The sequence below is a fragment of the Pituophis catenifer genome, unplaced genomic scaffold, assembly GCF_029215685.1.
Source record: "Pituophis catenifer annectens isolate HBS135680 unplaced genomic scaffold, rPitCat1.0.hap2 SCAF_2, whole genome shotgun sequence".
In the NCBI taxonomy this organism is placed as follows: domain Eukaryota; kingdom Metazoa; phylum Chordata; class Lepidosauria; order Squamata; family Colubridae; genus Pituophis; species Pituophis catenifer.
In genome coordinates, this window is record NW_027256882.1 from 42681037 (window position 1) to 42753125 (window position 72089).

At 41.8% G+C, this 72089-nt stretch overlaps 3 protein-coding genes across 3 annotated transcripts; 2 read left to right on the forward strand and 1 right to left on the reverse strand.

Moving 5' to 3' along the window:
• Positions 1-1426: 1426 nt before the first annotated feature.
• LOC139309433 (52 kDa repressor of the inhibitor of the protein kinase-like) lies at positions 1427-11895 on the forward strand. Its single transcript, XM_070933501.1, has 3 exons — positions 1427-1511; positions 6242-6324; positions 9440-11895. The coding sequence occupies exon 3, from the start codon at positions 9442-9444 to the stop codon at positions 11740-11742; it is 2301 nt and encodes a 766-aa protein (XP_070789602.1). The 5' UTR covers positions 1427-1511; positions 6242-6324; positions 9440-9441; the 3' UTR covers positions 11743-11895.
• A 26851-nt stretch (positions 11896-38746) lies between these two features.
• LOC139309434 (zinc finger protein 436-like) lies at positions 38747-48735 on the forward strand. Its single transcript, XM_070933502.1, has 2 exons — positions 38747-38793; positions 46289-48735. Exon 2 carries the CDS (start codon positions 46303-46305, stop codon positions 47938-47940), a length of 1638 nt encoding a protein of 545 aa, XP_070789603.1. The 5' UTR covers positions 38747-38793; positions 46289-46302; the 3' UTR covers positions 47941-48735.
• Positions 48736-59749: 11014 nt separating this feature from the next.
• On the reverse strand, positions 59750-71721 carry LOC139310176 (zinc finger protein 84-like). Its single transcript, XM_070934339.1, has 5 exons — positions 71698-71721; positions 66628-66754; positions 64635-64838; positions 62731-63273; positions 59750-62646 (listed from the first exon to the last, which is right to left on the reverse strand). Exons 1-5 carry the CDS (start codon positions 71719-71721, stop codon positions 59750-59752), a joined length of 3795 nt encoding a protein of 1264 aa, XP_070790440.1.
• Between the last annotated feature and the right edge of the window lie 368 nt (positions 71722-72089).

Here is a 72089-nt window from a genome sequence, read left to right on the forward strand (position 1 = left end):
CCGCGCAGGTAGTGATGGGAGTGTCCCGACGCTCCCATGTCACACCCCTCCTGCGTGACCTGCATTGGCTATCAGTTGCCCTCCGGGTGAGGTTCAAGGTGTTGGTGATTACCTATAAAGCCCTACATGGCTTAGGACCGGGGTATCTGGCGGATCATTTGCAGCCAGCAACAGCTCCCCATCGCCCAGTGCACTCACACAGAGGGCCTACTTGGGGTTCCATTGGCCAAGCAATGTCGGCTGACGGCTCCTAGAGAGCGAGCCTTCTCTGTAGGCGCATCTACCCTCTGGAATCAGCTCCCCTTGGAGCTCCGGGTGGCCCCTGACCTTCGCTCTTTCCGCCGTGACCTTAAAACATGGTTGTTTCGCCAGGCTGGCCTGGACTGAAGGGGCTTTAATGGAAATTTTAGATGCTTTTACTGCTTGAATTTTAATTTGGACTTGTTGTTGCTTATTGCTGTGAGCCGCCCTGAGTCCTTGTGGAGAAAGGGCGGCATATAAGTCCGATAAATGAATAAATAAATAAAATCTCAGGGGATGCCACAAAGAAGAGGGAGTCAGGCTATTCTCCAAAGCACCTGAGGGTAGGACAAGAAGCAATGGGTGGAAACTCATCAAGGAGAGAAGCAAGTTAAAACTAAGGAGAAATTTCCTGACAGTTAGAACAATTAATCAGTGGAACGACTTGCCTCCAGAAGTTGTGAATGCTCCAACACTGGAAGTTTTTAAGAAGAGATTGGACAACCATTTGTCCTGAAATAGTATAGGGTTTCCTGCCTGAGCAGGGGGTTGGACTAGAAGACCTCCAAGGTCCCTTCCAACTCTGTTATTCTATTCCAAAACATCTCTTAATCTGTGGCAGATCAGCAAATAATCCTGGGTACCAAACAGAAAGACCAGGAAGTGGCTGGGTAGGGATTCACGCTCTAGGATGCAGCTAGAGACGGAGCGGGCAAACGCAGAAAGCCGGACATCAATGGAAAGCTTCTGCAAAAAGGAAGAAATAAATTGACAGGAGTTTGCCGCGAAGCCCAGAGCCAAATGTGCACAGGTTGCAAAAAAAGAAAAAAAAGAAAAAGACACCCTTTTGCACGACCGCCCTTCCCTTGGGACGGAGGAATAAATTAGACAGTATCGTCCTGGTTTGCAAGGGAGGGGCTGGAAATCACCTTTCTTTGGCAGCATCTGTTCCAAAAGCGGGAGCGGGAGGGCCCTTTAAACAACGGCCGGCCGCAGCTCTTCGCCGGGTTTGCCGAGCGCCGCTTTTCCTTCGTCCGCGAGTGGGGAAGGGCGGGGCGAAGGATGCAACAAGCGCCGCCCCTTTGGAACGCGGGACCACACGACACACATCCAGAGGGGCGGGGCTTGCATGACGCCGCCAGCGCCGCGTCCGCCATTTTGCTTTTTTTGACCCCACCCGCGGGTGCCCCGCGTTGCCGCTCCTTTGTCCGCCTCGGGGACCCTCCCGGGCTGCCGCGCTCACACGTGCACGTGGATATCGGGGGCGGCGGGTGAGTCGGGGCGAGGCCGGGGGAGGGGCAGGAGCTCTTTCTCGAATGGGACCCTCCACAGCCTTTGTTCTCCCTGCTGGGCTTCCCGAACAGGACTTTTTTTTTGCCCAGGAGCCCTTTTCCTTCATGAGGACTAGGAACCCGTCTTGCTTTCCCTTCCTGGGAGGGCGGGCTCATCCTCTTGGCACCCGTGTCGGGGCTAAAGCGTCACCTGTTCCCCGGCTTCCCTTTCTGAAATACCTGGGGAAAGCCGACCCTGCCTGGAGAGGATGCTCGGAGCGAATGGTGGTCTTTGTCCCACGGCCCCGGGTTGGGAGGGGGGGTGAGATTCGGCGGAAGAGGCTGCAGAGGCAGGAGGACCGCTGACCGAGGCATCCTCAAGGCGGGCTCGGGGCACGTGGGAAGCCCTAGCAGCCTCCTCCTCCTCCTCCTCCTCCTCTTCTTCACCTGCTACTTCCAATCTAGAGAGTACACCGGCGGTTCTTCTTTTTAATTAGAATTTTTTCAATGCAATAAAAATATATCAAAGGAAAAGAAGATCGGAAGTAGGAAAAAGGATAGCGCAGTGCTTCTCAACCTTTTTGAATCCGTGGGACAGATGGATAGATTAGAGATAGATAGATAGATAGATAGATAGATAGATAGATAGATAGATAGATAGATAGATAGATATAGTATAGATAGATATAGTATAGATAGATATAGTATAGAAGATAGATTAGATAGATATGGTATAGAAGATAGATACTGTAGATAGATAGATAAATAGATAGATAGATAGATTGATAGATAGATACTGTAGATAGATATAGGATAGATAGATAGATAGATAGATAGATAGATAGATAGATAGATAGATAGATAGATAGATAGATAGATATAGTATAGATAGATATAGTATAGAAGATAGATTAGATAGATATGGTATAGAAGATAGATACTGTAGATAGATAGATAAATAGATAGATAGATAGATTGATAGATAGATACTGTAGATAGATATAGGATAGATAGATAGATAGATAGATAGATAGATAGATAGATAGATAGATAGATAGATAGATAGATAGATATAGTATAGATAGATATAGTATAGATAGATATAGTATAGATAGATATAGTATAGAAGATAGATTAGATAGATATGGTATAGAAGATAGATACTGTAGATAGATAGATAAATAGATAGATAGATAGATTGATAGATAGATACTGTAGATAGATATAGGATAGATAGATAGATAGATAGATAGATAGATAGATAGATAGATAGATAGATAGATAGATAGATATAGTATAGATAGATATAGTATAGATAGATATAGTATAGATAGATATAGTATAGAAGATAGATTAGATAGATATGGTATAGAAGATAGATACTGTAGATAGATAGATAAATAGATAGATAGATAGATTGATAGATAGATACTGTAGATAGATATAGGATAGATAGATAGATAGATAGATAGATAGATAGATAGATAGATAGATAGATAGATAGATAGATACTGTAGATAGATAGATATAGGATAGATAGATAGATAGATAGATAGATAGATAGATAGATAGATAGATACTTTAGATAGATAGATAGATATAGTATAGAAGATAGATGGATAGATAGATAGATAGATAGATAGATAGATAGATAGATAGATACTGTAGATAGATATAGGATAGATATAGGATAGAAGATAGATAGATAGATACTGTAGATAGATAGATATAGTATAGATAGAAAGATACTGTAGATAGAGATATAGGATAGGATAGATAGATGATAGATAGATAGATAGATCGGTAGATAGATAGATAGATGATAGACAGATAGACAGACAGAAAGAAAGAATTCTTTATTGGCCAAGTGTGATTGGACAGGCAAATTTGTCTTTGGTGTATATGCTCTCAGTGTACACAAGGAGAATAAAATACATTCATCAAGAATAAAAAGATACAACACTTAATGATAGTCAAGGTTATGAATAAACTACCAAATCGTAATAGGAAACAAATAAAAACAATGTAATTGAAAGATACCAGCAACATGGTTATAGTAATAAGTGGAAATAGATACTAGTAAGGAAGAGAAGAATAATAGTAATACAGTCTTAGTAAATTATTTGACAGTGGTGTGGGAATTATGATGCATTATAAAGGGACCTCAAACACTCTGCACATTACAGACACTTTACTGAGAAACAAAAGCTGATCAAAATAAAACTGACTATAATCCCACTTCTTAGTTTAGAACACTGAAAACTGTGATGGGTAATCAACTCCCATTCCCGAAAGTCTGATCAATAGCATAATGTAGCATAATTAATGAACATCTTACATTTGTTTTATAAGTTTGCGTTTTTCTATGCAAGGGAATATATGCAGCAGCTGCAATTCTACAGGTCTCAATAACATCACTCAATTCTTTCTGTTTTTAAAATCATGAATTGGGTTGGGGCCGATCAAAGTCTCTTTAGAGAACAATGGCTGGAGTGGGATCAACTTGAATCCTTAAAAAAAGGCTCATCAAGATGAGATCCAGAATACGTTTAATGAATTTTAAGGACCCAAGGAAACCCACTGAAAGATGGGTTAAAATTTAGGAGTTTAGGAGAACCCTAGATGGTAACAGATGCACTAGGACTCCAGTCTCATCTCCATACTTCTTATTTTACTTTCCAGAATCCATTTTTCTCACTGTAGAAGAAAATGGAGCTGATTCATATAATCTTGTATGTGGATGACTTAAGTGGATAACTTAAGATTAATTTTACTTGCCTTTCCCTTTGAAGTAATAATAAAGTGTCACACTTGGAATAACCTTCATTGGATAGATCATTAGGTAGGTAGGGATTAGAGAATCTCTTTAGTCTTCAATTCAAATACGATAAACTTTGGTTTTGTTGCGTTCCTTTGTTTTTGACAATTTTAAAACCATTATTCATAGTTGCAACATAGCATGCTGCACACACCTTGGAATTGAGGGGTTAGATGTGACTTGGACAGACCCAGATTAAAGGCTTGGCCTTCTTAAATTACAAGGAACATCCACTTCCAGTTTCCTGGAGTTTTGCTGGTTTTTTTTTTTCCTCTAAGTGGCAATTTACGAGAGGGCAGGCTGCTTAGAAAACGGCCAGGATCTGGGCTGCTGTTGTCCTGCCTCTGTCCCCAGCCAGCACAGCAAAGTTGGAAGAGGGACATAAAAGCTATGCAGAGGGGCAAGTGGGGGTGTTGCTGTGTTTGTGTGTGAGAGAGAGAAGGTAGTGTATATTTGCGTCTAGAAATAAAGCAGCAAAGAGATACTGTTCTCCAGTAGGACTCACAGGAAGTACAATAGTTGTTGGAGGAGCAGTAGCAGGAGGGGTAGTAGCAGTGGGGAAGAGTGGAATAGTGGTGAGCAGTGAATATTAGCCTATTAATACTTCTGTGGTGTTGCTTAGGGACCTTTGTTGTTTTGGTCCTCTTGTGTTTTGGAGCTCACTGAGTTACGTATACTTAAAAAGAACTTGTGGCACAATTCCTGAGAGGTTTGCATGTATTATTTATTGGTATTATTTATTTATTGGTTCGATTTATATGCCGCCCTTTTCCGGAGACTCAGGGCGGCTTACAATGCATTAAGCAATAGCCTTCATACTTTTGTATATACCTGCTTAGTAGGGCTTTTGCGCCCCCCCAGTGGTGTTCTTTTTTTATACAAAATCAGCTTATTGCCCCCACAAACCGGGTCCTCATTTTACCTACCTCGGAAGGATGGAAGGCTGAGTCAACCTTGAGCCTGGTGAGATTTGAACTCGCAGTAATTGCAGGCAGCTGGTGTTACTTAACAGTGCTTTAGTCTGCTGCGCCACCAAGGCTCCTTGGTGGGACAATTAGCCTTGGACAGCCTTCAAAAGTCTTTTCAGATGGGGACGTTAACTGTAGGGTTAACTGGGAACTTCAAGTTTCAGTTTTGTGGGGTTTTGGTCCACAAAGCCTAGGTTTTGAATCCTTAATTTAAGGCCCTTCAGGCATTTTCTATCTGGGTTCTGAAGAAGCATCTAAAAACAAAGTTTGTTTATTTCCTGGAAATCAGGGTGGATAAAAATCAATGATTTTTTTTAAAAAATCAAAAAAATCAGATTTTTTTTATTTAAATCGGATTTTTTTTATTTAAATCGGATTTTTTTTATTTTTATCAAATTTATTTTAATAAAAAACTTTTGGGGTAAAAATCTTATCTTAAGATAGTTTTCTATTTAAGATACATAAATAATTTAGTTTATTCAGCATGAAATGGAGCTTAGTTATGTAGCATGAGGCTGTATATTCTGCAACACTGGGACTATCGGTGAGTCAACAGTGGGTCAAAGGAGTAGCAGAGATGACAGTTGCTCTTTCAAAATTATGATTTAAATCGAGTTGATTTAAATCAAGCCTTTTTACTAGTGATTTAAATCATGATTTAAATTGTGATTTAAATCAACTCGATTTAAATCAAATCCACCCTGCTGGAAATGATATCAAACTTTTATTTCATTTCCCCTTCCCTCCATTGTGTTTTTTATGGAATTGTTTTCTTTATTGTCACATCTGTCCTTTGACCCAGACAGTTGCCATTTGAGGGAATGTCTTTTCAAGAAAAAGAAGCCTTTTGGTTGATCCTCATCCACCCAACTGTTTATTCCCTGGCATATTGCAGCTTCTTTTCTGAGCCTCCTAACGATCTTATTTTCTGTTTTAATTTCCAGAGTGAAGTTTTCCCTTCTTGGCCTGCCTGCATCGAGTGGCTGGTCTGGTCTGCACAGCCACTCCAGAGCAACACAGTTACCTGGTAAGGTTGATTCCCCCCCTCCACTCCTCCGGCCGCCCATAGTAATAAAAACGCTCTCTCCCTAACCCAGGGGTCAGCAACCTGTGGCTCTGGAGCCGCATGTGGCTCTTTCACCCCTCTGTTGCGGCTCCCTGTCACTCAAAATATGCGTCACAACCGCCAATGTGCGACACCCGCCAGCACATCATTTATTGAGCTTTTCAACCCCCGGTAGGCCAATCATGGATAAATCCCAAGAAAAGAAAAGTTTCAGAAGAAAACAGAACGTTTAATTCAATTACATATGCTAGTTTTGTGGCCGCTCAAGAAATAGTCAGGCACGGGAAGGGTTTTGTGGCTCCTGGAGTTTTCTTTTCTGTGGGAAACAGGTCCAAATGGCTCTTTAAGTGTTTAAGGTTGCAGACCCCTGCCCTAACCATAACCTGACTGGCATACAGGTAGTCCTCAATTTACAACAATTTGTTTAGTGACCATACAAAGTTACATCAGCATTGAAAACAATGACGTACGACCGTTTTTCACACTTAAGACCATTGCAGCATCCCCATGGTCAAGTGATCAAAATTCATTTCCTTGACATCTGACACGCATTTATGACGGTTACAATGTCCTCCTGGAGTCATGTGATCACCTTTTGCTACCTTCTGACAAGCAAAGTCAATGGGGAAGCCAGATTCACTTAAGAACAGTGTTGTTACTAATTGAACAACTGCAGTGATTCGCTTAACAAATGTTGCAAGAAAGGCCATAAAATGGGGCAAAATTCACTTAACAACTGTCTCTCTTAGCAACAGAAATGTTGAGCTCAATTGTGGTTGTAAATACAGGCCATCCCAACGATGCCCTTGAAGTGATGTCCCCATGCCTGGAGGCCGTGCGGATCTGGATGGGGAATAACAGGCTTCGTCTCAACCCTTCCAAGACCGAGTGGCTGTGGCTTCCGGCGTCCCAATATAGCCAGCTGGTGCCATCGCTGACTATTGGGGGGGAGTTATTGGCCCCCACAGATAGGGCTCGCAACTTGGGCGTCCTCCTGGATGCACGGCTGTCTTTAGAAGAGCATATGACGGCCGTGGCCAGGGGGGCTTTTTATCAGGTCCGCCTGATTCGCCAGTTGCGTCCCTTTCTGGATCGGGACTCCTTACGCACAGTCACTCAGGCACTTGTCACTTCCTGCCTGGACTACTGCAATGCTCTCTACATGGGGCTCCCCTTGAGGAGCACCCGGAGGCTCCAACTGGTGCAGAATGCGAGGGGGCACTCCCATGTGACACCTCTCCTGCGTGAGCTGCATTGGCTTCCAGTTGTCTTCCGGGTGTGCTTCAAGGTGTTGGTTACCACCTTTAAAGCACTCCATGGCATAGGACCTGGGTATTTGCAGGACCGCCTTCTGCCGTCGATAGCCTCCCACCGACCAATACGCGCCCACAGAGAGGGACTCCTTAGGGTGCCGTCAGCCAGGCAATGTCGGCTGGCGACCCCCAGGGGGAGGGCCTTCTCTGTGGCAGCTCCTGCCCTCTGGAACGATTTGCCCCCGGAGATACGAAGGATATCGGATCTCCGGGTCTTTTGCCGTGCCCTGAAAACTTTTCTTTTCCATCAAGCAGGGCTGGCGTGAACCCCCTCCCCCTTTTTTTAGTCTTTTTAGTTTTTTAGTTTTAAATTGTCATGGGGTTTTAAATTGAATTGTTTTAAATTGGGCCAGTTATATAATTCTTTTAACAATTTTAAATTTTGTATCTGCATGTGTTTTAGCTCTGGCTGTTAACCGCCCTGAGTCCACTAGGAGAAGGGCGGTATACAAATTTAGATAGATAGATAGATAGGTAGGTAGGTAGGTAGGTAGGTAGGTAGGTAGGTAGGTAGGTAGGTAGATAGATAGATAGATAGATAGATAGATAGATAGATAGATAGATAGATAGATAGATAGATAGATAGATAGATGTCTACCTGTATTTCTCCTTGCTGGGCATCCTAAGCCTATCCTACATGCCTCTCTCCCTGCTGTTGTCTGCTGGATGGAAGACTACTTTCCATTCCCCTCATTATCTTGCCCCAACCAGGCACTTATTGTTCTGGATAGCCTCCTGCTAAGCTGAGGGAGAAGCTGTCTCAGAAGAATTCCAGGCCTCTGGAGAGCCACACCAGACAAAACAAGCAAACTTGGCAAGAATAAGCAGAAAAAGACTGCCTGGCTGATCTGAGTTAACAGTGTCTCAAAACCAGATTCTTCGAAAGGGCATTTTGTCCTATTGGGTCCCGTTTCCCTTTCCAGACTGTTAAATACTCTCCTCTCTTTTCTTTTCACATTCTGACTTTTGCCATGCATGCACGCATACACAAACACACAGTCTTACTCCCCAACTAAATACATGTATTTTGGAAAGGAAGGTTTTTCATGTTTTATTAATTGTATTAAACTTACCAAAATATGAAATAAAAGTGAAAATGAAGAGAGTGGGGAAAAGGGGAGGAGAGAAGTGTGGGATAAAGGAGGGGGGAGTATTAACTTCCAACTCTTTTCAATGCAGGTAATAACACTACAGCCTCAACTTTTGTGAATTTAATATATACTAATCATTTCTATAACAACAAACTTACCTAATCAGCAAATCCCAAATTCAGAGTTCCAATTTTTCTGTCTTGAGCATAAAAGTAGAAACAAAATTGGATGTGTGTTTTTTCTTTAATTGAAGCAATTAATTTGCCTATCTCTGCTAGCTCTGTCAAGTTTTCCAGCCATTCTTCCATTGTAAGATGCTTGTTTCATTCTCATATGATTGTGAATTAAAAGGAGCATGTAGAAAATTACTTCTGAATAAAACTAATTGGGGAGTCAGGTGGCATGTAAATTTAATCAATATAAAATGTGAAAAATTAAGTTCATTTTGCAGTACTGAGATGAAAACTACTAAAAAAAAACCTTAGCAATCACTCATCTGTATTTCAGTGTATATGAATAAAATCACAAGAAATTATTAAGGAACAATTAACAGCAGAAATGTCTGTTTCACTAGGAAAATAACTTCACTATTTTTATATTCCTTTTTTTTTTTTTTTTGGAATCAGTTTCTGTTCCATTCATTGCCTCTCATCATTCTTTTTTTCCTCATAGGAATGGAGATTGGAACTCTTTACAGGAAGCGCAAAACAGTTGAAGAAGAAACAGTGCAGAAGAAAAGAAGAAATGAGGAAGAAAATAGCAGCTCCTGTTCGGACTCACCAGCAGAATATGAATGCATCATGGATGGTTTGGAATTTGCTGTTCATCCTTATGATATTGGGTTGTACGTGAACTCGCCCACTCCTCTCACAGATGATCAGAAGTATAATCTTCTTGTGAATACCTTCACACCAGCACATGATTATAATTTCAAGGGAGATTCAACAGGAATACGCAGCTTTCGTCACATATGGTTAATTAGATACTCACCCTGGCTTTGCTACTCTTCCTATTTGAAAGGACCATTCTGTAAATACTGCATCGTCTTCCCACAACCTGATCTTTGTGGGAGACAGGGGGGTTTCATCATGGTGCCCTTTGTGAGGTACAACGATTTTCACGTCTGTGCAAAAAAACACATGTCCAGCGCATGGCACAAGAGTGCCGAAATCGATGCAACTAACTTCTTAACCAGCAGGAACGTCTTCGAAACAAACTTTGCTTGTCAGCTTGACAGCAGCATTAACCGGATAGTCAATGAAAATCGTAAAAAACTGCACTCGATCTTGTCAACCATCATATTTTGTGGCACCCACGACATTCCTTTACACGGGGAAACAAGAAAAACCGGGAACATGAAGAGTCTCTTGGCGTTTCGCGTTGAAGCTGGAGATGTGACGCTAAGAGAACATCTAGAGAATGAGGCAGGGAATGCTCGGGACACGTCCGCCCAGATAGAAAATGAACTGATTAAGCTGTGCGTGGATGCCATTAGAGAAGAGATCGTTTCTGCCGCCAATGGCTCCGCTGGGTTTTCGGTTCTTGTGGGCGAAAGCACTGAGATCTCTGGGGAGGACCATGTGTCACTCGGCATACGTTTTGTTGACACGACTGGCGCTAAACCTCAAGTTCGAGAGGAGTTCCTTGGTTTTGCAGCACTGAAGGGATGGGACGCTACCTGCACTGCTGAAACCATCATTGAGGAGTGCACCAAGTATGGTTTAAATCTTGAAAAATTATGCGGCCAAGGGTATGACGGATGCTCTAGATTGGCTGGGAGAGAGGGTGGTGTGCAAGCTAAAATAAAAAGTAGGTACCCCAAGGCTACTTTGGTTCACTGCGCGGCACACACACTCAACCTGGTTGTGAATGACTCAAATGCTGTACCTGAGATAAGGAATGCGGTTGGCACAATCAAAGCTATCCTTCGCTTTTTCCGTGAGAATTTGAGCAGAAGAAACTCTATTCAGGCAGTTCCGTCGCTGGGTGAAGCACTTTGGACTGCAAAATACAAGCACGTCAGGTTTTTTTCCAAGAATTTTGTACAGATCTTTGATCAGTTAAGAAACCTGGCTGCTACAGCTTCAGGTCAAACCTGCCAGGATGCGTACCAATTATACTGTGCTTCAGGAACACCTAATTTCCTCTTTTGCCTTGTTATCATGTCAAACTATTGCACTAAATTAGAGTCAGTGACCCAAGCTCTGCAGACTGTTCAGCTTGATATGATGAAAGTGTATGAACACATCCAAGAGCTCTTAACTGTCTTTCGTGGCCACAGAGAAAAAGCAGAGGAGCACTTCAAGGGAATTCTTTCGGAAGTTCGAGAACTAGCAGACAAATTGGATATTGACTTGCGTATTCCCAGACAGAGCGACTTGCAAAGGAACTCAAATGCCAGTGTCCCAACTGAGGAGGAATATTTCCGCCAGTCACTCTATATACCCTACTTGAACTCGGTAATCTCATGGCTGGAAAGACGGTTTCCTCCAGAAAGCAAGGCGGTTTTTGGAATCTTTTCGCTTCATCCCCAAAAAATGGCTAAAGTTGGCCTTGAGACGTTGAAAGCGCAGATGGAAAAAATCAGTGAATTATATGAAATTGAAAATTTGGAAACTGAAACAATCACCTGGTTTGAAAAGTGGTTGGGGACAAAGGAAGAAAGGGTTGAAAATGGGGGGAATGGACTTCTGGATTTGCTGCAATACATTGACCAATATCCTTCGATTCAACAAGCCATCTCAATTGCTCTGGCATTGCCAGTAACAACTTGTACAATGGAAAAATCATTCAGTACAATGAGAAGGGTAGAAACATTGTTGACGTCAACAGTGGTAGATGACCAATTGTCTGGACTTTGCATGATGAGTGCTCATCGGGTAAAAATTAATGAAAATAAGGATGTATTAGTCCAAAAAGTGATTGACAGATTTGGAGAAGATAACAGACGTTTACAATTTGTCTTTGAAAAATAACTGGTTGACTATTTTTTAATTATTTTTATAAAGAGAGAGGAATATAAGGAGGAAAAAAAGCATAAAAAGACTAAAATGTAAGTGGCAGAATTACAGATGGCAATTCAACAAATCCAGAATATAATAAAGATGATTATGTTCCAGTATATAATTAGAGACATGATATAAAATATATCATCCATTTTCTAAACATTCAATGCCTGTATTGAGGTGTAAACTGAAAATACTTGATTAATACAGTGTACATCACTAGGAAAAATTATCAACAAGATTAAGTCAAAAGTTTTCCATCAAATGTTAACATATAAAGTGTCTATATAAGAAACCCTAATGTTTCCATAATGTCTGCTCATAAATTTTCTAATTTGGGAATGGAAGTGTCGATTTAGTGTTAATTCTAATTATGCTGGATCGATGCTGGTCTATAAGCATAACACATTTTATTGGATTGCACTTTTATGTTCTTCTTAGCGTACTGCAGTGAAATTACATCCATGTTTACTAAGAAATAAGCTGTATTGAATTCAATAGGATTTATTTCCAAATGATTACAGTAGCTGTCTAAAGGATTGGACTCTGTCATGACTTAGTTTGAATTGTTCCTGTGAGTCTGCTCTAAAGAGAATGAACTTTGGATGCATCTGTTGGTTGCTTTTTAAGAATAGATATAGTGTCTGTTTTGCCCTGGGGGGGGTGGGGGCGGGGGGGGGAGAGCATATTTTAGCTAAAATAATTCTTAGTGTAGTGGTCAGTATCTGCTGTGTCATTTCAAATTGTTTTGTATCTGTCCATAGGAATCTCTCCCTCTCTCTCTCTCTCCCCCTCCCTCCCTCCCTCTCTCTTTGATCCAACCTCATTTTCTCCGAATTAATGAAATAGACAAAGGATTTCAAATGGGAGAGCAGAAAACTACCCTTGGCTTTTCAAACAGAGCTTTTTTGAAAAAAATGGAAGTCATTCAGACAAAAAGAGAATCTTCCCCATATTATGAATATTCTGTATTCTTATGCGTGCTCTAAGAATATCATGCGTAGATTGCAAAAAATCCAGGGCATCTGCAGATGGCAAGAAAGCTATAGAGAACTCTGGTTGATTATTGAGGTGGCCATTCAGACTTTTGCAACCGATCTCATAGCCTTAATGTACAGGAAACAGCTTCTGCCTGTGTGTGCTCCTCCTTTTGCTTTTTTACAGTAAGCCAAATACAGTTCATTTTATTTGAATATTACTGTGGTGGATTATGTGACTCATCATCAAGAACGCTGTAAAACAAGTTATATACAAACATAGTTTCATGTGATTCCAGCCAACATGTAGACTTCAAGAAGAGTAATTTTAGAGAAAGAAAATGGCAAACCAAGAACTAACCGAGCTCAAGTGGTTTCTTTAAGATTTCAGTGTGTTGTCTTTTCAGTAAACAGGAAAATGGGATTCCTTGGCTAAAATATGATTGTCCATGAGTAACTATGACATGAGATCAGAGTTATCTTCCTAACAGCTTGCCAACATTTCATAAATGAAAAGAGGAAGCTACCAGATCATACCTGAGGTCTATCCCATTTTTTATTGTTTCTTATCTTAGGTGACCCTTTTGTATTTGCACTGCAACAAATCTGCTGAGATAGGGCAACTTAGAGAGTAGAGGCTACAAACTAAATAACCTTTTTTTTTAAATTGGGCAAGAATTGTCACAATGTTATTCTCCTTTCCTTTGTAAAGTTATTGGACAGCTTTGCTAGTCTAGGTGATTTGGCAAAGTTTGGATGAGTTTGTGTGATTCCTCTTACAAGGTTGCCGAGACTTGGCATCCTTCAAAAAGAGATTGTTTCCTATTAAGGTTGGAGAAGATTGGGGGGGGGGGACCCCTATCATTTTCATTATAAAAAGTACTGCTCTGTGCTGATCTATCAGAATCATGTTTTCTCTTGGTTGATTGGAAGAGAGTTTGAGCTGCTCTGCAACTAAAAGGAATCAGGAATTAAAATAATGGGGAGCTGGAGGGCCGAATGTCAACCTCTTTTTCCAAAACACCCAAAGGCCAGACATGGAATAATGGATGGAAACTGATCAAGGAGATTCAACCTAGAAATAAGGAGAAAATTTCTGACACTGAGAGCAATCAACCAATGGAACAGCTTTGCCTTCAGAAGTTGTGGGAGCTTCATCCCTGAAAGCTTTTAAGGAGACTGGACTGCCATCTGTCAGAAATGGTGTGTCGTCTCCTGCTTGGGTAGGGGGTTGGACTAGATGACTTACAAGGTCCCTTCCAAATGTGTTATTGTTATTTTAGAAATGGGCATCCTGTAGGCTGCCTAATAACCCTTCCCAGATGTCTTAAGTCTGCATAGCAAAATATTGGTTGCAAATTGGGTATTTTTTTTTCTTTGCTCCCACTCCAATTGTATTTTTAACCTTACATTCACACACACAATTACAAACACAGAGACATTTCACTGCTTAAGGACTCTGAAACCTGATGAATATGGGAACAGGGTTTGCCTCTTAGCCCCATGGAAATTTCTACAAAAGGTTCTTCGGAAGGCTAACTAATCAGCATTCAATAACTGCAATAAATAGTAATCTAGAAAGATTTTCTTTGAAAAGTGAAAGACCGATTTTCTCTCTTCAAAAAACAGGTCTCATTTCAGAAAATGTTGAAGATGGAGCATTTGTATATTATAATACTGGGTTTTAGGTTTGGGAAGAGTGTTAATGTAGATTTATTTTTCTTTTATCTTTTTCCTTGGTCCCTTGGAGTCAGTCTTGACTCCTGGCAACTACTTAAACAAATCCCTGTAGTTTTATTCCATGGATATTTTAATGTTAGTAGAGCTCATTGTTAGTTGTTAACCCTGATGGCAGTTTGGCTGTCTCTAAAGGCCACCCGCTGGGAGACTAAAATTTTATGTTCCACCTTAATCCTAAAAATTGTAGTATTATACAGGCAAAATGACTAAATTACAAATTCCCAGGCAACGCTGAGCTCATTGGTATGGGTGAAGGTGACTCCACTTCCTTTGAATATCTGTATTTCTCAATCTGGGCAATTTTAATATGTGTGGACTTCAACTTCCAGAATTCCCCAGCAAGGTTGGTTGGGGAATTCTGGGAGTTGAATCAACACATTTTAAAATGGCTAAGGATGAGAAACGTGGATAAACACAAGGAAAAGGGAGGGAGAAGCCGCAGAAGAGAGAGCAGTTGTATAGCACAATTCTCTCAGAATCTCCTGACTCGCTTTTATGATTGAGGGCTACTTGAAGGATTTAGCAAATCTGGAGAAATCAAATTCAGAATTTGGATATTATTACTATTACTTCTGATTCTGTTTTTGGAAAACATCAGAATAAAAAGAAAAAAAACAATCATCCTATGTTGGGATGGGGGGGGAAGAGAAGGAAATTGGTGATTTAGCCGAATGAGTGGTGATAAGCAAACATTATCAGGGATTATGCCAAACAAAAGGGGTCTTGCTGTGAACTCAACAGCAGGAAGATTTGGCTAATTAAACAACAGATCTTCCTGAGGAGTCAGTCTCTCCTTCCCCCCCACCCCCTCTCTCTCACACACACAAAGATACATATAAGATACCATTCAACACTGCAGAATTACTAGGTATACAGATGTATGCCATTGCAGGTCCAAATCAGCAGAGGTTGGTTTTGATGTCCTGTTCTATTGTATGGCTCCTGCCTTCAGGTGATCGCTGTACTTTTAAGTAGAAATGAAGAGAATGGGATAGCTTCTCAGAAAGGAGGTAGGATCAAGATACTTGAGAGCGCCTTGCCAGAGCTTCAACCAGGGAGAATGCTTTCACCAAGCTGGAATGGGGCCTTTCAGCTTCAGGTCAGCTTTATAAGGCATGTGTGAAAGCTTCCCTTCCTGGTTGGGACATAGGCATCCAAATAGCTAAAGCCCTCCCACCTCTCAGTGTTTTCCACCCAGAGGGATCTGTCTCTGTTTGCAGTAAAATATGGTTTGTTGTTGTTAGTTGTAAAGTCCTATCCGACCCATCGCGACCCCATGGGCAACGTTCCTCCAGGCCTTCCTATTCTCTACCATCCTCTGGAGTCCATTTAAGCTCATGCCTACTGCTTCAATGACTCCATCTGACCACCTCGTTCTCTGGAGTCCCGTTCTTCTTTTGCCCTCAATCTTTCCCAGCATTAGGCTCTTCTCCAGTGTGTCCTTCCTTCTCATTAGGTGGTCACAGTATTTGAGTTTCATCTTCAGGATCTGCCCTTCTAAAGAGCAGTCAGGATTGATCTCCTCTAGGACTGACCGGTTCGATTGCCTTGCAGTCAAGGGACTCGCAGGAGTCTTCTCCAGCACCATAGTTCAAAGGCCTCAAATTTTTGGCGCTCAGCCTTCCTTACGGTCCCAACTTTCACAGCCATACATTGCAACAGGGAAAACCATAGCCTTGACTATACGCACTTTTGTTGCCAAGGTGAGTCTCTGCTTTTTAGTATGCAAAAAATATGGTTGATTAATCAGCATAATCCAGAGGGAAGACAAAGCATTGAGAGATGTGGAAAATTCAGGATCGATTTTCCTACTTGACCATTTATATTTTTACCTAAATAAACCATGATGACTGCATTCACAGAACATAATCAACAGGAAAGCAAAGTATACTGTGGCTACTGTGAGAATGAAACCAGCCTATCAAGAAGATCTTGAGAATGACTTCATGGATCTGTTGATTCTTGAGCCTCTACACTTGCATTGTTGCCTATTTGTTGATGGGAAAAAATAGCTCAACCTTGGCTGTGTAGATACTGCTGTGGACAAAGAATCGCATTGTGAAGTCTTAAGACAAACCTTTTGATCAATGTATGCAAAGCTAACATCACACTCGTTTCCATTTCTAGATCTGCTCTAGAATTACAAATACAGGAATTTTTATACTAGAGCATACTAGTATAATTTGTATACCAGAGCAAGCATTCAAATAGCAAAGAATGACCTGGAATTGGCCAACATGATGTGTGTTTTTAATTTAAATATATATTTTTTTGCCAGAAATAGGCTATAGGGTGCTGTCAAACAAGCATGTTTAGCGGCACTTGCAACTTGAGTGGGGAATTGTACAATATATTTACAGCTTCATTTTTTAATTAAATTGTAAAAAAAAAAAAAAGCTTTCGTAATTTTGCATAGACGTTTGCAATGGAATATTTCAATAGAAGAGAACAGCTCAGGATTGAACTGTGGGGTCCTTGCTGCTCTCTGAGTTGGTGGTTTTGTTGCAGACACTTCATGAACTACATGACATCATCAATACAAGTAAGGATCCAGAATCTACTGGATTGGTTTCTGTAATCTCCAGGTAACCCATTCAAGGGCTGTCAAGAATACAGCCAGACATGCCTAGGGGCTACAGCAGCAAACTCCCACACTCTGACATCCTGAAGATGCAGCTCCTTCCACATCCAAAGCACTCCCAGACCTGCACAGATTTAGGCCATCGTCCTAATCAAAAGCTTCCAAGAAGGAATGGCTCCACCCGTCACCAGGTAAAACCACACCCACTTTTCAGCATCTCTCTCCAGGGAAGGGGCAGTTTTCACTCACATAACAAAATTCCCCTTTTCTTAGCAGGGCTCCAGAGCCCTTAGTAGAGTGGTGTCAAACTCAAGGCTGGATCCGGCCTGCAGGGTGCTCAGATCTGACCCACGGGACCAGCCCATGGTGCCTCTGCCAATGAAAACGGAGTTCTGTTTTCACTGGCAGAGTGCTCGGGCCACCACAGGTGCCCCCGACACGAGTGATGTTGAGCTGGCCACACCCACCCCGGCCACGCCCACCCAGCCCCTCAAGGTCAAACACAACCCTGATGCAGCCCTCTATTTATTTATTTATTTTATTTTTTATTTATTTTATTAAATTTCTATACTGCCCTTCTCCCGAAGGACTCAGGGCGGTGAACAGCCAGAAGATAAAACACAGGAAATACAAAATCTAAAATAAATTAAAACAAATTAAATAAATTAAATAATAATTTAATTCATTAAAAAATAATGAAATTGAGTTTAACACCCCTGCTTTAGTATCTGCCAGACTACTAATAAGAACATGTATTTCCAACTAGCCGGCATATTCATAGTATGAAATCTATGTACTCTTCAAAGTCCACCTTTTCTAATTCTATCCTTTTAATGGATCCAAAATGGGAGGATATTCTGTTCTAAGGCTTCGAATTTTGAGAGTCAGAGCCATCAAGACATCTTGATGAGAGGCACAAAATGAGAGAGGCACAAAATGAGAGAGGCACAAAATGATTAAAAAGCAGCATTATGTTCTGGTCCAGCACTTCTGGAACTTAAAATGACTTAATTGTTGCTTTATATTGTAGTCTATTCCATCCTTCTGATTTTGCAGAAGTAAAATAAACTACATTTCTTTGGTGCATACACTTGATCTTCACATTGTTTCCTTCTCAGGTAAGCGTAAGCAGTGTATGTGGACTACGAAAATATGGTACAGGTAGTCCTTGACTTATGACCATTCATTTAGTGACTTTGAAGTTACAAAGGCACTGAAAAAATGACTTATGACTTATGATTTTCATACTTAAAATCATTGCAGCATCCCCATGGTTATGCAATCAAGATTTGAACACTTGAAAACTGGCACGTATTTATAACAGTTGCAGTATCCCGGAGTCATGTGATAATCATTTGTATCTTTCCCAGCCAGCTTTCAATAAGCAAAGTCAATGGAGGAAGCCAGATTTGCTTAATGACCAAGTGATTCACTTAACAACTGCAGATTCATTCAACTGTGGCAAGGAAGGTCGTAAAATGGGCAAAAATTACTTAAAATTGTTTTAATTAGCAACATAAATGGTGGGCTCAATTGTTGTCATAAGCCAAGGACTATCTGTACTATAAGGAGATATTAAAAAAGAATAAGATGAGGAAAAGAAGATATAGGTAAAGGTTCCCCTCGCACACATGTGCTAGTCGTTCCTGACTCTAGGGGGCAGTGCTCATCTCCGTTTCAAAGCTGAAGAGCCAGCACTGTCCGAAGACGTCTCTGTGGTCATGTAGCCGGCATGACTAAACGCCAAAGGCGCACGGAATGCTATTACCTTCCCACCAAAAGTCCCTATTTTTCTACTTGCATTTTTTACGTGCTTTCAAACTGCTAGGTTGGCAGAAGCTGGGACAAGTAACGGGAGCTCACCCCGTTATGCGGCACTAGGGATTCGAACCGCTGAACTGTCGACTTTTTGATCGACAAGCTGTGTCTGAGCCACCGCATTCCTCGAAAGAAGAAGAGTGAAGATATATATGTATAAATATTTTATATATATAAATATTTTTATATCTATCTATCTATACATACACCTCTCTCTCTCTCTCTCTGTACGCATGTGCGCAAGTGCAAGGGTCAAGAAGTTTGCCTCAAGAGTGTGTATGTGTTTGTGTGTGTGTGTACACAAAGACATCCCCCAACCTTAAAGCCTCTTCTTTTTTCTCTTAGGCCATTCATCCTTGAAGCAAACTCTTCTTGTTCCTTGCACACTCCTTAAATATCCCATTCCCACACAATTAAGATTCCTCTTTTTCCTAAAGAACCCACTTCCATTACAATGTCCTTCTACTCAAAACTTTTTCCACTTCTTTCAGCAGGCATCCCCTTACAGCAAACCACCAATTACCCACCATCTTTCCAACCCATTTGCACATCTTCACACTCCTCCATCAATGAGATCTTTAAATCAACACCCTCGTCGTTTTTCTCCTCTAAGGGGACCATTTATCAGTTCGCAGTGTTTAGCAGGCTCCTGCTCTGGAGAGCTGCAAGACACACACACACACACACAAAATAAAACACAACCCAAATTCCAAGGTACCGCATTTCAGATTCCCCCCTCCCCCCCCCCGGGCCAGTCTTGAATGAAAAAGGAGAGGCCCGTCAGTGACAGATTTAAGCTTAAATTCTTACACGTGAATGTGATGTGATAGGTGAATGGGGAATATCAAATTGTCGAGGAGGGGGGTAGGGAGGAAGGAGAGGGGCTTTTCAATCGCAGGACCCCAGCCTCCCCACATATATTAAGCTTCGCCGGGGTGTCCTGCTCTCTTTCTGGACTCGCTCTCTTTGCCCACCGCGGGCGGGCCCTATCGTTTTTTTTTCCTTCATGAGGACTAGGAACGTGTCCCGCTTTCCTACCTGGGAGGACCTGCTCCGCTTCTGAAATCGGTGGTGGGTCTGGGGTCGTCTACGCTCGGGTCCCTTTTTTCGGGGCGTCCGATACCCCGATCGCCTGGGAAAAGCCGGCCTGAGCGGGGAAATTCCCGGAGCGACTTGGTTTTTTGACCGACGGCAAAGGAGGATTTCGCGCAGGAGGCTGCCGAGGCAGGAAGAGCTATAAGCGGCCCTGGGACACGTGGGTGGTGGGACCGGAGCCCCTGGGAAAACTCCGGGAAAAGATCTGGCCAAGGGCTGCAGCTTAGCCTTGATTTTCCTTTCCTAGCAAGAGCCTCGACGGCGGCGGCGGCGGCGGCGGCGGCCAAGAGACCTATAGGATCGGCCTGGCGCGTTCGGCTCGTTGAGGCGGGTCCGGTTCCCCGAGCCACGAAAGGCCCCCGAAGTGGCATCCTCGGATCTGTCGGGTGAGGATTGTTATTCCTACATCGGGAGAAGTGTTTGGACTCGGCGGAACTCCCCGCCACAAGAAGCGGCTTTCCTCTTTTCTCTCTTCAAACTTAAAAAAAGCGCGAAAGCTCAATCGGAGAAAACGGCGGGGGCTTTTTGCCTGGAAAGCTGAACCAATCCGACTTTCTGTCGCCAATTGATTTGAAATCAAATTCCTTAACGAAAAACCGAGTGATCCTTTACAGGGCCCAGCGGGAGGGGGATCACTCGAAATTCATGAAATTCGGAGTGGGGGGGCTTTCCAACGCAGTTTTCTGGATTTCTTTCTTTTGGTCAGGTAAAGAAAGAGTAAGAACCCCATTTTTTAATTTTATTTTATTTTATTTTACTAATTAATTAATTAATTAATTATTGGTCCTGCTCTAGGCCTCTGTGGTAAAAGTCTTTTAATCCATGAATATCTGAAAAATCTTTTTTTCTCTCTCTGAATAGCAAACTGCATGAATTGCTCTATTCAGAAGTAAATCTGCTTCCAGTCCCTACTCAGGTCTATGCCTAAATAATATGCCTCATCATATTCTGAAATAAAAGCTTAAAATTTTGCGGATTTTTACTTAGGTGGATTTTACATACGCTGAGACTTTCCCCAATTGGAGTAAGACCTAGTGAAGAACCATGCCTAATTCTCTTTTTTTTCTTCTTTCTCCTTTCCAGGGTTGACATTTATATGATAAATTATTCAAATTACAATTCAACCTTATTGAATTAAGGGCAGCTAAACTATAAAGTAAGCACGTGTAGGAGTGAAGAAGTCATAAAGTGCTGCTACTGTCCATATTTCTTGTGGTTTTTACATTGTTTGGGTGGAAATTCATACATTTGGATGGCACTACAACATTAATAATAACGGATGTAATTTCCAAAATGTATAGCTCTTGAAAGCAAGTATACATGAATTGTGTTGTGGAATAATAAATAGTCATAATAATATTGTGGGGTTTGGTATCTCCACATAAACAAAAAGAATTAATGGTCTGTTTCCCTAGAGCCCTGTTGATGGATTTATCTTCGCCTACAGCTATGGCTGTTGAAAAGTCCCACGTTCAGGTAAGACTGCTCTGAGGATGAAAAGGTTTTGCCTTTCATCAGTTCTCCTTTTGCACATAGGAAAGTGGGTCAAAACCAGGTATTTTTTATATTAGATTTTTATCCTGCCTTTATTACGTTATAAGTATCTCAAGGCAGCAAATGTTCCTTCCTCCTCTTATTTTCCCCACAAAACAGTCCTGTGAAGGTGGGTTGGGCTGAGAGAGAAGGACTAGCCCAAAGTCTCCCTGTTGGCTTTTATACCTAAGGCAGGACTAGAACTCACAGTCTCCTGGTTTCTAGGACAGACACTTGATGATGCGCCCTTGATACAGGTAGTCCTCGACTTAAGATCACAACGGAGCCCAAATTTTCTCTTGCTAAATGAAAACATTTGCTAAGTGAATTTTGCCCCATTTTACGACCTTTTTTACCAAAGTTGTTAAGTGAATCACTGCAGTTAAGTTAGTAATATGGTTGTTAAGTGAACCTGACTTCCCCGTTGACTTTGCTGATCGGAAGGTCAAAAAAGTTGATCACATCACACACACACACACACACACACACACACACACACACACACACACACACAAACACCCCAGACCCTGTAAGTATCATAAATATGATCCAGTTGTCAAGGTTCTGAATTTTGATGATGTGACCACCATGTAAGTGTGAAAAACATTCCCAAATCACTTTTCAGTGCCGTTGTAACCCTAATGGTCATTAAATGAACTGTTGTAAGTCAAGAATTACCTGTACTTCTTTGTATGTATGAAGAATTGTCCCTAAGATGTGCGATTTTGGAGCTAACTTGAAATTTGTATTCAGGCAAAGAGCTGAGCTTGCTCTAAACCCTTAAAGAAGCAACCATACACCACTTTATACAGAAATAAATCCTGCTTCAGTTTATTGGGATTAATTCCAAGGGATGTGCATGTATCAAAATGTAACCTTAAGACTGTATAAAGTCTCTGGGAACAAATCCCACTGAACATGAGAGCATTAGCCTTTGCTTAGACAAGTATAAGATTGGTGGCTCCCTAGGTGGCTCAGTGGCTAAGACACTGAGCTTGTCGATCAGAAAAGTTGGTGGTTCGAATCCCTAGTATAGGTCTCCTGTGTGAGCAGGGAGGTTGGACTAGATGACCTCCGAGGTCCCTTCCAACTCTGTTACTGTCTTAAGGAGGTCTTTATTTTATAAAGACTGGTGATCTCCTATGTTGGATCATCAAGGACATTTTTCCAGTTATCCGGTGAGTGGTTACGTTCAGTCTCTCAGGACCTCCAAGTGTTTTAAGTGTGCTTTTGATCAGCTTTCCCCAACTGGCATTTTTTTATAACCTGCTGAGACTGTAATTAAGAATTCTGTCCTTTGGGCCATGTTTAGAAATCCTAGAAACTGTAGTCCCAATTTTGAGGTCATAGACTGTGGAAGACTAATCTAAAGGTAGCCTTAAGCATGTTTATTTAAATGCTTCTCTCCACAAGGAGCAACCCTGCACAACGGGGAGTTTTGTACATATTCTGTCCCTTCTGCATATAAAGAATCCTGTATAGGAAGTCTGTTCTGTATTCCTACTCTAGATGCCCCCCCGGATGCACGTTGCAAAAGAGATGTTTAGTTCTGTCCCTAAATATGGGTAGTCCTCCACTTACAACAGTACATTTAGTGACTGTTCGATGTTACAACAGCACTGAAAAAAGTGACTTATGACCATTTTTCACACTTATGACCGTAGCAGCATCCCATGGTTATGTGAACAAAATTCAGACGCTTGGCAACTGACTCATATTTATGATGGTTGCAGTATCCCGGGCTGATGTGATCCTCTTTTGTGGCCTTCTGACAAGCAAAGTCCATGGAGAAGCCAGATTCACTTAACAGCGGTGGCAAGACAGGTCCTAAAATGGGGCAAAACTCACTTAACAAATGTCTCTTGTTACCAACACGTCTTTGTCACCAACAAAGATTTTGGGCTGAGTTAAAAAAATATAGTAATGAAATATGATAGAGATTTTTACAATACAGGAATTGAAGAAAAGATGTGAAATATAATATATAGATGTATGATTATTGGATAGATTCAGAAGGTTGAAATGAATGTCATAAATAAAAATTAACTTAAATCATAGAATACTTTGATAATGTGGGAAGAAATAGTTATATCTAAACAAATGATTAATGAGGATAACAATATATAGATTGATGATTTTTTTTAAATTTGATTTATATGCCGCCCTTCTCCGGAGACTCAGGGTGGCTTACAATGCGTTAAGCAATAGCCTTCATACTTTTGTATATTTATACAAAGTCAGCTTATTGCCCCCACAAACTGGGTCCTCAATTTACCTACCTTAGAAAGGATGGAAGGCTGAGTCAACCTTGAGCCTGATGTAGGAGAGGAACACCACCAAGACAGTGCCAGGACCAGTAGGACATAATCAACTCAGAAAGGCAAAGGCCACAGGCATAGGAAGATGACCTTCCCAAAATAGAACACATGAACATCAGGGCCATTTAGGAACAAAAGAGGACCCAGGGAAATGGCACACACTAAAGACTCAGGACATGCCAGGAAGAGAACTATCAAGACAGCAGAAACTAGGAGAGCAAAACAAAACGGATGGCAGAGGATTAGCAAAAGGAAAAGATTTAATCAATAGCCCCAGCAATCTGATAAGAGCCAAGCCGGGAGCAAGGGCTTAATTGATAACAACATGATCAGTTTAAGGCAAAAGGAAAAATAATGAAAGCAGAAAGAAACAAAAGGACGTAAAATCAAATAACTAAGACACCACCCAATCTCAAGTAGGAAAGATTCAGAATAAGAAAGCACAGGGCAATCCATGAACTCACACACAAAAGACAGACACACAAAAGTAACAAAAGAAACAAAGGATTTCCTTTGTACAGAAAAATATAAAAATGTATGCTTACCTTGTAACGATGTCAGCTCACCCAGGAACGCTGGTCCGCGACTTCGCTCGATCTGACTTCCTGAAAAATAAAGAAAACTTGCTTTCACGCAGCTTGCTTCTCTCGCGGTTTTGCGCGGTGCCGGAACGCTCTCCCAGCCGGGAAATTCGAATCCTGTGGGAGAGGAAACCTCTCCTCCCTTCCAACACTGGTGAGATTCGAACTTACAGTAATTGCAGACAGCTGGTGTTAATCACAATGCTATGAGTCTGCTGAGCCACCAGGCCCTATGAGAATCAAGGTAAATTGAAAACTGTAAACTATGAATTTGGTGAATGATGCACAAAAGACTTGTAACCAACCGACACACTGTTTGCAAATTGATGATGGTTTTATGTTTGTTCGTTTAAAAAATAAAAAAATCTTTTTTAAAAAGAAAAAGATTTTGGGCTCGATTGTGGTCATAGATCAAGGACTACACGTAATCCCAATTTTGAGGTCTTAGACGGAGGAAGACTAATCTAAGGGCAGTCTTAGGCACATTTAGTTAAATGCTTTTCTCCACAATGTGGAGTTTTGTACCTTCTGTATATGCCTTCTGCATATAAAGACTTATGTATAGGAAGTCTGTTCTGTATTCCTACTCTGGATGCCTCCTGCACGTTGCAGAAAAGATTATTTAGTTCTGTCCCTAAATATAGACCAAATCACTTGCAAAACTCAAACCAAGTATTACAGCTCTCCTCAAAGTACTTGTTTTCAGAAGTTGGGCTACTAGGCTCATGGATGGGGGTTGTAGTCCACTGCACTTGGAACCCATTAGATAGAATTGGTGACCAGTTTAGGGTAACCATTATTTTCATTGGTAACATAATGAATGATCTGGAAGCTGGGTGTTTTCTATTGTTTCCAATCTTCTATGTCTGATTTTTTTGGGGTGTGTGTGTCATTTTTGCCACTTTAGGAGTCAGCTGCATTTGAACAGGTAACTGTGAACCTTACAGAGGATATATTATTGGATTTTGATCCTTACCTGTTCGCCCTCAGTGGAAGTAACCTCCAGCAGTATTGCACCTTGCTGTCCTGGTTAGGTAAGGTTGTTACTCATAATTTTTTATTCAGCCACAAGCTTTAACAATGCAATCTCCAGAATTCTATGTAGACCATGTTACAAGCATCTAAAAGGAGGTTTTACCACAAGTGAACCATTGTCAGTTCCTGTCAAAGACAAGGCTAGCAGTCTACTAAACAAAGTTGGCAATATGACTCCTTGACCAGAGAGGCCCTATGGGCTTCCAATGATACAATGGCTGTAAGAAAACTTCCAAACTGCTTGGTCCTTCTGTAGGACTGCAAAACTGTTTAGAAGGGGTCGAATTCCTGAATCTGAAAACTGCCCACCCAGTCAATCTTCCATCTTTTCACTCACAGTGATTCCTTATTATCCCTTAGTACAGGGCTCTGCAACCTTAAACACTCAAAGAGCCATTTGGACCCGTTTCCCACAGAAAAGAAAACACCGGGAGCCACAAAACCCTTCCCGTGCCTGATTGTTTCTTGAGTGGCCACAAAACTAGCATATATAGTTGAATTAAACGTTCTGTTTTCTTCTGAAACTTTTCTTTTCTTGGATTTATCCATGGTTGGCCTACCGGGGGTTGAAAAGCTCAATCAATCGTGTGCCAGCGGGTGTCGCAAATTGGCGGTTGTGATGCATATTTTGAGTGACGGAGCCACAGCAGAGGGGTGAAAAGGCCACATGTGGCTCCAGAGCCGCAAGTTGCTGACCCCTGTTAAGGCTACATCCAGACACCGATTAAGAACGTGTGCAGGTCCTCTCGATTTGGTCATTATAGAACAGTAGTCTGTAGAGATTCTCAGTCATCCAGGTCATGGTTGTCCCAAAGGTGCTTTTTCAGGAGGCAACTGGACTTTCTTGTTTTTTCTTTTGAAGACATTTCACTTTTCATCCAAGAAGCTTCTTCAGCTCTGACTGGATGGTGGGGAACAGAAGGATTTATATTCCTTGCAGACAGCTGGTCATCTGCATCCTTTTAGAGCAGCAGTCACTAACTGGTGGTCCGTGAGAAAATTTTGGTGGTCCGCAGAAAAATTATTTGCATTTTTTTATATTGCACCAAATACAATTTATTTATTATTCATATTAGTGGTCCGTGGGATTTACAATTATGAATGTAGTGATCCCTGAGGTCTGAAAGGTTGGAGACCCCTGTTTTAGAGGGTCGTGTAGAACAATAGAGTTGAAAACTGCCCCAAAGGCAGTTATCTCACAAGGTGGATGTAATATGTCTGCCTTTATACATAAATTGGAGTGTGCAATTGCCAGTAAACTGAGGCCCACACTTATTTTTCAGCCACATCATAGGGGGAGGAGAGAGAGGCGAGGTGGTTCAGGTAAAAGGACATTCACCCTATTCTACCCAACACCTGCCTTAAGGACATCTTATGCAGCCTACAAAAATCCTTGAAAGCACCACATGGCAAGGAAGAAGCATTAGGAACTCTCATTGATTGCTGACATTTTTTTACCATCTAGATCAGGGGTATCAAACTTGATTTCATTGAGGGCCGCATCAGAGTTGTGTTTGACCTTGGGGAGTGTGGCCAGCTCAACATCATTCGTGTCAGGGGCACCTGTGGTGGTGGTCCAAGTACTCTGCCAGCGAAAACAGGCTCCCGAGCTCCATTTTTAGATGCGACGGCCTCCTGCAACCCTCTGCCACCATAAACGGAGCTCGGGAGATGAAAGGGATGAAAGAGCCACATGCGGCTCCAGACCCTTGAACTAGGCCACAAGAGTACAATTCTCTTTCTAACATTTTGCTGGAAATTCCTATCACATACAGTAGTTGCCAGACTTCATGACGTTCCTCCTTTCAACTTTCAAGAGAAAATTGGTGGGGGTGATAGACTGGAATGTTTCAGCAGAAGTTCCGAGTAGATGGTAGAAGCAGCTCCTGGGTAAAATGTTCTACCCATGGTTGCTGCTCTATCAAAATAGAGGTAGTCCTCAATTTACAACCATTTGTTTAGTCACCATTCAAAGTTACAACGGCACTGAAAAAAGTGACTTATGACTTTTTCACACTTAAGGCCATTGCAATATTCCCACGATCATGTGGTCAAAATTGGGATGCTTGGCAACTGGTTCATATTTATGGCAGCATTCCGGGGTCATGTGATCACACCTTTTTGTGACCTTCTGACAACGAAAGTCAGTGAGGAAGCCCGTATACACTTAACAACTGTGTTACTAACTTAACAACTGCAGTGATTCACTTAAGAATTCACTTAACAGTTGTGGCAAGAACGGTTGTAAAACAAGGCAAAGGTCCCTTTACAAATGTCTCGCTTAGCAATGGAAATTTTGGGCTCAGTTGTGGTCCCTAAGTTGAGGAGTACCTGTAAAATGAAAAGAATGAGAGTTTGTGCTGCCAAAAAAAGAATGTACATTATATAGAACTAGTAATTGTAGAGGTGGGCAGCCTAGAGTCTGCTTGTAGCCTCTGCTAGCAGCTTGAGTTCGTGCTCAAAATGTTGGCGATTGGTTTTAGGCATGCATTTTTTCCCTCTCCCTCCTCCCCAATCAGGACGGAAATTGACCTCCTCAAAAAAAAAAAAAAAAGTCTGAAATCATTTAGGGTCCAACCCAAGGAGAATTTCTCAGTCCTGATTTCTATTTCACATTCATACTTGTTTTTTTTTTTTTTAATTTGATTTATATGCCGCCCTTCTCCGGAGACTCAGGGCAGCTTACAATGCGTTAAGCAATAGCCTTCATACTTTTGTATATTTGCAATATTCTGACATATACAAAGTCAGCTTATTGCCCCCACAAACTGGGTCCTCATTTAACCTACCTTAGGAAGGATGGAAGGCTGAGTCAACCTTGTGCCTGATGAGATTCGAACTTATAGTAATTGCAGAAAGCTGGTGTCAATCACAGTGCTTTTAGTCTGCTGAGCCTCCAGGCCCTTTCTTCAAGTCTGTGTCCCAACAGGCCACCTCGTTTCTTTTTTTTTCCTTTTTATCTTGACAGTGATCTTGTAAAGGTTTAGCTAAGAGAGAACTACAGAATAAAAAACATGCCAGGGAATTTAAGCGGTATTGGGCACTGGAAGTAGAGTCTGCCTTCTTTTAGCCCAGTGAGGCCTCCCACGAAGCCACTTGAGTTGGGACCTTTCAAAGAATAAGATGGATAAAAGGTTTATGAGTTACAGCATTATTCTTAATAACCCATCCATGCAATTTTTAAAATAATATTTGGGGCTAATGGCATAAGAGGCAATCAGATCTCCACTTGGCATTCAATAATTGCAATTAGCAGTTGAACCAGAAGAAAATGTAAGTGGTTAATAGTCTGAATGTAATGCATTCAATTCAAGGGGAAAAAGGAATGTTGGATTATTCACAAGAGGGTAAAAAAGTAGAAAGAAGTTGTATATTTCATAGGAATCTCTATTCAGGGCTATTTTTAGACTCTTCTTTAGCAAATTGGAAGAAATGAAACAATTCTCACTTCAGGATTTGCTAAATTCTGTTATTTATTTAGGCCAGATAAATGTGTTCCATGCCTTCCTTCCTGAGCTGGGATTTGAGGGGAAAAGAGGAGATTCTCTAACATTTTTTTTTAATATAACAAACCCACATTTCTTTTTTTTTAAAAAACTTTTAAATATATTACTGTGCATTTGAAAATAAAAATAAAAATGCACAATCCTACGAAAAGAAACCAACTAACTACAAAAAAATAAAAACTCTTAACAAAAAGAATATAATTTATAGTGAACAATAAGGAGTGAAACAAAGAGGAAAAACTCATAAGCGATAAGTTTGCAACAGTTTTTCATATTCTACAAAAGCAGTTTATTCTGTTTGAAATGTGGAAGCTTCCCTTGTTTTTAAATACTTGTAGATGACATGCTTAGGAAATTCTTTAATATAAAGATCCATTATATTAAAGCTTAAAGGTGATTTAGCTTAATGATTGGTGACAGGCAAACACCCTCGGGGTCATCCTAAACAAAAGACCTTTCGGAAGTGATCAATAGAGGAGGACATGGCTAATTGAAGGATAGATCTACCTGAAATTCAGCCAGACTCCTTCCCTTCCATTCAACTTTGCAGAATTACAGAGTGGGGGAAGGTTGCATGTATGCATAAGTGCATGTGTGCCATTGCAGGTTGAAATCAGCAGGGGGTCTTCCTTGATAGCTCCTTCTTTTTTTTTTTTTTTAATTTGATTTATATGCCGCCCTTCTCCGGAGACTCAGGGCGGCTTACAATGTGCTCTTCTACTGTATGGCTTCCATCTTCAGGTGATTCCTGTACTTTTTAGCAAGGATGGAGAGCATGGGAGAACTTCCCAGAAAGGCAGGAAAATCAAAATTGCCTGTATAAACTCTAAAATACAGAGCTTGGCAGAGTGTCTTGCCTGAGCTTTAAACCAGGGAGAATGCTTTCACCAGGTTGCAATGGAGCCTTTCAGATCCAGGCCAGTTTGGATCCAGGTCAGATCCAGGCCACTACCCTAGTTAACTTCATAACCAACAAGACAGACACAGATTTCAGAGATAATTAGAACTGCAGAAAAAACAATTGCTACCAACCTGCCTTCCATTGAGGACCTGTATACTGTACCAGTCAAAAAGAGGGCTGTGAAAATATCTACAGATCCCTCACATCCTGGACATAAACTGTTTCAACTCCTACCCTCAAAACGACGCTATAGAGCACTGCATACCAGAACAATTAGACACAAGAACAGTTTTTCCCCGAATGCCATCACTCTGCTAAACAAATAATTCCCTCAACACTGTCAAACTATTTACTAAGTCTGCTCTACTATTAATCTTGTCATCGTTCCCATCACCCATCTCCTCCCACTTATGACTGTATGACTGTAACTTTGTTGTTTGTATCCTTACGATTTATATTGACTGTTTCCTAATATGATTTGATTGCTTATTTGTTCCCTATGACTGTCATTAAGTGTTGTACCTTATGATTCTTGACTAATGTATCTTTTCTTTTATGTACACTGAGAGCGTATGGGCCAAGACAAATTCCTTGTGTGTCCAATCACACTTGGCTAATAAAAAATTCTATTCTATCTATTCTATAACTAGAGAAGCTAGGGATTCAAGCTTTTTTCATGTGAAACACTTATTCTTCACTAACCACAACCATTTCAATCTCTTTTGCAATCTGGCTGGACAGAGATGCAGAAGCGCAACTCAGAAGTTTTCCTGGAGACAGAAGAAGGTGTTGCCACACCCCTTTCGTTGGTCCACATCGAGGAGGAATTTAACACATCTCCATCTTTATACCAAGGTAAGGAGTTCATGAAACCAGCTAGGAAGTCATTGATTGGCCCACTGACCAAATGAGTGCAACAAGGGGGAAAAATGAAAATCTATCAACCTGCCCACTAGGACACCTTTCCAATTATCTCAAAGCAGAGGTAGGTAGTCTTTAGATGTGTAAAAACATAGTAGGCCAAGGGATGGTGCAAAGTGGCTCAGCATATTTTGGCTTCGACCCCGCCCCGCCTCCCCCCAAAATCATTTTGGGAGATGTTTCTTCGTTGTCTTTTGTTTTTAAACTGTTACACCTCTTTGGATGAGCACTATATTTTTGGCATGTATCACATTGTAGATATGGGGAAATATGACACCGATTTCCAGCACCTCTAATCAGGGTTGACTTAGGAGCACCAAAAAGGGTCATGAAAGCCTCATCCACTTTTGGGGCTCTGGTTGCCTACCTCTCTTCTTAAAGTAAAACTGCTTTTTTGCAAGTGTGGTGGAAGACTGTTGGGCTCCCCATTTTCTTACCATAAGAACTCTTTGCTTGAGGAAGGCAAATAAACCAGAAGGAAGACGAAGGTCTGTGTCTCATCTCCTTCTTAAAGGCATCTGGCATGGCATTCTATTAACCCTGTCTTACCCAGCAGACTCCCCCAAAGGCCAGGAAAGCAGTTGGCGGGAGAGGGGTCTGTTTTCCAGCAAGCTTAGAGAAGTTTGGGAATTCTCACTTCCTCCCTTTGCTTTTCCTTCCACCCAGACCCTAAGTTGGAATGCAAAAATGCTAAGGAAAAAAATATGGGGTTGCATTATCACAGACATTGAGTGGGGACTCTTTACCCTGTTCCCCATTGGAAGATGTTTAAAAAAAACAAGACAGAGATAGAAATTTACTTTCATCTTAGAAAGATTAGGGTATCTTATAGTCAGCAGTTCACACAATAGTTAAGCAGGATTGATCTGTCTGGGGCTGCATCTAAACTTCTTGGAGTCAATTAACTAGATTGATTAATCATTTTAGCTTGGCTAACACTGTCAGTAAATCAGTGGGGTGCAACCTTGTCCATGCTATTGCCTCCCATGGGAATCAGGAATACAGTTCCCAGAATTCAGGTTCCCACTTCATATGGCTAGTATTTTGCTAGTCCTGTATTGTTCAGCATAAAAAAAAAAGCTTCCTAGTTACAAGAAATAATTTATAGCAGAATCTGCCCAGTTTACCTTGGAAAAATTTTTAAATTTTTATTTTATTTATTTGAGTTACTGTACAGTTTGAAGAACACTCTTTTCTTCAGAATTATGGCATCTTTTCAAGAGCAAGTTTCCAATTTATTTTATACAGGAATAGGAGCGGGTAGTTTAAGTTTGGATGGAGTTTTGCATATTACACAAAAATTAGAGGGAAAAGGGGGGGAGAAATTCCCTCGACTCCTATACCCAGCATATATTTTTCTTTCATCTTTGCTATCTAATAGTTCTATCTAAATCAGAAGTGGATGAGAAGAGTTCCTCCAGAACTCTTAAACTACAAGTCCCAGCAGCAGCAGCCAGCATAATAGGCAGTTTTGCAACTTGTGGTCCATCAGTTTTGGAGAGCCACACATTCCCCACCTCTGAATGACCTCATGGATGGTCATTCTGGAGCCCTTGGATAAAACAGTACACAACCTCTGAACCTCCCCTGCTCTGCCTGCTCTTTTTTGCATACAGGTAGTCCTCATGTAGCAACCACAATTGGGAACAGTAACTTGGTCATTAAGCAAAGCAGTGATTAAGTGAAATTGTGACCGTGCTTATGATCTTAAGTCAGCTTTCCTTTCCTTTGGAAACCTGCAAAGGTCATAAATGTGAGGACCAGTTGCAATGTGACTTACCACTATCGTAAACTGCAAATGGTCACTAAACATAGACTATCTGTATTTAATGCTAGTTCTCGCCTAACTAGGCCCCCTCTGGATACAGTGAACCAATTCCCATAATTCCTTAGCCAGCATGGAAATGGCAATTCTACATTTCTGGAAAGCACCAAGTTAAGAAAGATTTACCGTATTTTTCGGAGTATAAGACGCTCCGGACTATAAGACGCACCTACCTTTTTTGGTGAAGAAAACAAGAAAAAGAAATATGCCTCTGCCTCCCAGCAATTTTGCCTCGTAGCAGCAAACAGCCTGCTTTACTTTCATTTTCGTTTTCAGCATAGCTTAATTAGCACAAGAAAAAAAAATCTGCTCCCAGCAATTTAGCTCCTTGCAGCAAGCAGCAGAGGCCCGCACAGCAATAGGCAATGGCAATCCCTGCAGCCTGAAACAGCTGAGAGTTGGGAGGCCGATCCAACAGACAATCAACTTGTGCTAATTAGGCTGTGCTGAAGCTGAAATGGGCTGTTTTTTCTTGCTGCTTGCTGCAAGGAGATAAATTGCTGGGGGGCAGAGGCCAAAGGGTGGGGGCCAGTGGGTGTGCGGGACTACATTCGGTGTATAAGACACACCCAAATTTTCATCCCCTTTTGGGAGGGAGGAAGAAGGTGCATCTTATACTCCGAAAAGTACGGTAACGAAGACTAAAGGCTTAACTCTAAATACACCCATTTTCAAAATTAACCGTGACTCCATCTCTGGTTACCCAAGCAGGTGATGGGGTAGCACAAACCAAAGAGCAAGAAAACATGTCTCTTGTGAGGCTGCAATATAATTTTGTCCGAGAAGCTAATCTACCAACAAGAAGCAGCGACATTTTCCTGACTGGTGAAAAGGCCAGCCTGTTTCCTGAGCTGCCCAAAGCCCACCCATATGCAAAGGGACTCATTAAAGATTTCAGCACCGCAACCACACACCAGGGGAGTTCTTTGTATGTCAAGACCACCTATGTCTCGCTCAAGCAACATGGCGGTGGGGTAATTCCCCAGAGTCGGGAGCAGAATAATCCTCCGGATGCTGTGGTTACAGGAGACAGTTCACAAGAGGAAGGGCATCCTAGCAAGAGGTCACCTCTGGAGAAGGAAAATCACCCTGGGAACAATATTGAGGCAGATGATAACCAGTTACCAACTTCTGAAGTTCATGAAGAAATATGTGACGGAGAGGCATCCTCTGGAGGTCCTAATTCTTCAGAGAAACATCTCGGCCCCATCCCTGTTACCCACCAACAGGTCTCCCTTAAAGGCGACCCCATCTTCAGATGTCCCAATTGTAGCCATCCTTTCGAGTGCAGTTCTGCAAATCTGGTGGGACAAGGAGTCAAGGCCACCATCAAGTGGGTGAAACTCACCTGCTCCTCTAAAGAGAAGGCTGGCGAGGTAGTGGAGAAGCCCTTCCATTGCCCCGATTGTGGGAAGGGCTTCCTTCACCGCTCCAGCATCCCACGGCATCAGAGGCTCCACAAGAAGGAAGATTCATCTCCCGATTCAGAGAAGCAAATGCCCAGCCTGTGCGCTAATTGTGGGACCTCGTTCACTATAAAGCCCCTCGTAACCAAACGCCAGAGGTTGGATGGGACCGGCCAGCCGTTCAGTTGCCTCTTCTGCGATAAGAGCTATGGGCAGAGAAGTCATCTGAAGAGACACCAGCAGACGAAGCACCAGATGACTCAATAAACCGGACAGCTGCTTTGGCCAAAGACAAGGGCTGCTTCCTTCTATACCTGCCAGGAATTGCTGGGAGAAATTTCTCCTTCTTTTCCTTTCCTGATCAAAATTCTCCTGAAGAATGGAAAGTTTGGGGGGGGGGAGGGGGGGCTTTTCCCAAACTAGGACGTTGATGTGTCTGGTCACTCTCCTTACTGTCATGGCTTATCTCTGATTTGACCACATGGGCTGCCAAAACTATCTTAGCCTGTGAAGTAGGTGAAATGGGCAGCCTCGAAATCTAGGTAGATAGATAGATAAATAAAGATACTTTCCTTCCCATCTCGCTTATGCTATCTTTATTCATTATGGGAGGACTCCAATTTTGCCATGATCAGCACAACCCATGGGGAGGAATGATGAGAGCTGCACCCCAACAATACGTTGAAGCAACCTGGTCCACCAGTTACTTACATTAACCCTAAAAACAGCAATGCCCAATTACTGCACGTGTTTATGTTAGTATCTTCATAGTTATGCTACTGCAAAGGAGAAGGGTCTCTGGGCTATATACAATTAGTCCTCAACTTATAGCAGTTCATTTAGTGACTGAAATTAACAACGGCACTGAAAAAATTGACTTATGACCATTTTTCACATCTACAACTGTTGCAGCATCCCTTTGCTCATGTAATCAAAATTCAGACTTGGCCACTGATTCATATTTATGACAGATGCAGGGTCTTGGGGTCATGTGATCACTTTTTTGCGACCTTCTGACAGTCAATAAGGAAGCCAGATTCACTTAACAACCGTGTTACCAACTTAACAACTGTGGTGATTCGCTTAACAACTGTGGCAAGAAAGGTCATAAAATGGGGCAAAATTCACTTAGCAACTGTCTCACTTAGCAACAGAAATGTTCGGCTCAATTGTGGTTGTAAGTTGAGGACTACCTGTATGTCATCTCCTACAGTATAATTGGTTTTGCTTTCATTACTATGGCTGATAGGGAGCCGCACACAGTAAAATCCCCCATGTGTTTATTCAAAAAACTTGAAATTTGGCATGTATGTTCCTCTTGGCTTCTAGGTGCTCACTAAGAAAGAGTTTTTTGAAATGACCATCAGATTATTAGTATTTCATATACAGTGTTCTATTCACATGCTCTGATGCTAAGGCGCTAGACATTCTACTCCCCCTCCCCACCTGAAAAGAACTCTGTTCCAACTGCCACTTGCCTTATATTAACAAGCCGTTCGCTAAACCAGGTGTGGGCGTGGCCACCGCATGATTCATCCGGCCTGCGGGTTGGGACATTCTACTCCCCTCCCCCTCTGTTCCAACTGCCAGTTGCCTTATATTAACACAGCCTGGTACTACGGAGTTACACATTCTACATTAAGTTTCAGGCTTTAACTGTCAATTAATCACGCCCGATCACAGTTTTGTAGCAAAGCACGGGTGTCCAGCTAGTAAACCTATATTTTGCAAGAACTTGGTCCATGGTTAAGGGAGCCAGATGGTCAAGTGGTTAAAACAGCAGACTAGAAACCATTACTTGGTGAGCTCTTGTCCCTTAGGCACAAAGCCAGCTTAGGCCGGTCCCCCTCTCACAGCCCTGGCAAAGAGGCCATGGCAAACCTCTGAAAAGCCTTGCCAAGAAAATTGCAGGGACCAGCAATTTTCAAACAGCTGAACCAAAAAAAAAAAAAAAATTGGCAGTAGAGTTGTGAATTTGAATTTAGCTGTTGAAAAGCAGCGTTCATGAATTTGATTGCTTTGTTAATAGTCACAACATGTGCTTCACTCACCAGGTTAAGCACAATAAACCTGGGCTCTCTCAATCTTTGCCTGTGGGCTCCGGGCAGCTCTGGGTTGCCCCAAAGCTATACAATATGGGGTTAGGAAGTGCCTGGCCTTGCATCTGATCTCTGATTCACTTTTTTAACAGGTGCTTTTCTCTTCTACCCTTCTTTGAAAGGACACTATCCTTTCACATCCAATTTCATGCCTTTGCCAGGTGACCAGAGGTCCTAGCAATACTGAAGCCAGCAGATATGATACTGTAATATGTTGATCGCATTATGTGTACCATCTTAAATGGGAGTACTATTTACACACCCTTGGGCAAAGAAGGCATTTCCACAGTTGAAGTGGAGCCATGGGTGCCAGGTAACATTTTGGCACTGTCCAGATGGTTGATTGCAATGCCATATACCTAGGGCCGCCTTTGCATTGGACTTGGATCCTTTTCAAGTGGGGCAGAAAATGTCTGCTCAAAGTTAATACCAGGTTTGTGGCTGCCTACTCATTTTCCAGGAGTTAAGTTCTTTTCTTTAAAAGGCTTCAATTGTTTGGACTTTCAAGTACCTGAAGTGCCTTGTCTGGCTAGGTTTAAATGTCTAATGCAAAATCCTTTTTTAGATGTCTTGTTTGCAGCACACATGCCATGTAACAATGGACTGGTTAAGCACTTCCTTTGCCATTTTTGTGCATCCTTCCCATGAGATTTGTCTGACATCTACATTGCAACCTTTTAAACATCAGGCAGACACATTGTTAAATCATGCACTTTTTTTTAATGGATTGCCAACATCTCTGTTGTTAAAGTAAATCCTAAATATGCTGCATGTTTTATTTTTATACAAATTAAGAAGTCCCGAAAGGCTATCATAAGTATAACAGTACCTTAAACATTTCAGACAAGAAATCTCTTGGGTGTTCATGTCCATATAGGTTTGTTCAGTGGACTAAGTAAAAAATCTCACCTCTGTCTAGACTACCTGGGGGTTATTCTGAAACATCACCTAATTTTTTTTTTTTAATTTGATTTATATGCCACCCTTCTCCGGAGACTCAGGGTGGCTTACAATGTGCTAAGCAATAGCCTTCATTCTTTTGTATATTTATACAAAGTCAGCTTATTGCCCCCACAACTGGGTCCTCAATTTACCTACCTTAGAAAGGATGGAAGGCTGAGTCAACCTTGAGCCTGGCGCGATTCGAACCTGCAGTAATTGCAGGCAGCTGGTCTTAATAACAGGGTGCTTTAGACCACTGTACTACCAAGGCTCTTATTTGAAGGGAAAAGGGGGTGAATTTTTTTTTATAGGACAAATCTGAAGATAGGAATAGTAACCCACTTGTCTGACGTTACCATCCTAAATGCCAGGTGCCCAGTGGTGGGATTCAAATAATTTAACAACCGGTTCTCTGCCCTAATGATTTCTTCCAACAACCAGTTTGCCAAACTGTTCAGAGAGTTAACAACCGGTTCTCCCGAAGTGGTGCGAACTGGCTGAATCCCACCACTGCAGGTGCCCCCTTCAAAAGCCCCTCATTGTGTGGTCCTTAACTATGCTGTGGAGATTAGAATAGAATAGAATAGAATAGAATAGAATAGAATAGAATAGAATAGAATAGAATAGAATAGAATAGAATAGAATAGAATAGAATAGAATTTTTTATTGGCCAAGTGTGATTGGACACACAAGGAATTTGTCTTGGTGCACATGCTCTCAGTGTACATAAAAGAAAAGATAAGTTCATCAAGAATCATAAGGTACAACACTTAATGATAGTCATAGGGTACAAATAAGCAATCGGGAAACAATACCGATATAAATCGTAAGGATACCAGCAACAAAATTACAGTCATACAGTCCTAAGCAGAAGGAGATGGGTGGTGGGAACGATGAGAAGATTTAATAGTCGTGCAGACTTAGTAAATAGTTTGAACATTATATGCCTACTGTTAACAATCATGATGCTAACTAGGTTTTCTCTTCCGTCTATTTTTGTGGGGGTGGGGGGTGGGGTGTCTTGCAAGCCGTTCCTCGAAGGAAGAGCCGTCCAAGATCGATTCGCTATTGGAAGATAAAAGCGTTCAAACTGATCCGGGAGCTGCGCGTTTCGCAGCCGATCCTCTGGACGTTGCCCCGGTGAGCCAGTGGTGGGATTCAAATAATTTTCACAACCGGTTCTCTGCCCCTAAGGATTTCTTCCAACAAGCAGTTCGCCAAACTGCTCAGAAAGTCAACAACCGGTTCTCCCGAAGTGGTGCGAACTGGCTGAATCCCACCAGTGTCCGGGAGCAACCCTTGGCATAAAGCGAGCGGGGTGGATGGATGGGTGGGTGGGTGCCTGCGGTCGGTTTCGGGCGAAAAGCGAACTACTGTCCCCCCCCCCCATCCATCCATCCACCCACCCCTCCCGTTCCTTCCCTCCCCCGGCTCAGGCCGTGCTCCGCTGCCACCAGAGGGCTCCGGCGACTTCCAGCGAGCGAGCGGGGCTGCGCTTTCCCTTCGTCTCTCTCCGCCCTGCGTCTGGCCGGGATGAGTTTCCTGTCTCGGGCGCTTGCTGCATCCGGATCAGCGGGAGTCAGCTCGGCCGGGAGAGCCGCAGGAGCAGCTGTGCTTCGCTTTTCCGACCGATCCACGACCGGGCGTCGCGAGGCGCTGGCCACCAGCGGAGCGATCTCGGTCTTCCAGCCGCCGCTTTTTGCTATTCTCTCTGTCTTGTCTGTCTCTCTTTGCTCGACCGAGGTGGGAACTGCCCTCCGGCCACAAAAAACGATCAACGCGGGGGCTCCGCCCAGGCTCTGCGGCCATTCAGCCGCCCCTCCGTCCTGGCCGAGCTAGATGCCCTCGGGGGGATCCAGGGAGAAGGGGAGGGGGTTGGGCATCTAGTCCAGCATGGCCCAAGGGAGGAAGAATGGGGGAGGGGGGGGGCGCAGCGGGGCGATTCTCCCAACGCGCGTTCTGCCCTGCGCCGTCTCGCGTGGGAATTTCTCCTGCAGCTGCTTCGGTTGCTCTGGACGGGCAAGGAAGTGGGTTTTCCTCCTTCCCGCGCTCCCCGCCCTTCCTTTCCCCCCGTTTATGGGGTTTTCCAAAGAGCCAGAAGCGCCTCTTCCAAATTTCTGGTTGGGGGGGGTGGAAAAGAGCCTGGGGTGTTTTTTTTTTCTTTTTTTTAAAAAAAAAAAGTAATAGTGAGGCCTCTTGGGAAGAACAAGCCTAGAATTGTCCCCCAGATTTCCACTACTGACAAAAGCGATGTTGTCAGCAGGGAAGGAGGGTTTCTGCTGTTCCCAAGCCCCGGGATCATAGCTCAGGATATGCTCCGAAATAACAGATTAACAGAGTTGGAAGGGACTTTATAGGTCATCTAGTCCAACCCCCCCCCCCCCCAAGCAGGAGACCCTACTGTGTACTGTGTAATTTCTAGGAGAAAAGATGACAGGATGTGGGGGTGGAGTGAAAAGGGGAATAGCCTAGAATCCCTACCTGGTCATAAGAGAATTCCTGGGAGTACCTTTCTCTTCTGCTCATTACTAGGAGTCATTAAGAGAGGAAAAGACCAAAGTTATGATGATGAACCCAATCTGGTTTGCTTCCAGGCAATTCGATGTTCCTCCACCGGGGTTAGAGGCTCAGCCTAGTGAAAATTATTAGAAATGAATTTGGAGGGGAAAGAAGTGTGAAAGGTACAGTGGGTGATGATTAAATTGAAGGGATGGCAGAACCTGGGCATGGAGTGAAAAGGGGGTGGAGTGAAAAGGGGATCAGCTTAGAATCCCTACATAGTCACAAGAGAACTAAGTCAGATTAACGGAGTTGGAAGGGACATTAAAACTCATCTAGTCCAACCCCCCTCCGCCTAACCAGGAGACCCTATTGTGTAAGAGTGGGGGGAAAGAAAGGAGAGCTGATTTATACACAGGATTTTTAAAGCTTTGCCCATCTGTATCAGGTGTGCCCCCCCTCCTCCTTCCCACCCCTTCCCCCCAGCTTGGCACCCCAGAGTCTTGGCCCTTTGAATCTCTCAGAAATGGGTCTAGCTGCAGCCTCAAATCTCTAGGAACATCACGCTGGGAAGGGATAAATAACCTCTATGTTTTCCACCACCCAAATCCCTGGGGAAGAAAAAATAGATAGCAGCGAACAGCAGCTGCAGAAGAGGATGGTGCTGTTTTGCACGGTGCATTTAATTAGATCAATTAATGAGCTTGAAGCTGCAACTGGAAAACATGGAACAGTTGGGTTAGCTTTAACTTCGATGGTTGGGAAAGCAACATTGTCCAAACTGGGAAAAGAGGTTTATTTGATACTTTAGCAGTATGAAGTTCTGTCTGTTTCTTGCTGAAGACATATAAGCTCATTTTTAGGGGATGCCTGAATTTCTCTGTATTGTGCATAGGAAGGAGGTAGTTATGGTGCTAAAGTAGGTTTGGGAGGAGGACTGGAGTTACTTTTGTCACATAAAGGAGTATAATGCAAACAAGACGTATTTCACAAGACAAGTGAAACTTAAAACAGCTACTTAGATGTTGCATCTTGCTAGATGGCTGAGGTTATTATGTTTTTTTTAAAATCCAACTGTGTATGTGTATGCATGGTCTTAAAAGTAAGAGCTGAGTTCTCTGAGATATGCAAAATCTTTTTTGCAGGTACCTGATTCTGTTTGTTTCTTTGCAAGAAGAAAAAAAACCATCCCTGGATAATGGGGAAAAAAAAACATTAAAAGTTAATGCTTTCCCAAGTTTAGTGCTCAATTTTCCAATTAGGTCACCTCCAGATATCCCCAGCCAATGTCATAAGTCTGAGCAAACTGGAAATTGTGACCTAACACACCTGGAAGGCTCTTATTTTAAATGTTGACCTGGGGAGGGGGAGGAATTGTCTGGATCCTTCTGGTTTAATTTAACCCCACCCATCCCCCTCAATGCTTGGAAGATTTATAAAGTCATGTGCGGTTATGTAAAATAGGTCATTAGCATGCTGGTGTTAATGCTGTTTGAGACATTGTTGCTTAATTAACATGTTTTTAATGCAGGATGAGGCATTCAGGTTTTGAATGGGTGGGTGGGTAGTTGAGTTTGAGACTGGCATGAGATGGATCACAGTTGTGGAATCAGATGTATTGCTAATAAAAGAAAATGGGGTTGCCTGGCCAATGATACTATAGGATTAAGATTATAAATTTGGGAGTTAAAATTTTAGGCTGGGGCGCAGAGAAGCATTTTGTATTACATAGGATAGGATAGGATAGGATAGGATTAGAATAGAATAGAATAGAATAGAATAGAATAGAATAGAATAGAATAGAATAGAATAGAATAGAATAGAATAGAATAGAATAGAATAGAATAGAATAGAATTTTTTATTGGCCAAGTATGATTGGACACACAAGGAATTTGTCTTTGGTGCATATGTTCTCAGTGTACATAAAAAGACAAGATACTGGTACATTCGTCAAGAATCATAAGGTACAACACTTAATGATAGTCATAGAGTACAAATAAGCAATCAAATCATACTAGGAAACAATATCAATATAAATCGTAAGGATACAAGCAACAAAGTTACAGCCATGCAGTCATAAGTGGGAGGAGATGGGTGATAGGAACGATGAGAAGACTAATAGTAATAGTAATGCAGACTTAGTGAATAGTTTGACAGTGTTGAGGGAATTATTTGTTTATTATTTATTATTATTATTATTATTATTATTATTATTATTATTATTTATTATTTATTTGATGACATTTGGGAAATAACTGTTCTTTTGTCTACTTGTTCTGGTGTGCAGAGCTCTATAGTGTCATTTTGAGGGTAGGAGTTGAAACAGTTTATGTCCAGGATGCGAGGGGTCTGTAGATATTTTCACAGCCCTCTTTTTGACTCATGCAGTATACAGGTCCTCAGTGGAAGGCAGGTTGGTAGCAATTGTTTTTTCTGCAGTTCTAATTATCCTCTGAAGTCTGTGTCTGTCTTGTTGGGTTGCAGAATCTATGCCATTTTACATATTATAAGTCGGCATAAGAAAAATGTAACTCCAAATATTGTGGTATTGCTTTTACATCCTGTCATGGTTCATGAAAGCACTCTAGAATGAATGGGTTGGAAAAATTAAAGCCCAGCGTTTGACTGAAGAAAGATGGATTTGCAAATTCTGTAATTTGAATTAAAACATGGGCCTTGATTCACTATATTGCTTATCAAGAATATACTTGGTTTTTGTTAATTAAGTCTGATAGCAAGGTAGCAATACAGGTAATCCTCGACTTACAACCATTTGTTTAGTGACGGTTTGAAGTTATAATGGCACTGAGAAAAATGACTTATAACCAGTTTTCACACTTATAACCATTGCAGCATCCCCATGGCCACAGGAACAAAATTCAGGAGCTTGGAAACTGCCATGTATTTATGACAGTTGCATTGTCCCAAAATGATCACTATTTGTAACTTTTCCCAACCAGCTTCCGACAAGCAAAGTCAATGGGGGAAGCCAGATTCATTTAATGACCACATGATTCACTTAATAACTACAGTGATTCACTTAACAAATGTGGCAATAAAGGATGTAAAATGGAGCAAAACTCACTTAACACTCGTCTTGCTTAGCCACAGAACTTTTGGATTCAATTATTGTCGTAAGTCGAGGACTACCTGTAATGACCTAATATAAGATCATTATTCTCTATCTTGTTTAATGGTGCCTGACCTATCTGGCAACTGTCCGTCAGCAGCAGAGGCGAAATAAAAGTTGTGTATTTACCAGTTTGTGGTTGTCCACAATGATCAATCTTGTATAATGAAACATTCGCCAAATATTGCGGAGTAAAGTTAATGGAAGTTGAAGTTCTGTTCCTTTTAAAGGCAGTCTGGGAATTTTGATAGACATGCTCTAACAGTGAGGTCCGCTCACCCTTTTTCTAATTGAAATCCTGGGTGTTGGGCATTGATTCTGGATGCTTTAGTTGAACCTCGCTTAAAAGCTGTTGCCACAGTAGGTTGAATTTTGCAAAACATCGGTCAAGCTCTTGTAGAAAGGAATATCTAGCCGCACGATCATCAGAGGCTTTTTTTTTTTTCTTTTAAAAGCATTTTTTGGCCGAAGAGGTTGCAGAAAAAATGCTTTTAAAAGTAAAAAAAAAGCTTCTGATGATTGTGCGGCTCAGCTGGGCATGGGGGTGTGGACACAGGGATTTTTGCTACCGGTTCTCTGAACCACCCGCCTCCATCGCTACTGGATCAGGCGATCCGGTCCGAACCGGGAGCATTTCACCCCTGGAAATAATGTCTATATGTTAGAAAGGGAGTCTTTTTCTCTCTCGTAAATATTAGAAGCTGAAATCATTCAGTGAATTTACATGATGGAAGACTCAGAACAGAGAGCTGTGGAATTTGCTAGTAGAAGATGGCATAAGAGAGTCAGTTTGGCCTAGTGGTTCAGGCACCAGGCTAAAAACCAGGAGACTGTGAATTCTAGGCCCACTCCAGGGTTGTTGTTCTGGAGAAAATAGGAGGAGGCAGGAATATTAGGTATGTTCGCTGCCTTGACTTGTTTATAAAAAAATAATACAGGCGGGATTTGAAAAATCTAAAATAAAAAATAAGGAAAGGGAGGAGAGAAGGTAGGGTTGCTTTGGCCATGCTCATCCACAGGCATGTTGCTCTTCCAAGGTAATATATGAACAAAATGAAACCTGCAGTTTCCTCAGGCATTTTGCTCAAGCAGGTAGATGAGTTCTGCTACTATTAATGGTGAGTGAGGTGATTTATCTGTGGGTGCTGAGGGGGGTATTTTAGTGATTGTGTTTTAATCTCATCCTTGACTCAAGAGTTCTTGAGTGAAATGGGCAGCTACATAAATTATATAGTTTTGACTAAGATCAAGTGTAGTTATCTGTTTTTAATAGTTTAATATCTGATATGTTCATTTGGTCTAGTGATCAAGGCATCTGGCTTGTAAACGGGAGACTCTGAGTTCTAGTTTTGCCTCGGGCATGGAAGCTGGCTGGGAGACTTTGAGCTAGTCCACGGGTCTGTAACCTGTTGCTCTGGAGCCGCATGTAGCTCTTTCATCCCTCTGCTACGGCTCCCTGTCACTCAAAATATGCATCACAACTGCCAATGCGTGACACCCGCCAGCACGTGATTTATTGAGCTTTTTGGCCCATCTTTTTTTTTTCGGAGTTCAAAATGTTTTTGTTGCATGCGGAAATAAAAATTTGTTTTCTCTGTAGCAGTTCATTGATTTCATAAATGCAACACATTATAGTTTTTATATACATAGCATAAAGGTAAAAAACTATATATGTAGTGTTATCTTCATTTTAGATGTCAAAACGGTTTTGTGGCTCCCGGTGTTTTCTTTTCTGTGAGAAACAGGTCCAAATGGCTCTTTTGAGTGTTTAAGGTTGCCAACCCCTCAGCTAATCACTCTCTCAGAGTTGTCATTGTGGGGAAAATAGGAGAAGGAAGGAGTATTGTGTATGTGTGCTTCCTTGAGCTATTTATAAAAAAAATAAAAGTGGGATATATAAATAAAGATGTAGCCTTATATTTCTTTTTTTTTTTTTAAATCTTTTACTATTTTTGAATTCGAGTGGTCACTTCAAGATCCAGTATACAGCTTATAGAAAACACGATAATACAGCTTCATTTTTTTTTTAAATTTTAATTTATATGCCGCCCTTCTTTGTATATTTTATACAAAGTCATCTTATTGCCCCCACAAACCGGGTCCTCATTTTACCTACCTTAGAGAAAGGATGGAAGGTTGAGTCAACCTTGAGCTTGGTGAGAATTGAACTCGCAGTATTATTCATTTCCTGTGTGTCAGAACAACAGCTGTTCAAATGTAGATATGTAACAGTATATACAGTGGAGGAACCAAAGGACATTTTCCAAGAAACACTTAGAAAATGTATGCCCTGTGTTCAATAAAATTAGGAACAACAACTTTTTTTAAAAAAAAAAAAAGTGTGTGTGAATAGCTCAAGACCTTGAAATCCAGAAGGGATAGATAGACAGACAGATAGATAGATAGATAGATAGATAGATAGATAGATAGATAGATAGATAGATAGATAGATAGACAGACAGACAGACAGACAGACAGACAGACAGACACAGACAGACAGACACAGACAGACAGACAGACAGACATCAGTGTGTGTGTGTGTGTGTGTATATATATATAGAGAGAGAGAGAGGGAGGGAGAGAGAGAGAGAAAAGACAATGGATGCTAATGAAAATGGGACCTTGGAGTGGAAGGGTGGAAAAGGAATGGCGCATGAACAGATTTACTTTGCTCAAGAATAAAAGAAAAGGCCTCTCATTGCTTAGGTGACAATAGGCATTTGGAATAAATGCAGTGGTTCCAGGCTATTCTCTGATATCTGGCTTTAGCTATAAATAATCCTATAAATGACCCCCCCCCCCATATATGACAGCCAGTGGGGGAAGGCAGATTCCCTTAACAACCACATGATTTACTTACCAACTGCAATGATTTACTTAACAACCGTAGCAAATATGTCCTAAATTTAGGCATTAACTCCCTTGAGAACCACCTTGCTTATCATCAGAAATTTTGGTCCCAAAGATGGTCATAAGTCAAGGACTACCTTGCTGGTGTTGTTGGAGTTAGCAGAGATGGCTAATTTGACTGTTTTGATCAAGGGAAAAAAACACAAATATTTTTGTTTCTACCTGAAAACCACTTCTGGACTTTATGCTTGAGGTAGAAAAAAAATGAAACTTTGATTTTGGGATTTACCAATTCGATAGATTTGTTGTGTAGAGATGGCTAGTTTAAACTATTATGTAAAAGTAAAACGTTATGGTTTGATGTTACTACCCTATTCTACTACACTAAAGGCAGTCGGAAGTCAGTGCCTCTTCTTTCTTTTTTCTCCCCTCTTTTCCACACTTTTCCCTTCCCTATTTTTCCTACTATTTAAGAAGCTTGAAATAGATCTATACCAGTCTCCCTTTATTTCTTTATCAGTAAAATATATTTGGTATATATATATATATATATATATATATATATATATATATATATATATATAGTAAGTTATACTATAAACCAATAACATTTAAAAAAGAGAGAGAGAGAATGTTGAAAGTGGGAAAAAAGATAAGTCAAGGACTTAACTGTGTTAGCATTCCTAACTTTGGTTTCCTGATCTGGGCTACCTCAAAGGGCTGACGTATCTGGCCTCTTCTTTTTTTATTTTTCTCAGCAGGTGATGGAACAATGAAGGACACCAAAGGGAAGACTTTGCAAGAGAAGGAGGAGGGCTTTGAACCTCAAGTTGAACTGCATTTCACCATATTGGAAGAATCAGAAGGGGGCATTTCTCAGGGGAAACTCTGGCCCTGTGAGATTGACGCAGAGCTACGGCCCAAGAGTTCCTGTCAGCCTGATCCAGATGATGAATTACTTTATTCTGATCAATCCCGGTCCTCACCGGAAATACAGAAGCTACACCCAGAACCTGACAAGAGGGCCCAGGAGAGAAGAGTGGAAATGTACCCTAAACCTGGTTCTGAGCAACAGGTCGAGCTTCATTTTACAATCCTGGAGGAATCTGAAGGGGGCATTTCTGAAGGTAAACTCTGTGCAAGTGAGATAGGACAGGATGAGTCACCACCGATGGTGAGCTACCCAGAACGGCAGTGGAATAGGCCTGTTCAGTGGAGTGAGAAAGCTGGTCAGCCGTCTGGTGTGAAGGAATCTCTCCCAGCTGAGGACAGGACAGAAGCTGAGGCTAAAAGGCCAATCCTCCAGCCGGACAGCTCTGATCAGCAGGTAGAGCTCCATTTTACCATATTTGATGATCCTGAGGAACGAAGCCTTTCCCAGGGACCGGAGGACTATCCGGTTTGGGAAAGCCCATTTAAGCCAGCGCTTTATCAAGGTGACTATCCAAAAGAAATTTGGGATGCGTCCATTGACAGTCTTGGAGATGTCTTTGAAGCATCTTTACAGCAGCAGTTCTACTCCGAAGGAAGACTATACCCCTGTACCGAATGCGGCCGAGTTTTCAACCGGAAGTCAACTCTGACCCGACACTGGCGGACCCACACAGGGGAGAAGCCGTACTCGTGTCTCTATTGCGGACGGAGTTTCAGCTTGAATCTGAATCTTCTTACCCATCAGATGACCCATACGGGAGAGAAACCCTACAAATGTCCAGACTGTGGGCAAAGCTTCACTCGTAGCACGAGTGTCACCCGGCACCAGAGGAACCACAGAGAGGAAGGCCTTTTGAAAAATGACTTGTGGGAGGACACTTTCTCATACCCGGTCCCAGTTCCTTTCACTTACCCGATGCCTCTTCTGGCGGAGGAGAAGTCCTTTGTGTGCCCCGTTTGTGGCGAGGCCTTTACTCACAGTGGGAGCCTGAATAGGCACTTGCGAACACATGGGGTGGAGAGGCCTTATAAGTGCATGGTCTGTGGGGAAGGTTTCTGTTCTATGTCCAAGCTTTACCGGCACGAGAGAATTCACATGGTGGACAAGCCCTACCACTGTGAAATCTGCGGGAAGAGCTTTGCCGTCAAGTCAACGCTGACCCGGCACCAGATGCTCCACCAGGCAGAGAGGCCCTACATGTGTTCCCACTGTGAGAAGGGCTACGTTCAGCGGAGTCACCTGGCCAGGCACCATCACAAAGCACATCCCGGGGTCCCCTTTAACCCAGTTAAAGCAAACACTATGCCTGCCACCATTCTGGATTCTGACAACTTAATCACCTATTTCTGGGGAGATGAGGAAACAGACACTACCCCAGAGCCTGTCCCAACTCAATTGATCTATTCGGAGCAGATTGCTTCGGAGGGACTTAATTCTAATGTGGAATTCCCTGTTCTCTGGAGAGAACCTCACTAAGATCCCACCTCTTGTCTTCTTAAATCTCCATGCACTGGGGTGCTTCTGATCTTAGAGTTTGATGATGCAAAGTAGATTTTTATGGTAGGAAACAAAAAAAAAACCAACAACTTGGTTTTGTTGTGGACAGTCTTTGTGCCAAGACCTTTTCCTGCCTTGTTACTCATATTCCAGGAACTGTCCTGTCACGCCCATATACAACATCCACATCTCCAGAAGATATGTCATTGTTGTTGTTCCTTACAGTCCGCTACAGATGGTGCCAGTATCCAAACGCTTGTAGGAGGCAGTCCCAGCAAAGAGTGAGAGGTGGGCAATCAGCACACTTCTGGATGGACCCGCTCACACAAATTTCTCTAACTGCTGAATAAAACAGGAGCTGTGTGCCGTAGTACTGGGCTCAAAGGACATCTGTATATCTCTTGGTGCAAATCTTCACAGGGGGAAAGGGAATAGTCCAGCCTGTAGCAAGATATTTAGTTGTAGGTGATGTGTGGGAGCTTGGAAATTCATCTGAAATCATTTTTGTTTGTGATAAGGATGTCTACGGAGATTCTCAACCATCCAGGTCATGTTTATCCCAAAGGTGCTTTTTTCAAAAGGCAAACTGGACTTTTTTTTCCTTGAAGACGCTTCACTTCTCATCTAAGAAGCTTCTTCAGTTCTGACTCTGTAGTAAGGATGGAGATTTTTTTTTCCCCCTTACAGGAAGCCTTTGCCTTGTTTCATCACTTCTTTTTTGGGGGGTAATGGATGAACTTTTAAGAGAAATGAATAAAATATAGAAACAGAGAAGACATACCTAAAGGCTATTATTTGATGCACAAACCAGATGTCCTGTAAAAAATGTCTAAGATCTAGGCAGAACATAAATATTTTGAAGAAATAAATACAGGAATATGATGATCCCATTTCTGTTTTGTTTTCCTGTTCTCCAGATTTTCCTGTTGTCATCTGAGCTAGTGGACTATCACTAGTGCAGCCTTAAGGTTTACAAGTTTTAAGAAAGGCAACAGAGTCCAGGGGCCTCTTGCTCATTCTAGGTCTATATCGGGTGGGTTCTACTTACCTTTACTACCGGTTCGCAACGGGATTCACATACCCAGATCGCCGATGACGACATCTGGGGCGGTGGGCGGGGCCTCCCACCCGTTTTACTACCAGTTCGTGCGAACCAATCCGAACCGGGGGCAACCCACCACTGGCCTATATCCCGGCTCCATTACTCTTATTTTTTTCCCCCCACAGAAATAGAGAAATTGTGCATGCTTGTAAAATAACAAAACATAAATCTTGTCCAAAAAGGTTTGCCCTGCCTTTTATATATATATACTTCTTTCACCATATAATTTAATTCCCGTATTAGGGGGGAAAAATGCCTAATGCCTAAACTCCGGAAACTTCAGGCAGTCTGGAGCACTTTGTTTGACCACCACATTGGACTGAAAGGCAGAATGAGCCCTGTGTCACTTTATCAGATGCTTGAAGTGATTAAAACACAAACAAACAAAAGACTGTGCCTTTTAATGAAATCTGTGAGTCGGAAAAGGTGCTATCAGACTTGTGTGATTTTTGACTACCTGTCAGCGCCTCAACGCTGGCATAGAGAGCAGAGGAGAGAGATAAGCTCTGAACTTTTGCCTGCTACATCCCTTTGAAGTCGGGTTGTCGTGGAAATGAGGAGGGGGAGACATTCCTGGGAAATGACGAGACAAGAAGTCTGGAGAATGACTTGGAAGAGTCATTCAATGAGAAGCAGAGATTTGGGGATTTGGGGATCGGAAAGGGAGGGATTGGGGGGCAAAAGGTCAGTCTTGTCCGCATTGAGTCATGATCCGGTTGCTGTGCTCAATTAAAGAAAAGATTTCCTTAAAGATTGGCAGTTTGGAAATTCATTTATTTTGAGATAGCATCGAAGTCTGACACTACCGCAGACCAATGTTTCTCAGGAGAAGAATTTTGGGATTTGGAGGTCCACACATCTTGTTGGAGTTGAGGAATACTGCCATAGACTAGGCTCTCCAAACTTGGCGATTTGTAAGACTTGTGGACTTCAACTCCCAGAATTCTCCAACCAGCCATGTAACTGGATTAAATCTTGTTGTTCGTTTGAGATGTTTCACTGCTCATCCAAGAAGCTTCATCAGTCAAAGCAAGCCAGTTAGGCAGAGAATCATTGTAATGTATCAACTTCTGCTACGTCAACCTCAGGGGTTTCCTCCCCAAAGGGGTTGCAACGTGTTGATGAATTCAGATCAGTGGTGGGTTCCTTCCGGTTCGGCCGAGCCGGTAGCGGTGATGATATGACGTCACCGAACCGGTTCTCCCCCTCCCACCCCCACCCCACGTTATTCTTACCTTTTATTTGGTCCCACCCCCAATCTATTGCTGCCTCCTGAGTCTCAGCTGATGACGAGGGAAAAAAACTGTTTAAACTCTTGCCGCGGGGCTTCAAAGGGCCGCCCTACAGCTGATCAGTGTTAAAAGCAAACAAACGAGTCGGGTCGTAAATGCGAGGACTGGTCGTAAGTGCAAGGACCTTCCAGAAATGACTCTGACCAGCTAGCCACGCCCACCTAGTCACATGACCTCCGAGCCACACCCACAAAATAAGCCACACCCACAGAACCGGTAGTAAAAAAAATTAGAACCCACCCCTGATTCAGATGCATTTCCTGCTCTCGGCCAATCCCTGGTGACCTGCATCTTTTCAAGATCAGGCACAGTGCCGAATTGTGGGGTGGAAATAGACTTGCAAGGAGAAGAGATCATATAGGTAGCATAAGCTCTTCTCCAGGCTGTCCAGCAATGCTCTGCATTGGCATGAGGCACTTTGCTGGCATATCACGAAAAGAACCATGATACATCAAAGGGGTGAGATTTAGGAGCATATCTAGTTTGCCCTGCCCTCTTCCTTCACCTGGGACTCGGAAACTACAGGTGTTGCTGAGTTTCAGGTTTGCTCTCCTGAGCCAGTTCTGGAGCATTGGCTGTGTTTTTCTCCTGTTTCTAAAAATGAAACGAAGTCTGAAGGAAATTGCAATCCACTGACGGAAGAAATGTTGTCCTTGCCGCTGAAATCTCCACACAGAGCGAAAGAATGTATGTTTTTATCATCTATCTTTAGGTGATCCAATAATCACAGAGAGGAACCTGCCCCACTGTATATCGAATGGGGGGGGGGCGTGTGGAGAGGGTTTCTTCTTTTAAATTTTTGGGAGTACTCAGTCAAAATCTCACCTGGAAAAATAACACATCCCTGATGGTTAGTAAGGCTCAACAGAGACTTCATTTCCTTAGAGTCCTGCGGAAAAATCAGGTGGAACAACGGCTGATGACTTCTTTCTATCGGTCCATGATAGAAAGTGTCCTCGCATACTGTGTAACAGTATGGTATGGTGGTTTAACAGCTGCAGACAGGAAGGCCCTACAGACAGTGATCAATTTGGTACAAGAAACCATTGATTGCCCTCTAACACCACTGTATGACATCGCCAGGTCCCGCTGTTTCAGCGGAATAAGGAAGATACTTAGGGATGATTCACACCCTGGCCAGTGTCTCTTTTCACTTCTACCATCGGGCAGAAGACATCGAAACATAGCCAGCTGGACAAACAGTTCTACCCATGGGCTGTCAGACTCCTAAACACAACCACAATCCCTCCACGCACATACGGAAACGTATGACTAGTCTTTTTTTCCCCCAATTACTTGTATAGGGATTATTCTACTTGTATAGGGATTATTCCAGGGGTGAAATCCGGCAGGTTCTAACAGGTTCTGAAGAACTGGTAGCGGAAATTTTGAGTAGTTCGGAGAACCAGCAAATACCACCTCTGGCTGGCCCCAGAGTGGGGTGGGAATGGAGATTTTGCAATATCCTTCCCCCAGGAGGGGAGGAAACGGAGATTTTGCAGCATCCTTCCCCTGGAGTGGGGTGGGAATGGAGATTTTGCAGTATCCTTCCCCTGCCACACCCACCATGCCACGCCCAGAGAACCGGTAGGGAAAAATTTTGGATTTCACCCCTGGATTATTCTACTTGTATAGGGATTATTCTATTTGTATAGGGATTATTCTCTATACTATTTATGTTGTTTTGTATTTTCTGTTATGGATTGCACCAGGGAGGCTAAACCAATTTCGTTGTATGTATTATGTACAATTGCAACAAAGGCTATACTGTACTAAATAACGAAGCCACTATATATTTCCAAACTCCTTATGAAGAATTAAGGGGAAATAACACAGCTTTGTAAAAATAATGTCTTCCCAATATTAACAAAATTTCTAATCTCTTATCCGTGCTTAAGACATTGATTTGAACTCTCTGTGATCTTTCTTGGATAAAAGAAGCTAATCGTTTCAAGTTAGATTTCATGTTGTTAGTTACTGCCCAGCTTTCAGAAAAATGTACATTTAGAACATAAAATAATAGAGTTAGAAGGGAATTTGGGAGGTTCGTTTCTTGAATTTTTTGTGCTTGTAAATAATTGACACCAGGAGAAACATTTTTCACAACTTACTAACTTCCAGTGTTTTGAAACCAAGAGTTCCAACACCCCGGAAGGCAGTAGGTCGAGCGGAGAAGTCTGCAGGGGGGCAGGGGCAAAAAACAAGGATGGTGGCCATAATCATGCAACTGGAAACCCCTTTTATTTTTACAGACATTGACGTATCTAAAAAAGATGGCAAGGCTATGACCACCATCCTGGCTTTTTTGTCATCCCCTTGCAAATACCTCTTAAAAGTCCAGCAAGGCTGCCTTAGCAGTTAATGATTTTTGTTTCTACGGGCACCTACCTGATCCTAACTAAGCATACTGTAGATGGGAGGCTATCAGGAAAATCAGAACTATAGACTAGATTGCAATTTTAAGAAAACAAAACTACACTGAAAGAAGTCAGGAGCAAAAGAAAAAAAACAAACCAAAAAAAAAACTATAAAGTTGTGTGAAGTCACCAGGAGTCCCATGTGACTTGAAGATATTCTGTCATCCTCCTTGAGGACGTGGAAATCCATAACGCTGGGAAAGGTGGTATAAAAGAGAAGAAGAGGATGACCAGCCTCATGGTAGGTGGATTATTAGAAGATCCGAAGGGCCAGACTGGGGATAGATTGGTTCTGTGATGGCTAAGAGAAAGCAATAGCAATAACACTTAGTCTTACATACTGCTTCACAGTGGTTTACCACCCTCTAAGCAGTTTACAGAGCCAACCTATTGCCCCCAATAATCTGGATCCTCATTTTACTCGCCTCGGAAGGATGGAAGGCTGAGTCAACCTTGAGCCTGTCAGGATCGAACTGCTGGCAGTAAGAAATCAGTTAGCCTGCAGTACTGCATTCTAACCACTGTGCCACCATGGTTCATATTGCCCCCAACAATCTGGATCCTCATTTTACTCATCTCGGAAGGATGGAAGGCTGAGTCAACCTTGAGCCTGTCAGGATCGAACTGCTGGCAGTAAGAAGTCAGTTAGCCTGCAGTACTGCATTCTAACCACTGCACCACCATGGTTCACTGATGATACTGACTTGATGGCACATAACCCTCCTATCCACCCAGTGGACTTCAGTCCTAATAATTTGGACAGTGTGGGTGGAGAATTGATGAAGTAAACATCTATCTACCGATACAATATTTCTAGCTTAGGGTTGAACTATGGGGTCCTCAGCTTGGTGATTTTACTAGCACTGATGATGTTATTTAGTTTGGTAATGAAACATCTACAAGAAAACCACCAAGCTCAGAGAACACCAAGGACCCCCACAAATATCTCTCGGATGGAAACCTTAAACCATTTCATTGGCTGGCAACTTATGCCAAGTTTCTACATGGAGAAGGTTGGGTTCGGTGAGTTTTCCGAAGCATCATTCGTACCCTGTAATCCAGAAAGGCTTCAACAGGTGGCAGCATCTGTTGACATTGTCTAGGCTAGAAATCTAACTGGGCTGTTTGAGATTATAGTTAAGTGAGATTTAACCAGGGAAATTTCAGAGCAGACCAGAGTGGGCTATTGCAGAAAAACATTCTGGGAAAAGATCCAAGGTTTATGGCCAAGAAAACTGCAGCTGATTTTGACTTGAAGGAGATATATTTAATTAACCATCTGATCTGACCAAATTAAAGCTAATGATTTATTCAAAGAAATAACAGCCCCCTGTGGAGATTTGTCTGGGGGGGTGTCAAATTTCAACAACTCCTTTTATTCTTCTCTAAACTGTTCTGATGAGTAAGGAATCTGTCTGTTGTGTAGGACCTCCAGTTAAGTAGTCCCCCAATGAAAAGAATGACTTAGGAAATGGGCTTTGTCATGCCCCAAGCAAAAACTCTGGACCATCTAGGCTGCAAGGCTTACTTGAATGACAAAAGGGAGCTGAAAGGATTTTCAGCAATACAGTCTGAAATACTATACAACAATATAAGGCAACCAGGAAGGGCAAAAGGAACACAGTTCTTGCAGGTTGCCAGGAAGAAAAAGCAATTAGTAAATCTGAAAAGTGATCTTTAGAAGGAGTTTTAGGGGTTTTTTTTCATGCTGCCACAACAAATTTGGAAGATGTTTTTTTAAAAATATCAAAGTGAAGGTTTTAAAAAAGTAGAGGTCTACTCTACTCTACTCTACTCTACTCTACTCTACTCTACTCTACTCTACTCTACTCTCTACTCAAATGGTCTCCTGTCTATTCAAAACAATCCCCATGTTTTTTTATGCTTGCTCTGGCTTGCTATAGAACAAGGGTCTCCAACCTTGGCAACTTTAAGACTTGTGGACTTCAACTCCCAGAGTTCCTCAGCCAGCAAAGCAAAGCTCTAGAAAAGGGGTCTCCAACCTTGGCAGCTTTAAGCCTGGTGGACTTTTAACCCCCAGAATTCTGGGAGTTGAAGTCCGCCAGGCTTAAAGCTGCCAAGGTTGGAGACCCCTGCTCTAAACACATTTGGGGGAATATATATATTATAATTATACATACAGAACACACACACACACATTTTACCATCCAGGATGGTGCAAATCAGAGCCAGTTTGGGCTACTGATTAAGGCATCAGACTAGAAAGCAGAAAACCTTGAGTTCAAGTCCTCTTTTAGCCATGAAAGTCAGCTGAGTGAAAGTCAACTGTCTCTCAGCCCAACCCACCTCACAGGGTTATTGCTGTTGGGAAAATAGGAGGAGGAAGCTGTGTTGGATTTGTTGGCCAACAATTGAGTTATTCATTGCATAATAGAGGTGGGAAATAAATGTAAGTAAATAAAAGAATAAATAAATCAGCCCATGGGATTAGCCTTTTCCAATCTGGAACCAACCAGATGTATTGGATCTTTACATGTGGACTATGCATCTCTCTGGAAATAATTTTGAAATGGTGCTTTGAAGCCCTACCACCAGCAACAGATCAACCTTCTGTCTGCAGCTCTTTAAAGTAACTGCATCCATTTCTGAGATTGCTCTCTGCAGCAATGGCTTTTTGGAAGCAAATTGAGAGCGTTAAACTACCAGACTGAGGAAGGCTGGATGTCTCCTAGGCGATTCTGAGGAACAATGGAAAGAAATTGCCATTATTTCATTAGCGAATTGCTGACCCTGTGAAACCTACGTTAACGCCTGCCCAAGGATCTATGAAATACTCCTCTATAAATTCTATCTTCTAATAATAAGGAACGCATCCTCTTGATAAGAATTTGTGTTGCAGTCTGTTCAAGGCAATGTGTTACGAGCCACCTACATAAAATTTAGTAAACAAATATGGAAAAGGGGAAATGAATAACCTTGAAGTAAGATGCGGTTGGTTGACTAGAAGGCAATGAGCTGCAGACATATTGTCCGCCACCCAAAGTTGCAGGACTGCAAGATAGGTGTGAATTTTTAATTAAATTAAAAATACAATAATACTTAAGACTATTGGTCTAAGCTAGTGTTTCTCAACCTCAACAGCTTTTAGACACCTGGACTTCAATTAAGGGAACAATTTACAGTAGACAGTACTAGAACATTTGAAATTGAGCAAAGACAGATTTTGGACTTGGAATTATGTACAAATGATGAACATATAATTGCTAAACAAACTTTTATTGAAATTTGAAATGGAAGAACAAGTGAAGGAGTATATGATAAAATACCATGTTTGGATAAAATACCATATTGCTGGAACAATGGGGAAATATATGGTTAAAAGTATTGAAATTCATATTAAAATTTAAGAGATTATGAAATGAGATTAAGAGATTATGAAATTGTTGGTTTATAACTCCAGAAAAATTGTCTAGAATGTATAACCGTGCTTCAAATTTACACTGGAAATGTGGACAACATGAAGGATCATTTTATTATTTCTGATGGACTGGTGGACTTATTTAAAAGCCTGAAAATGTTCAGTTCAAACAGAATTACGCAAATAATGTTTAAAAATTAATATTTTAACTGAAACCAGAATCTTTTTTTCTGGGATTAATGGACAATTAGAAAAGAGAAACAGACTATTCTTATATTTCTGATCACTTCTGGAAGTGTGCTTTTATTCTATTGAAAAACTCTTTAATAAAAATTATTTTTAAAATAGATACGTGGACTTCAACTCCCAGAATTCCCTAGCCAGGCTAAGGGGCTGGATGTGATGACTCCTTACTTCCCTTCCAACTCTATGATTCTGACTCCTAGCTGATCAAATGTTCAGTGTATCTCAAAAGCCTACAGCTTGCTTTTTGTACCAAATGATCACATTTCCTTAATTGTAAATCAAAGGATTCCTTAATCCAAACCATGAGACAGTCTGATGGAACATACTTTTAAAAATAAAAGTGACCCTTTAATCAAACTTTGATCAGGTTCACGTATTGCACTAACTGGCCTCGCTCAAGCCAAACTCAAGGTAGTCTCGTTTGTAAAGCAAATTCCAAAGCCTGCATATGAATATATATGGAGAAAAGCCAAATCGACCCTGCTGCTAATAATTTACACTTAACTAGTTTGTTGAATTAATCATAATAAATATTTTGCACATCACATTAAGTCTATATTCTTTAAACCCTGTCATTGTGGTTGGCGAACTATTGTTTATGGCTTAACATAAAGCCCAAACTATTATGTCTGCAAGGTACCACTTTTTGTTTGATATATGAAGAGATCCAACCTAGAATTTGGAGAATACAAATTTTATCATATCTCCAAGTGATCAACTTCCATCACTGGAATGTTATGTTTTTGTCATGATCTAGTCCAGAAAGATCTACTGCCTTTAAACATCGTTTTATCCTGGTGGCAAAGAAGGAAAAAAAATCTGTCTTAACCCCATCCTAAAGCATCTAACAATTGAGCATGTTCTCCTTAGAATTTGTAGGTGCTTCATCACTGGAGGTTTTTAAGAGATTAGAATGGTATATATGCACAGTCACTCACGCCCTCGTCACCTCTCGCCTTGACTACTGCAATGCTCTCTACATGGGGTTCCCCTTGAGGGGCACCCGGAGGCTCCAGCTGGTCCAGAACGCAGCAGTGCGGGTAGTGATGGGAGCAGCATGGCGCTCCCATGTAACACCGCTCCTGCGCGAGCTGCACTGGCTCCCGGTGGTCTTCCGGGTGCGCTTCAAGGTGTTGGTTATCACCTTTAAAGCGCTCCATGGCATAGGGCCTAGCTATCTTCGAGACCGCCTGCTGCTACCGACGACCTCCCAGCGACCCGTGCGCTCCCACAGAGAGGGCCTCCTCAGGGTGCCATCAGCCAAACAATGTAGGCTGGTGACCCCCAGGAGGAGAGCCTTCTCTGTGAGGGCACCTACCCTCTGGAATCAGCTGCCCCTAGAGATAAGGAGAATCCAAGACCTCAGTGCCTTCCGCCGTGCCCTTAAAACCTACTTTTTCCAGCAAGCCGGGCTGGCTTAGGAAGAAATTTTTTAAAATTTTTAAATGTTTAATTGGTTTATGGTTTTTTAAATTTTGGGCCAAATTTATATAGATTTTAATTGTTTTTAATATTTGTATTTCATGTTTTTAATTTTGGCTGTGCACCGCCCTGAGTCCTCAGGGAGAAGGGCGGTATATAAATTGAAAATAAATAAATAAATAAATAAATAAAATATATAGGGTCTCCTATTCAAGCTAGGGGTTGGACTAGAACAGGGGTGGGCAAATGTGGCCCTTTTACAACCTGTGGACTTCAACTCCCAGAATTCCTGAGACAGCTATCTCAGGAATTCTGGGAGTTGAAGTCCACAGGTTGTAAAAGGGCTACATTTTCCCACCCCTGGACTAGAAGGCCTCCAAGGCCCCTTCCATCTCTGTTATTCTATATTCTGAACTCAGTCAAATGGCTGCAAAGAAAACAAATCAATAGAGCTGCAAGAGAAGCCACAATAAATATTTTGCTTTGCACTTGTGGAGGGTCTTCTTCACAGCTCTGAAAGAATAGAAGTCTAACAAATCCGATAGAATAGTAGTAATTTTCTAGCAACTGAGTCATCATCTCCTAACACCTATGCTGTGAGCTTCTCACTGCAAAATGTCAGAAGAACCCATAAGATAAACACATATGTGAAACTCGGTCACCTCAAACTATGAAAAGGGTGGCATATAAATTTGATAAATGAAGACATTTCAGCTGAAACACTTGGCTGTTTACAATATGCACTTATTATATAAAAAAGAATTTCATCACAAATTACATTCTATCAGAAAGAATCCACTATTTATTGGATGATCAGACAGGATGATCAGACAGAAAACAATATGTATTTTTAAAAAATATTTATTTAATGTTTTTTAAAAATAAAGTGTATACACTGTATAAGCAAGATATAAAATTCAGACATTGATAAAGTGATTCAAGGCTGTAAGCCCAAAGTGACTAGAACCAACTTTGAATTAAACGTGATTAATCAAAGATAAACAATTATTTGTGTTGTGGCTGGTGTTTTGCATTGAAAATAGGATTTCAGAGAAGGGGTGGAGAATGAGGTAAAATCAGCATAGTAAAAATGAGCAAAACAATTAGAATGTACAGTACCTCAAACAATATCTTCTACAGATTATTATCTACAAGGAGACCCACTGATAATTGGATCTGTTGAATTTTCAGGAGAACATTTAAGTCAATTTGGCCCCGGTTTGGGCCTTGAATTCAAAGATAGCAATTCCAACTCACAACCACCTTCCCCGAGCTAAAATTAAAAGTTGCAAGAGAGACTCAAAATATTATGGCCAAACTAGGACCTAAGAAGATCACATTCCAATATCTTTGTTTATATTATACAGGCCTCCGGCCTCCCTCTCAAAATGCAACATTTTGTGCGGCTGGTCCTAGACAGAGAAACCTGCAGAAAAACTAAGAAAATAACCAGTGGCAAATATCACCTTACAGGAAAACCTCAAACCTAGATTGATGTCCATGCATTTGTTAGGGGTAATTAAAAAAATGCACGGAATACAAATTAAGTCACTCTCCTCTCCTCCATCACCTCAAGTTCCAAGGGCAATATTTTGATCATCTTTCTGATTAAAAAAACCTCTATTTTCACCAAAGGGGGGCATCTTTCTGGCAGTTTCACCCAAATTCTTGGAAGACTGGAAGAAGGGGTTACACAAGTGATCTTCTGACCCAACTTAAAAAGACTATTATTGAGATAAAAGCAAAGAGGTGAGACACTCTAGAATAAATGTGTTTGCTAGGGCCTCCTCCAATGCTTCATGGGGGGGAAGGAATCCACGAGAGAGTGCTCGAATATGTTCCCAATTTTGAAAGAGATAAGGTGCTGGAATGTTGGAAGAATGATGTGGTCTCTCATCTTCTCACAATAGGATTCAGTTTCTGAATCGCATCATAACTTCTTCCTCTTCCGCTTTAGAAGGTTCCTGTGCATAGATGCTTGTTCACAATCCGGGCAGGCATAAGCCTTCTTCTTGCCACTAAATTTTAAATGGGTCATAAGTTCAGGATTCAGCCAAAAGCTTTTCCCACAATGCATGCAAGGCTGGAGCCCTTCCTGGCTGTGGTTGGCCTTGTGCCTGTTGAGATTACCCAACACGTTGCAGCGAAAGTCGCATTCGGAGCACTTGAAAGGTTTCTCCCCTGTGTGGATTCGCATGTGGATCTTAAGGGCCGTCACAGAGAAGAAACTTTTCTTACAGTGGATGCACGGGAACGGTCTGTTCTCTGTGTGGTTCTTCTCATGAATCAAGAGATTGGTCCGACTACGGAAGGATTTCTTGCACCGACTGCAGACGTGTTTCATTTGCAGCATCTGCTGATCACAGGCAGTTTTTCCCTTAGAAGGCGAGCGCTGGAGCTTCCTCAATATTGCTTTTTGCAGTTCAACACTGCGTCTACCCTTTGCTCTCTTCTGTATCCTTAGTGGATTTTGGATCTCTCCCAGCTGCTGAGCCAAAGGTGCTCTCCCCAAATTCTGGGCGGTAGCATTTGAGCACGCATTTAGAGGGCAGAGTCGGTCATGATCCTGCTGGGTCTTGCTTTTGGACAACCGTGGTGTAGGCCGGGTCTCTGCTGGATCCCTGACATTGGATAGCTTGCGTTTTTCTTTCTCACAACTCTGAGAGCCGGAATTGGCCTCAAGCGATTCCCTTTCCTGTGCCACAGATGCGACTGTGTTCCTTTGCACAACACTTTTGGTAACTTTCATTTGGGCTTCTCTGGAGAATGTTTTCTGGCAGGGCAGTTCGAGGCAAAGATCCTTTGGCTTGTGGTTCTTGGATGCACCTTGAAACAAACTGGAGGAAACACTCACACAGGGCTCGCTTTCAGGACCATCGCAATATTTTACTTTCCTGGGGGGGTTGGGTGCGTTTGGGCGGATCATTTCTCGTTCTTCTAGTTGACAAAAGCAACGTTTGGGCCTTTTCCTCACAAGCTGCGTTTCTCTCTTAGATTTTCTTATGGAGGAAGCCCGTGGTCTCAATTGCCAGCCATCGTGGTTTTTCTCCTTCTTATGACTTTGGGAATGGGCATTTTTGGAGCAGCTCCTGGACTGATGGATAGAGAATATGTCCTTTCTTCTGTGTTTCCTCTCCGATTTCACTGCCTGGCTGACTTCCCCATGGCCCAGCAAAATATTTTCTTTGAATTTTCTAGATAATTGCACTGGCACGGTAATATGCTTTTCTGGAGCTCCTGTGTCTGATCTTTCTTCTAAGGGCACCAGCAGGTCTCTTGCTTCTTCCTGGGCATGTGGCAAGCCGATAACCTCATCTGGGTGAAGTGGGAGCTGCAACGCTTTTCCAAGAGGATCTCCTTTACCTTCTTCCGTAGAAGCTGTGGTGCTTGGGAAATTAGAAAATGCCCGTGTGACCTCCATGATTGCAGATAGTTTACGACATTCTTCATTCAGGTGAATTCTCTTGTGTCTCTTCAGATGCCACGGCTGAAAGAAGTCTTTTCCACACAGAGAGCATTTGAAGAGCTTTCGGTCCAGGTGGCTATTGTCATGGATGACCTCCCTTACAACGGGCTGTTCGGGGAATTTTCCTTTCAGGTGGGTCTTTTCGTGTCTCTTCAGATGCCATGTCTGGACAAAGGCTTTCCCACAGGCAGCACATCTGAAAGGCTTTTGCCCAGAGTGAATCCGTTGATGCCTGGTGTAGGAATAGTTATCATCAAAGGTTTTCCCACATTTGTGACAGAGCTGGGGCTGTTTCCTTCTGTGGGGAACCCTGTGGGAGGAGGTGGGGCGATCTTTTGTGATCGTTTTGTCTTTGGAGACTGAGCACACAGAGAGTTTTTCCCCTGCATGGGTTTCTTGGTGGGAAACCAAAGGTTCTTCCTGGGAGGTGTTTTCCTCACGTTCCAAGTGGGGATACAGCTGTTGCTTTCTCCTATGGATTTTCCCATGATTGACAAAGGAGCTTTTGGTTCTCATGCATTTTCCACAATGCTGACATACATAATTCTCTTGAGTGGGGATTTTGGGGTGCTTGGCAAGTCCTGAGCGACGAGTGACATCACTTGCAGGGAGAAGACCTTCAGAAGCCTTCTGTCCATAGTGACGTCTTTTGATCCTCATAGTCTGGCGACTTTTGATCCTCAAACTTTTGACATCTTCATTGGAGATCTCTCTGAGGTGAATCGCTAGATGTCGAAAAAGGTGGTGTTTTCGAATGAAACTGTCTGTACATTTGTGGCATTTATAGGGTCTCTCACCTGTGTGGAGTTTCTCATGATCAGCAAGTATGATTCTTGTACTTAAATATTTCCCACAATATTGACACTGATAGGGGCTTTTCTGTACCCATTTTCTTGGGCGCCAAATGTGGTAAGAGCTACGAGTGATGATTTTTCTGGATTTAGAGGGATTTCCTCTTTCGTGAGGGATTTCTGAATCAACCAAGGCACTTTTCACAGCCAAGCTTTTAACTTTTTTGGGATGCTTCCTGGATGCCTGCTTCATATGGGTCATCATGTGTGACATTAAAATAGCCTTATGAAGGAAGCTCTTAGCACACTGGGAACATTTATATGGCCTTGCTTCCCTGTGCATTCTCTCATGGTCCACAAGCAAACTTTTGAACCTTAGACATTTCCCGCAAAACTGACATTTATGGAGATTGACTTGGTCTTGCTGTTGTCTACTGAGGCCAATGTTCAGTGGTCTTGTGCTCCCAGAGACAGGGGCTGTACTGTCTTTCTTTTTTGCAGTTTCAAGCGTACTATCCATCTTTTCTTCCTTCTTATCCATTTTTCTGTTGTTTTTGGGTGTTGTGTGGCAATTTTGATGTTTGTCAAGAAGTTCCTTCTGGACAAACATTTCCCCACATTCATCACACTTATAGGGCTGCTGAGTCGTGTGGCTCTTTTGATGTAGGAGGAATTGCTCTCTGAGCTCAAAAGATTTCTTGCAGGCGAAACATTCATAAAGCTTCATGTTTTGAGGCTTCACAATGCTGTAGGAAGGTCTGTTGCCTGCTTCTGCTCTGTGACCCCTCTGGTGGCGGTCAAAGACTTTTTTGGATGAAAATCCTTCTTCGCAGTCAGGGCATTTATAGGCCTTCGTCATATTGTGTATCCTCTGGTGATTGGAGAGAGATATTTTGGACTTGAAGATCTGTCTGCAATCAGGGCACGAAACCGGATGGTCCCTTCCTGCAGCTCTTTCTTTGGTTTGTGAGCTCTCGTTGGCATTGCCCGTTTCTGCCTTTGTCTTTCCTAGCTGATTTTGTGAAGGCTTCTTCAACTGGGACCCATGTTTATAGGCCTCTCTGGGCTTCTGACTCTGTGATCCACTCCCCTTGGAATTATTAAATAAGTTTCGGCGAAGGATCGTTGGTCGAAAACTTCCACGGTGAGGATAACTTCCACGATGAGGCTTCTCTTCTTCACTTTCTTGATCATTATCTACAGCCCAAAAAAAAAAAAGAGGGGGAGAAAGTGGCAGTGCAGGAGGATTATATGGTTAGTGCAAAAGTGGCACTAGTGCCACTTGGCATTTGGATGCAATTCAGGGTGTTGAAGGTTATCTTTACATTAAGACCTGCTGTTGTTGTTTTTTTGGGGGGCATATCTCTCCAATTGTCCTTTACCATCCCATAACTATACCATAACACTGTCAAACCATTTACTAAGCTGCACTATTATTAATCTTCTCATCGTTACCACCACCCATCTACTTCCACTTATGACTGTATGACTGTAACTTTGTTGCTTGTATCCTTACAATTTATATTGATATTGTTTCCTGATTGCTTATTTGTACCCTATGACTATCATTAAGTGTTGTACCTTATGATTCTTGATGAACTATCTTTTCTTTTATGTACATTGAGAGCATATGCACCAAGACAAATTTCTTGTGTGTCCAATCACATTTGGCCAATAAAAAATTCTATTCTATTCTATTCTATTCTATTCTATTCTATTCTATTCTATTCTATTCTATTCTATTCTATTCTATTCTATTCTATTCTATCCTATCCTATCCTATCCTATCCTATCCTATCCTATCCTATCCAACAGGGTTGGTACACTCAGGATCTCCCCCACCCCCTTGAAATATATTATGTAATTCCAGAAGTGTGCCTCCTCTGTTGCCACTTCTGCCCTCTGAAACAGTATTCCCCCAACTATTACAGTCTACACCAGGGGTGTTAAACTCAAGGCCCATGATGTGGTCGGATCCTGCCCGTGGGGCCGTCCTGATCTACCCAATGCGAAGAGGAAAGATCGGGCCAGCCTGGTCTACCCAATGTGAAGAGGAAACATGCCAGGAGTTTGGGGAGTGGCGTCAAGTTGGCCACACTCACCCAGTCCGCCACACCCACCCCAGCCCCCCAAGGTCAACCACAGCCCTGATACGGCCCTCAATGACATTGAGTTTGACACCCTTGGTCTACACTAAGGATCGCCAACATTGGCAACTTTACAACATATGGATTTCAACTTCCAGAATTCCTGAGCTAGCATGGCTGAGGAATTCTGGGAGTTGAAGTCCACAAGTCTTAAAGTTGCCAGGTTTGGAGACCCCTGTCATATTCCCACAAACCACAATAGCTGGTTTAATGCATCCCACCAAGCCAAAACAGTAAACCAAGTGTCACTGTGACTTAGCATAATATGTGAACCCAGACAATGAGCTGGATCCAATCCCACTGCTAGAATTGGATTGCTCTTCTACCACTCTCTTAAAATGCCAAGATTTTCAAGGTATGGTAGAACTACCTTAGCCCATTAAGCCAGATGCCTTCAGCAGCAGTTCTAACCTGAGTTTGCAGACTCTGAACTGGGGTATGTTACAGGACTCCGGTATCGAGCCCACCAGGTCCCTCCCGTCGGTAACTGCTTCAGTGTTGGCTTAATTGGGCCTTCATCTGCACTTTCATCAGAGCTCTGGATTTGTGGGACCCAGGCTTCTTCTCCACGATCCAAGCGGGAGAGCAGCTCAGAGGAGTGGCAATGAACTCGGCCTGCAGGGAATTAAAAACAGCAGATGGGTTGGCTGAGAGCTGGTGCAACACAGCAACAGGGACCAAGTTGCAATTCATGTACTCAATGAATGACCTTTGGCATGAGCCTTAAATCTCCGACACTCCGTATGGAATATTGGTACAGGTAGTGCTTGATTTACAACCATTCATTTAGTGACCATTCGTGGTTCATTGAAAAAGCAACTTATGACTTCACACTGATGACAATTGTAACATCCCCATGGTCACGTGATAAAAATTCAGAGGCTTGGCAACTTGCATGTTCTTATGACTGTTGCAGAATCTCGGGGATCCCCTTTTCTGTCCTACTGACAAGCAAAGTCAACGGGGAAGCCAGATTCATTTAACAACCGGGCTACTAACTTAACAACTGCGGTGATTCACTTAACTGTGGCAAGAAAGATCATAAAATGGACAACTGTCTCGCTAACAACAGAAATTTTGGACTCAATTGTCATAAGTCAAAAGACTATGCATATGATCCCAGGTTCAGTATCTGGCTTCTCCAGATGTTTTTTTTTTTTTTAATTCCTAATCCTAACTGAAATCCTTGAGAACTGCTGATGACTATTAGAACAAATTATGTGAGCTAACTAGGCTGAGGATTGTTTAATACAGGGGTCTCCAACCTTGGCAGCTTTAAACCTGGCGGACTTCAACTCCCAGAAACTGGCTGGGGAATTCTGGGAGCTGAAGTCCGCCAAGCTTAAAGTTGCCAAGGTTGGAGACCCCTGGTTTAGTATATGTCAGCTTCCCATATTTCCATTTGACACCGCAACTGTCATAAATATGAGTCAGTTGTCAAGCGCCTGGATTTTTTTTTAAAACAAGTTTTTTATTTTTTATATTCAAACAACCAAACACTACAAAATCAATTATCATACATCATTTTATCCCTACCCAAACCCCCCCAATTCCACCCCCAACTTCCCAGAGCAAAAACAGGATATAGCATTTAACAAACATAAGTTAAATATGCTAACTATTACAGAATTCAAAACTCTCTCACACTTGTTAACTCCCCTTTTAAAAATTATACTTCAACCTTCCTTTTATAAATTCTCTTATCACATTTCACATTTGTAAAAAACAAAACAAAAAAAACCTCCCATAATCTTATTTTAAACATTTTAAAATCTCTTAATACATTAGCAGAACATTCTCCAAAATATAAGTGTCAAAACTTCAATATTCAAGCGCCTGGATTTTGATCATGTGACCATGAGGATGCTACAATGGTCCCAAGTATGAAAAACGGTCATAAGAAGCCTTGGTGACGCAGCAGACTAAAGTACTGTTAAAAGTAGCACTTAGCTGCCAGCTGCCTGCAATTACTGCAAGTTCAAATCTCATCAGGCTCAAGGTTGACTCAGCCTTCCATCCTTCCGAGGTAGGTAATATGAGGACCAGGATTGTGGGGGCAATAAGCTGACTTTGTATAAAAAAGAACACCGCTTGGGGGGGCCGAAAGCCCTACTAAGCAGGTATATACAAAAGTATGAAGGCTATTGCATAACGCATTGTAAGCCGCCCTGAGTCTCCGGAGAAGGGCAGCATATAAATCGAACCAATAAATAAATAAGTCACTTTTTTTCCATCCTGTTGTAACTTCAAGCAGTCACTAAATGAACTGTTGTAAGTGAAGGACTACCTAGCTTTGAAAATGATAACCATTTAAAGTTTTCCATTAGGACATGGAGAAGAACACAGCTTGTGCTAATGGTTCATTGATTTCAACCACATCTATTTATCGTTCTGTAGACCTTACCTATGGCAGCTGCGGTCAAGTAGTTCCCCTGTACGCTATTCTTGTAGGTGGTTTTCTGTCGGCGACCCGAATGTGTGTGCTGCACATCACTTGAACACACAGTCACCTCCATAAAGGCTTCTGGGACCTTGAGCCAAAAGAGGAACATCGGTTATTCTTTAGGAAACTGTACAGACCCCTCACATCCTGGACATAAATTGTTTCAACTCCTACCCTCAAAACGATGCTATAGGGCACTGCACATTAGAACAACTAGACACAAGAACAGTTTTTTCCCAAATGCCATCACTCTGCTGAACAACTAATTCCCACAACACTGTCAAATAATTTACTAAAAGTGAATTACTATTATTCTTCTCTTCCTTAGGATAGGATAGGATAGGATAGGATAGGATAGGATAGGATAGGATAGGATAGGATAGGATAGGATAGAATAGAATAGAATAGAATAGAATAGAATAGAATAGAATAGAATAGAATAGAATAGAATAGAATAGAATAGAATAGAATAGGAATTTTTTATTTGCCAAGTGTGATTGGACACACAAGGAAATTGTCTTGGTGCATACGCTCTCAAGTGTAGATAAAAGAAAAAACACTTTTTTTTTAATGATTTAATACTTATGATTCTTGTCAAGAATCATAAGGTACAACACTTAATGATAGTCATAGGGTACAAATAAGCAATCAGGAAAACAATATCAATATAAATCGTAAGGATACAAGCAACAAAATTACAGTCATAAGTGGAAAGAGATGGGTGATGGGAACGATGAGAAGATTAATAGTAGTGCAGACTTAGTAACTAGTTTGACAGTGTTGAGGGAATTATTTGTTTAGCAGAATGATGGCATTCGGGGAAAAACTGTCCTTGTAGCTAGTTGTTCTGGTGTGCAGTGCTCTATAGCGTCGTTTTGAGGGTAGGAGTTGAAACAGTTTATGTCCAGGGATGTGAGGGGTCTGTAGATATTTTCACAGCCCTCTTTTTGATTTGTGCAGTATACAGGTCCTCAATGGAAGGCAGGTTGATAGCAATTATTTTTTCTGCTGTTCTAATTATCCTCTGAAGTCTGTTTCTGTCTTGTTGGGTTGCAGAGCTTACTAGTATCTATCTCTTCTCACATTACTATAACCATGTGCTTGTATCTTTCAATTTATATTGTTTTTACTTGTTTCCTAGTACAATTTGATAGCTTATTAGTAACGTTGACTATCACTGTTATCTTTTTATTCTTGATGAATGTATTTTATTCTCCTTATGTACACTGAGAGCATAGACACCAAAGACAAATTCCTTTTGTGTCCAATCACACTTGGCCAATAAAGAATTCTATTCTATTCTAAATGTCAGCCATCAGAAGCCTGGTTCAGGGGTGACACATCTCACTATGCAGTGGGTTCTAAATCATGGTTTGTTGAATAAGCTTCACCTCAAACTATAAACCAGAGTATGAGTGGGATCACACTCTATTATAAGCCTTTTATTTATGCCTATGCTGGTTTATTAATTTTATAAACAACTCAAGTTGGTGAACATACTTAATATTCATACTTCCTACTATTTTCATCGCAACAACAACCCTGCGAGGTAGGTTGGACTGAGAGAGTATGATTGTCCTAAAGTCCTCCTGCCAGGTTTGATGCCTAAAGCAGGACTAGAACTTGTCTCCTGGTTTCTAGTGTGGTGCCTTAGCTGCTAGATGGAACGGGTTTTATATTCACCAATAAATTACCATATCAACATTAATTTGTAGAATGAAATAAGCATGTATTGTATTTATTTATGTAATTAAAGGTAATGGCCAATTGAAAAAGCATCATATGACGTAAGGAAGGATAAGCAAACTTTTGGGGATGGGAACCAGTTTATGATTTTGACAGGATGCAGTAGGCATGCCCAGAATGGCTCCTGAAATATTTTCTTCTCACAAAATGCATATGGATCCTCTCACCAGAAGGCCTGAATTCTCTTTATCAACTCTCTATACCCGGGATGGTGAACCTATGGCACATGTGCCACACGTGGCACACAGAGCCCTCTCTGCGGGCACGTGATCCGTCGCCCCAGCTCAGCTCTGCCATGCATGTGCGCATGCCTCCCGCCCACCAGCTGGTTCTGGGTCTCTGCCACATGTGTGCAAGGGGCGGGGGGCATGCAGGAGATGGGCCACGCATGTGCAGGGGATGGGTCACACCTGTGGGGGGTCACGTGGCATGCGTGGGAGGTGGGGCGCACATGGGGATCATGTGTGAATGCGCAGGGGTCATGCACACATGCGCAGGGGGCAGAAGGGTCGAGCCCGCATTGCATTATGGGTATGTGTGCATGCTTTTGGCACTAGGCACCAAAAAGGTTAGCTATCACTGCTCTATACTATTCCTATGGGGCATTTTGGGAATGTTGCTGCAAATAAATATGAGCTGAAAAGTTGGGGCATTGCAATATGACCATTTCCTCCTTGTTTATTGTGTGTGTTTTAAGATCAGATAGGTAGTAAGCTTGGCAAGCATCCATAGGATGTTTAACTGCCCATCTGAACTGTAAATGCATTCAGGATGAAATCCTAGCTATTTTTACTTGTGAGTAAACCTCCCTGAAACACAAAGGACTCAGTTCAAGCACAGGGTCCTTGGTGCTCTCTGAGCTTGGTTATTTTCTTGCAGACATTTCATTACCCAAATTAGATAACATCATCAGTGCTAGTCCTAGCACAATATTAGCACTGCTAATGATGTTACCTAGTTTGGGTAATGAAACTTCTGCAAGAAAACAACCAAGATACTACCAAGGACTCCCCATTTCAACCCTGAGCTGCAAATATTTTCCTTTATTGGTATCAATTCAAGTAAGCATGTTTAGAAAAGCCTTTGTTCTCCTTTGGAGAGAATAATGCCACCTTGCATAGCCTGAACCTGGCAATCTTTAAGGGGGAAAAAAAAGAGTGATTTAAATGACTTCCAGAGCAATAGCAGCAATTTCAATATATCCTGGGGCTTAAAGGAAATCACCCAGGAAGCAAATCTTGCTGATAATCCTCCCCTTTTTTTATGCACAGACTCTTAAATGCTGCATGCTAAGGAGTGCATAATAGGCAGCAATCTAAAGGGGAGATTCCCCAATTATACATCTAAATACGAAAAGCTACAACCTACTGGATTCTAGCTCAATATAAAGCAGCATCTAATTTAAAGAATGTGTAGAAGTGGCAATGTTGTGATCCAGATTGCAGATTACTTGTATTCTTCTTTAAGGTATAAACAAGAAATTATGCTGTGTAAAATTGCCCTAATTATGATTAGCTTCACAATATGAAAACACAATAAAAATAGATTTAGCTTTTAAAAATGCCTTTAAAGTGTCCAAGTCAGCTGAATAGTACTTTGTGCATTAGATGTGTTTGTATAAATCTTTAGAAATGTGACCTCCCAATGGATTTCCACACACACAAAAATGAAAAATTAAACTAGCAAAGCAGCAAAAGAGACGTGTTCCTTCAGTGATCCAAGGGAATTATCTTTTCTTGAATTCCTGCACCTACATTAATGCATATATGCAGGATTTTCACTCAGTACTTCAAAACTCTTTTCAAATCACATTAAATCGTAGAAGAAAATCAGGAATCCAGGAGTATCTTTTCAGAGTAACTAATATACCAAAATAATAGTAATAATAAAAGATATTAGATGGACCTGATGAAGCAAGTTGCAGCTCACAAAAGTTTATGACTTTTAACAAAATGTTTTGATTGAAAAAGATGCTGCCAAAGTCCTTCTGATTTTTGGCTAATGAAGACTAGCATGGCTGTCCTTCTACAATGCCTAAAAGACAGAAGACATCACTAAGGGGATTTATCTGTTCCTCATTTATTCTTTAACACAGTAATGCTCTGTACTAAAAACTAAGTAAAGGAATATCACTAGGAAAACTCACATTTACAAAAGGGAAATATCATAAAATTACAGCAAGGTAGAAGAAAAATCTCAAAGGTCAACTCCTACCAACACAGGAAAAATCCTGTATCACTTCTTTTTAACAAATGTGAATACTAAGGCCCATTTTGTAGGAATTGGACCATTAGAACTATAGAAGTTTGTGTTCAATAACCTATTGCAAATTGGCTTGATTATGGGATTGTAGTCAAATGCATTTGAATGGTATCAGGTTGCAAGAAATTAGCAGTTTTTTTTTTCAGATTTATGGTGGTTTATTCCAGGTAGGTCACATTTCATTTTAAATATCTGAATATGGTCCTTAAATCAAAGGGAAAATACCTGTTATGGCACCTTGGGAGCTAGAATGGCTACCTTCATTCTTTAAATTTCTCCTCATCCATTTGAGAGGTAAACAGATAGAACTACCGGTAATTTTCTGAGTGTTTATGGCTTGCTCGACAGAATTTGCACTAACTTATGATATCTTTAGCTAGGGTTGATCAATAAATCATCATTGGCTAAGAAAAGTTTTCCTCAAGCTCTACTACATAATTAATACATGCACAGAACTCTGCAAAGAATATTACTTCAGTGTTGACTATTTCCGTGGAGCAGATAGATTAAACAAGATTTTCTTCACCATAGTTGTCTGAATAAGCCACAAATAGCCTGACTACAGTTTAACTATGTCACAGTAGTCACAAGGGCCAATTTACACAATCTGCCACAAATAAGCCATATACAGTACAATATGGTTTAGCATATGCAGAGAATCCAGACATTATTGGAAAGGATCCAAATACCTGCAACAAACAACAATACTGGTTTTGTTGTAGCGCCTTTATCTTTCAAGGACAGAAGATAATCTTCAGTATGTGATTTAGGCACTATCACGCTAGGATAGATGCGGCTTATACCACTACTTGGAAACAGAGGAACACAGACCAAAATGAACATAACCAAGCCACTTAATTTTTAATATATACAAATAACTATTTTGCATGAATCCCATTTGTCAAGATTTTCACTCCCAGATCTAGTAGCCCAACTGAACCCCTGAACAGCTCAACTCCCAGCTCAAATCCTTTTCCCCTCCCACTCTACAAGCTCTTTGTTCCCCATCTCTGCATCTCTTACTAGAGCCACATCTGCAACAGCCATCTTTCCTCCACGAATTTGGACTGATCCCGAAGCCAACCAGTCGTATATTTTAAAGCCTGTTGAAACGTAAGAAGGAAAACATTCAGAATTTGTCTTTCTCCAGCTCTCCTCTGCTAACCCGTGCATTATTTGCCAAACCTGGCAGGTTCCATGGGTGTTCATTTTAATGTATGCCGATTAGTGTACATTCAAAGTGACAATAAAGTTATTCTAAGTGGTCCGTGTCTGATTCTCAGAGACTGCCTATAGAAGTCACAGAATCACAGGGTGAGACGGGACCTTTGAGGTCTTCTAGTCCAACCCCAATTGCAGTCATTATACTGCTCAATCTGTACACTACTCAGGGACTTAATAGGTTGGGCAAAAAA

What these genes read in the sequence shown, in the direction of transcription:
- LOC139309433 (XM_070933501.1), top strand. Translation starts at nt 9,442, where the DNA reads ATGGAGATTGGAACTCTTTACAGGAAGCGCAAAACAGTTGAAGAAGAA.
- LOC139309434 (XM_070933502.1), top strand. Translation starts at nt 46,303, where the DNA reads ATGAAGGACACCAAAGGGAAGACTTTGCAAGAGAAGGAGGAGGGCTTT.
- LOC139310176 (XM_070934339.1), bottom strand. Translation starts at nt 71,721, where the DNA reads ATGGCTGTTGCAGATGTGGCTCTA. An exon ending in CTGTTGCAGATGTGGCTCTA is followed by an intron (nt 66,755 to 71,697) that starts GTAAGAGATGCA and finishes TTTTGGCTCAAG; the next exon opens with GTCCCAGAAGCCTTTATGGA. An exon ending in ATTCCTCCTACATCAAAAGA is followed by an intron (nt 62,647 to 62,730) that starts GCCACACGACTC and finishes AACATCAAAATT; the next exon opens with GCCACACAACACCCAAAAAC.